Below are 72,089 nucleotides of genomic sequence, written 5' to 3'. Positions count from 1 at the left end.
CTAGTATCCTCAGCAGTGCTCAGTATCACTGCTCCTTGTCTTGTGCTGCATTGTGTTGACCAGCATACTACAGTCCAATAGTCCAGTGCTGCATCTTGCTGCTCAGTGTCAGTTCTAGTATCCTCATCAGTGCTCAGTATCACTGCTCATTATCTTGTGCTGCATTGTGTTGACCATTATACTACAGTCCAATAGTCCAGTGCTGCATCTTGCTGCTCAGTGTCAGTTCTAGTATCCTCATCAGTGCTCAGTATCACTGCTCATTGTCTTGTGCGGCATTGTGGTGCACAGTATAATAATAATAATAATAATAATTTTATATATATATATAGCACTCTTTCTCTAACAGGACTCAGTGCGCTTTACAGATATCAAAAACAATGCACATGATACAGAGGATTTGAGTAATACAACAATAGATAAGCCACACAGACATAAAAGAAAACCTTAAGCACACAGAAAGCATAATGCAGGATTGGTGTAGGCATTTTGGGTAATAACTTCCAAGGGTTGTGTATTCCACCCTCACAAGGTACCAGGTGCGGCAGCCATCTTGTGCACTCAGCATAGGATTACCCAGGGTGGAAAAGTCCACCCCTAGAAGAGATGACACGAAATGGGGGTGATTTCAGAGTCCTACAGTTCAGAGTAGGGTTCCATCAAAACCATCAGGCCTATGTATTTTTCATCCCATCCACAAGTGTACCATATGAGGCAGCCATGTTGGGTGCACTTTGAAGGTTACACTGTGGGAGGTGAGCCATACAAGGGCCAAGTTCATATATGGGAAAACTGATGCTTATGTAGTAGTATGATGTACCCTGCATGTAGGGCACAATGGAGAGGTGTGCAATCAGTGGAGGTAAACATTACAGGAAAAACACATGGTGGGGTGGAAGCGAGCAATGGAAAAAAAACACAATAGCAGGCAACTAGTGGCAGAAGTAGGATTGGGATAACATTATTTTGATCAGATCTTAGTACGGGTGGGTAGGAGAATGTGGGGGGCATACTCAGAAGCAAAGGTGATGTCCCTGCTGAGCTTGGTCCTGGTGCTGTGCCCTCACAGTTCCCTGTTAATCTTGATGGTTAGGCCCAGGGGCAGACTTGATGTTCTCAGCCAGAGAGGTGATAAGCCTGGTCTTGGTGTTCTCATGTTTGAGGCGAGGAGAGGCCACATAAAGTTCCAAAGATTTGTGGTTGTAATGCAGTCCTTCTGTTAACTTGTAAGTTTGTTTGCTTTCTGTTTTCCTTCGATTTAACACAGGTATAACACTGCTGTTGATTTTAGCTGCCACTTGATAACTAGCCACTTCATAAAATAGCCACTGCAGCGTCCTATAGGACTGGTGTCCTATGCTATACTCCAGTACATTACTAAAAGTCCAGTGTCTTGTGCTGCATCTTGCTGCTATAGGGTGCTGTGGTAGTGTCCTGTCACTGTGCATAGGTCATCATCATAAAAGTCACAGTGGTATCTGGTATCTATCTAGTGGTATCTAATTCCAGACATTACTGCCGTCTAATTCCAGATATATTACTGGCATACAATTCCACACATTAAAAAATGGAGAACAAAAATTTGGAGGATAAAATAGGGAAAGATCAAGATCCACTTCCACCTAGTGCTGAAGCTGCTGCCACTAGTCATGGCAGAGATGATGAAATGCCATCAACGTCGTCTGCCAAGGCCGATGCCCAATGTCATAGTAAAGAGCATGTACAATCCAAAAAACAAAAGTTCAGTAAAATGTCCCAAAAATCTAAATTAAAATCATCTGAGGAGAAGCGTAAACCTGCCAATATGCCATTTATGACATGGAGTGGCAAGGAACGGCTGTGGCCCTGGCCTATGTTCATGGCTAGTGGTTCAGCTTCACATGAGGATGGAAGCACTCATCCTCCCGCTAGAAAAATGAAGAGAGTTAAGCTGGCAAAAGCATAGCAAAGAACTGTGCGTTCTTCTAAATCAGAAATCCCCAAGGAGAGTCCAATTGTGTCGGTTGCGATGCCTGACCTTCCCAACACTGGACAGGAAGAGGTGGCTCCTTCCAGCATTTGCAAGCCCCCTGCAAGTGCTGGAAGGAGCACCCACAGTCCAGTTCCTGATACTTAAATTGAAGATGTCAGTGATGAAGTACACCAGAATGAGTATATGGGTGTTGCTGGTGCTGAGGAGGAAATTGACAAGGAGGATTCTGATGGGGAGGTGGTTTATTTAAGTCAGGCACCCGGGGAGACACCTGTTGTCCTTGGGATGAATAAGTCCATTGACATGCCTGGTCAAAATACAAAAAAAAATCACCTCTTCGGTGTGGAATTATTTGAACAGAAATGCTGACAACAGGTGTCAAGCTGTGTGTTGCCTTTGTCAAGCTGTAATAAGTAGGGGTAAGGACGTTAACCACCTAGGAACATCCTCCCTTATACATCACCTGGAGTGCATTCATCAGAATTCATTGACAAGTTCAAAAACTTTGGGTGACAGCAGAAGCAGTCCACTGACAACTAAATCCCTTCTTCCTCTTGTACCCAAGCTCCTGAAAACCACCCCACCAACTCCCTCAATGTCAATTTCCTCCTTAGACAGGAATGTCAATAGTCCTGCAGGCCATGTCACTGGCAAGTCTGATGAGTCCTCTCCTAACTGGGATTCCTCCGATGGATCCTTGAGTGTAATGCCTACTGCTGCTGGCGCTGCTGTTGTTGCTGCTGGGAGTCGATCGTCATCCCAGAGGGGAAGTCGGTACTACTTCCAGTAAGCAATTGACTGTCCAACAGTCCTTTGCGAGGAAGATGAAATATCACAGCAGTCATCCTGTTGCAAAGCGCATAACTCAGGCCTTGACAACTATGTTGGTGTTAGACGTGCGTCCGGTATCCGCCGTTAGTTCACAGGGACTTAGAGAATTGCTTGAGAAAATTCACAAATCACTTATTTCACCTCCTGGTTGCCCTATAATTTCAGGAGTTAATTCTCTCACCTCAAATTTATCATTTTATGTAGATTCTTTTTTACAGTCATGAGTGTCCTCACTGAGGTCACACATACAAGATACCACACACTACCTCACTCAAATAATGAATATAAAATGGAAAGACTCTTATGCTTTCTTAACACTGGATGTTTCAGCTTTATATTCACATATTCCTCACGAGTGTGGAGTAATCTCTGAAAGATTAATTAAAGATGGGGACCTCAGTGAGGAACAAATTAGTTTCATACTAGATTCCATTAAATTTATTTTATCACATAATTATTTTCTTTTTCTTAATAATTTTTATATACAGGTAATGGAGACGGCCATGGGGACCAGATTCGCGCCCAGCTATGCCAACCTACACATGGGTCATTTTGAGGAGACCCATGTGTGGGGAAGCGTCTGGGCGCAATCTCTGGTCTTCTATGGCCGTTACATAGATGATCTTTTTATTATTTGGGATGGGGATTATGATACTGCTACTTCTTTTATTTCTTCCCTGAACCACAACACTAATAATTTAACCTTCACTTCCCATTTTCACCCATCTATGATCACATTCTTGGATATAGCCCATGAAATAGTCAATAATAAAATTGTTACTTCTACATATATAAAAGAAACCAATACTAATTCATATCTACATTATGATAGTTATCATCATAAATCGTGGAAACGGAATATACCTAAGAGTCAACTAATGAGAATACATCGAAACTGTACAGAGTTGGAAACTTTTGATCGTCAGGCAAATACCCTTATAGGGTCCTTTAAGAGATGTGGTTATCCAGACAGTTTGCTACAAGATGCATTACAAGAAACTCGTAATTTAGATAGGAGTACACTCCTAACCACAAATAATAACAAAAAAGAGTCTAAGAAAAAGGAAAACCTTGATGAGAGTGAAAGAACAGAAATTGAGGATAAAAATATATCATTTATTTGTAAATATAATTCTTGTGCAGGAAAAATTAAAAATATTATTAAAAGAAATTATAAAATATTAAGACATGATAACATATTAGGACCTATACTTCCAACCATTCCAAAAATTATTTATAAGAAAAATAAATCTCTGAAACTAATGCTAGCCCCTAGTCACCTGAGGTACACCAAAGATGAATCAGATGATACTAAAGGATCTAGCTGGCTAACTTCGATGAAAAAACCACCAGGCTTTTTTCAATGTGGTCACGATAAATGTACCACATGTAAATATATCAAAAGAAGAACGACCCAAATAGATATACCACATAAGAGAGATATATACACTATAAAAACTTTCATTAATTGCAATTCATCATACGTGATCTATTTATTGCTATGTAGCTGTAACCTTCCCTATATAGGACGTACAACCAGGTCTAAAAAAACTCGGTTTTTAGAACATAGGAGAAATATACTTAAAAAATATATGAAACACAGTGTATCACGGCATTTCTGTGAAAAACATAATGGTGATCCTGAAACCCTAGATCTTATAGCTTTAGAACAGATACAACCTACAATAAGAGGGGGAGACAGATACATCAACCTTTGCAAGAGGGAAATCTTTTGGATGTTGCAATTTAATTCTTTGTATCCCGATGGTTTGAATGAGAATATGGAAATTAACTCTATTATATGAGAATCAATTCAAATGGGTGCTTATACATATTTATAAATTGCTGAGAAATATATACAGAGTTGTGTATAGAGATATGTTTATTAACATATCCCCACCTATATTCTTATAAGATGAGATACTTACCTTAGGTTCTCTAATCTCTACCTCTGTAATTGTTTTTTCTTTCCCCTCCTTCCTTCTTCTTTACTTGTAACTGTATGAATGAAATAAATAAATAAATTAATGACTACTATGTAAATAATATCAAAGAAATGATGCTGCTATCTATTATATTGATACACTCTCTTTAATAGATTCCATAATGTATTTGTGCATTGTATGAAATAGTATGTGTATATATTATATATACAAAAATAATATCTGGCTATCATTACTTTATCTCTATATGAACCTACTAATCAATTAGAAAGAGAATGACTAGAATATTCTTAAAATGTTTTATTGTTTATATAATGACAAATTGCTCTAAAGTCGATTGTATCTTAGCAACATAATAAACAGGGTGGGTCGTCTGAACAGTTCGATCACGTGTCCACTCCGGGACACGTGATGCGGTCCCACAGTGCATCAGGCGCGTTCCAGCCGTGCGTCCGGTATCGGAGCCTGTGAGTTGTGGCAACGCACGGCGGATTGCGACACAGGTGCTCCCGCCTCTACACAGGTGGGCGTCCTGATGCAATGTGTGACACACCGGACCTATCAATAGGCTTATAGCACACCTGATTCTTGTTTTGATTGAGGATACTGGTGAGTGACAGGTCACATGACCGGCACATATATGTATTGGTTTTACTATTCTACTGTGAATAATTGTATTAATTGAAGATGTAGTAAATTATTTGGGACTGACCTTCTTCTAGTATATACTAAAATTCTATATTTTAATTTGGATGAGTTAATTAGAGCTATTTCAGCTGCAGTGTAACTACCAATTAGTGAGGTATAAAAATGGCTCTTAGTGACTCTGAGATTTACTTCTGAAGAAGCTGAGCGACCTATCCCAGAGAAACGTGTTAAGATACTGCTGTGGAACCTAAATCTTATACCATCTTGAGACTGATCCAGATAAGGACTTTTCCATTTCCATTTTGGATTTTCAAGAAATAGGAAATAAACCTCTCCTGTTTTTAACACATCCAGCAAGATATGGAAACCCCCTGAACTCTCTACGCAGACGAGTAATTAGTCATCATCTCGTGGAACTGTGTGTGAGGTAATATCAGGCTATTACCAGCTGACTGTGCAAATAATCTACAAGGAGGAGGGAATCTTTACCTATATGGAGTCTGGGATCATTAAGTAATGGTTTGATTCCTATCAGCAAATTGAAATACTATTATCTCAGAGCCAGTGTTCTTAATTTATTTTAATCAGATTTGTATGTGTATTGATTGATTATTTAGGCATATGCGGTTTTTATATATATAAAAAAAATATTTTTATGTAACTGATCCAATTGTTTTATTGATCTGGAGATACAACTCATAGCGCTGGTAATTCCTTTATATATTGTTTATTCTTTGTGGGGTCTGACGAACCTCTTCCAGCTGCTGTGGTAATTGAGTGGGTATCTATACCATTTAATTCACAAATTGCTTGAGGTAGTCTGTCCCCGGTACCAAATACCATCTAGGTTCCACTTCTCAAGGCAGGCGATACCGAGAATGTACACAGACGTCAGAAAAAGAGTCACCAGTGTCCTAAAAAATGCAGTTGTACCCACTGTCCACTTAACCACGGACATGTGGACAAGTGGAGCAGGGCAGACTAAGGACTATATGACTGTGACAGCCCACTGGGTAGATGTATTGACTCCCGCCGCAAGAACAGCAGCAGCAGCACCAGTAGCAGCATCTCACAAACCCCAACTCGTTCCTGGGCAGGCTACGCTTTGTATCACCGCTTTCCAGAATACGCACACAGCTGACAACCTCTTACGGAAACTGAGGAATATCATCGCAGATTGGCTTACCCCAGTTGGACTCTCCTGGGGATTTGTGACATCGGACAACGCCACCAATATTGTGCATGCATTACATCTGGGCAAATTCCAGCACGTCCCATGTTTTGCACATACAATGAATTTGGTGGTGCAGAATTTTTTTTAAAAATAACAGGGGCATGCAGGAGATGCTGTCGGTGGCCCGAAGAATTGTGGGCCACTTTCGGCATTCAGCCACCGCGTGCCGATGACTGGAGCACCAGCAAGCACTCCTGAACATGCCCTGCCATCAGCTGAAGCAAGAGGTGGTAACGAGGTGGAATTCGACCCTCTATATGCTTCAGAGGATGGAGGAGTAGCAAAAGGCCATTCAAGCCTATACATCTGCCTATGATATAGGCAAAGGAGGGGGAATGCACCTGACTCAAGCGCAGTGGAGAATGATTTCCATGTTGTGCAAAGTTCTCCAACCCTTTGAACTTGCCACACATTAAGTCAGTTCAGACACTGCCAGCCTAAGTCAGGTCATTCCCCTCATCAGGCTTTTGCAGAAGCAGTTGAGAGATTGAAGAAGGAGCTAAAACGGAGCGATTCCGCTAGGCATGTGGGACTTTTGGATGGAGCCCTTCATTCGCTTAACCAGGATTTACGGGTGGTCAATCTGTTGAAATCAGAGCACTACATTTTGGCCACCATGCTCGATCCTAGGTTTAAAGCCTACGTTGTATCTCTCTTTCCGGCAGACACAAGTCTGCAGATGTTCAAAGACCTGCTGGTGAGACACTTGTAAAGTCAAGCGGAACGTGACCCACCAACAGCTCCTCCTTCATTTTCCCTTGTAAAGTCAAGCGGAACGTGACCCACCAACAGCTCCTCCTTCATTTTCTACCGCCACTGGAGCTGCCAGGAAAAGGATAACATTTCCAAAACCACCCACTGGCGGTGATGCAGGGCAGTCAGGAGCAAGTGCTGATATCTGGTCCAGACTGAAGGACCTGCCAACGATTACTGACATGTCGTCTACTGTCACTGCATACGATTCTGTCACCATTGAAAGAATGGTGGAGGATTATATGAGTGACAGCATCACTGTAGGCATGTCAGACAGTCCGTACGTATACTGGCAGGAAAAAGAGGCAATTTAGAGGCCCTTGCACAAACTGGCTTTATTTTACCTAAGTTGCCCCCCCACCCCCTCCAGTGTGTACTCTGAAAGAGTGTTTAGTGCAGCCGGTAACCTTGTCAGCGATCGGCGTAGAAAGTTACTTCCAGAAAATGTGGAGAAGATGATGTTCATCAAAATGAATCATAATAAATTCCTCCTTGGAGACATTTACCAGCAATTGCCTCCAGAAAGTACACAGGGACCTGTGATGATGGATTCCAGTGGGGACGAATTAATACTCTGTGATGTACACAGTGAAAGGGGTGAGGAATCGGACGATGAGGAGGAGGTGGATAACTTGCCTCTGTAGAGCCAGTTAGTGCAAGGAGAGATTGATTGCTTCTTTTTTGGTGGGGGCCCAAACTAACCAATCATTTCATCCACAGTCGTGTACAACACCCTGTCGCTGAAATGATGGGTTTGTTAAAGTGTGCATGTCCTGTTTATACAACATAAGGGTGGGTGGGGTGGGTGGGAGGACCCAAGGACAATTCCATCTTGCACCTCTTTTTTTTATTTATCTTTGCATCATGTGCTGTTTGGGGACTATTTTTTTTTTTTTTTAAACACCCGAATCCAAAACGCACCCGAATCCAACAAAAATTCGACAGGGAGATTTTGCCAAAATGCGTCCGAATCCAAAACACGACCACGGAACCGAATCCAAAACCAAAACACAAAACCCGAAAAATGTCCGCTGCACATCTCTCTCTCTATATATATATATTAGAGCTGTGCACCGGAAATTTTTCGGGTTTTGTGTTTTGGTTTTGGATTCAGTTCCACGGCTGTGTTTTGGATTCGGACGCATTTTGGCATAACCTCCCTGAAAATGTTTTGTCGGATTCGGGTGTGTTTTGGATTCGGGTGTTTTTTTTCAAAAACCCCTCAAAAACAGCTTAAATCATAGAATTTGGGGGAAATTTTGATCCTATAGTATTATTAACCTCAATAACCACAATTTCCACTCATTTCCAGTCTATTCTGAACACCTCACACCTCACAATATTATTTTTAGTCCTAAAATTTGCACCGAGGTCGCTGGATGACTAAGCTAAGCGACCCAAGTGGCCGGCACAAACACCTGGCCCATCTAGGAGTGGCACTGCAGGGTCAGACAGGATGGCACTTAAAAAATTGGCCCCATACAGCACATGATGCAAAGAAATTAATTGATATTAATTGGTAAAATCTCGCTATCACCTGCCTAGTGAAGTGGAATCTAGATGGGATTTTGTACCGGGGACACAATAACTTCATCAATTGTCTAAATCCCACTGCACTAATGGCAGAAAATGGGCACATGTATAACAGCGCACTGATTATACTGAGAACTGATTATACTGATCACTGATGATACTACGGAGAACTGACAGTGAGCAGCGAGAACAGCACTGGACTATTGTACTGTAGTATACTGGTCACCACAATGCAGCACTGACACTGAGCACAGATATTAAGCACTGATCAGGATACTAGAAGTGACACAGAGCTGCAAGATACAGCAATGGCCTACTGTACTGTACTACTATATACTGGTGGTCACCACAATGCTGCACTGTACTACTAATTTACTGGTCACAACAATGTAGCAGGTATTGAGTACTGATCAGGATACTAGAACTGAGTCTGACATGGAGCTGCAAGATACAGCAATGGCCTACTGTACTGTACTATATGTATTCTGCTGGTCACCAAAATGCTGCACTGTCCTACTATATACTGCTCACAACAATGCAGCACAGATATGGATAGTATACTTGACACAGAGCTGCAAGATACAGCAATGGCCTATTGTACTGTACTAAAATAATTATATACTGGTGGTCCCCACAATGCAGCACACTGAGCACAGATATTACCAGGTGTATCTCACACATCGTTCAATACAGATTACAAGATGTATAATCACCAGGTGTATAACACACGTCGCACAGTACAGTATACAGGGTGTATAATTAATTACTAGGTGTATCACACACATCACACAGTACAGTATATAGGGGGTCATTCCGAGTTGTTCGCTCGTTGATGATTTTCGCTATACTGCGATTAGTCGCTTACTGCGCATGCGCAAGGTTCGCAGAGCGCATGCGCTTAGTTATTTTACACAAAAGTTAGGTATTTTACTCACGGCATAACAAAGCTTTTTCATTGCTGTGCTGATCGTAGTGTGATTGACAGGAAGTGGGTGTTTCTGGGCGGAAACTGGCCATTTTATGGGAGTGTGCGGAAAAACACAGGCGTTCGAGTTGCAAAACGCAGGAGTGGCTGGAGAAACGGGGGAGTGGTTGGGCAAACGCTGGGTGTGTTTGTGACAACAAACTAGGAATGAAAAGGACTGAGCTGGTCGCAATGGCTGAGTAAGTCTTGAGCTACTCAGAAACTGCTAAGAAATTCCTATTCGCAATTCTGCTAATCTTTCGTTCGCAATTCTGCTAAGCTAAGATACACTCCCAGAGGGCGGCGGCTTAGCGTGTGCAATGCTGCTAAAAGCAGCTAGTGAGCAAACAACTCGGAATCACCCCCATAGGGTGTATAATCCCCAGGTGTATCTCACACATCGCTCAGTACAGATTACAGGATGTATAATCACCAGGTGTATAACACACATCACTCAGTACAGTATATAGGGTGTATAATCCCCAGGTGTATCTCACACATCGCTCAGTACAGATTACAGGATGTATAATCACCAGGTGTATAACACACGTTGCACAGTACAGTATACAGTATGCAGCTCTGGAGGGATAAGTATTTGGCAGGAAGGCGAGGCCTGGTCCTGGCAGCAGAGTGACAGGCGGCCGTATAGTAGCAGCCAGCTCCAAATCTGGCAGTGTGTGGAGAGGGAGGGGGTGAGAGAAGGGAATGAGCGCTGGAGTGTCTGAGTGGAGGGCTTGGAAGTTCAGGGGGAGTGAAGCTGGAGCTGCTCTTCCATAGCAGCGCACAGTGGTGGTGACGGAGTCTGACAAAGGAGGGAGGAGGAGGACTGGGGCAACTGGCCGCAGGGAAGCACTGTGCCGTCAATTGAGGGTCGGAGTTTTTATGAAAGGTGGAAAGGAAGGGGTTCTTTTTCATGTAGACTGGAAGGACTACAACAAACTTGGAGTGACTACACTTTTCACCCTAGTTCGGCAGCCCTGCTGCCCTTTAATACACAGATGAATGAAGACTGCATTTGGAAAGGCAGCCGCTCAGCAATCAAGAGCTGATGCAGCACATGTAGGTGTTTCTGCAAATATGATGAAGAAAAGAACATCTCATAAGAAACATCGAAACAATATGGGACCAAGTAAACCAATCTCCCAGCCAAGGCGAAATATTGTAGGCTATAGAATACAGCATGGGTGGAAAGAGGGCAGTGGGCCAATAACCCAGTGGAAAGGAACAGTTCTGGATCAAGTACCAGTGAATCCCTCCCTCTATCTTATAAAGTATGATGGATTTGATTGTGTCTATGGACTTGAGCTTCACAAGGATGAAAGGGTGTCTGCTCTTGAAGTTTTACCAGAGTTGCCTCACCCCGAATCAGCGATGCCCATTTGGCTGACACAATGATTGGTAAAGCAGTGGAGCATATGTTTGAAACAGAGGATGGTTCCAAGGATGAGTGGCGAGGGATGGTATTAGCACGAGCACCTATTATGAACACATGGTTTTATATAACCTATGAAAAGGACCCAGTCTTATATATGTATCAACTTTTAGATGACTATAAAGAAGGAGATCTTCGGATCATGCCAGACTCAAATGATTCCCCTCCAGCTGAAAGAGAACCAGGGGAGGTTGTGGACCGCCTGGTGGGCAAGCAAGTGGAATATGCCAAAGAAGATGCCTCAAAAAGGACTGGCATGGTTATTCATCAAGTTGAAGCTAAACCATCTGTATACTTCATTAAGTTTGATGACGATTTCCATATTTATGTCTACAATTTGGTGAAGACATCCTAAATGGGATTCTGTACTTTTTTTTTTTGCCAAATGTAATCTAATGTAAACATTTGTAGAAAGTCGCTGCTTTCTGATTACAGAAATGCTCAGATATTCCTGCGAATCCACAATCCCTTCCCAGAGGAAAAAGAAATTGAGAAACCGTTGTTTGAGAACATTTGTTCTCTTTCCCTTACAAAGGAACAAACCACTTTCCAAGAAGACTGACGGTTTTGGAATTATGGAGACATAATGTTTTTGAATATAAATCCTAAAATCCTAAAACAGGTGGTGTATTAGAGCAAAAGAGTGCAAGAGACCAGCCATGCAGTTTCTGAAATATTATGATAAAATTTTTCTGTATTTCATAAGCACTCATTCCTAACTCTGCTAAGTACTGTTTGGTATACTGTATCTGGCTTCCATGAGGTAGTTGTCCATTATTTCAGCTTCCATTGACCTTTTTGAAAGCGGTAGAAGTTATCGATTCTTTTTTTTTATTTTTTTATCCCCCTATTTTTAATTTTCTCCTGCATAGCTCAGTAAAATGTTGCAATGTTAAGTATTGACTTGTGCCTTCTGGGGGTCCACTTCTTCACCAAACCCAGCCAAATCTCATCCTAACCATCTGTTCCACATTCTCTATGTACCCCATCTGTGTCACCCATGTCTGTCTACCCCTCCCCTTTAGATTGTAAACTCTCACGAGCAGGGCCCTCTTCCCTCATGTGCTTATCCTTTGTCTTACTTTAATAATCTTCAACTGTACCACATCCAGCAGTCTTCTGCCACCTGATACTTATTCCAGTGTCATCTGCTGATGTAACTATGTTTATTTACCCTGTACTTGTCCTATACTGTCATCAACTGTAAGTTTCTGTTTTCCTGCTTGATTATTTATGTACTCTGTAATTGGGCACTGTGGAACCCTTGTGGAGCCATATAAATAAAGGATAATAATAATAATAATAATAATATAGGGTGTATAATGATAATCCCCAGGTGTATCTCACACATCGCTCAGTACAGATTACAGGATGTATAATCCCCAGGTGTATAACACACGTCACACGGTACAGTATACAGGGTGTATAATTAATTACCAGGTGTATCACACACATCGCACAGTACAGTATATAATATATAGGGTGTATAATCCCCAGGTGTATCTCACACATCACACAGTACAGTATATAGGGTGTATAATCCCCAGGTGTATCTCACACATCGCTCAGTACAGTATACAGGGTGTATAATCCCCAGGTGTATCTCACACATCACTTAGTATAGTATATAGGGTGTATAATCCCCAGGTGTATCTCACACATCGCTCAGGACAGATTACAGGATGTATAATCACCAGGTGTATAACATACGTCGCACAGTACAGTATACAGGGTGTATAATTAATTACCAGGTGTATCACACACATCGCACAGTACAGTATATAGGGTGTATAATCCCCAGGTGTATCTCACACATCACACAGTACAGTATATAGGGTGTATAATCCCCAGGTGTATCTCACACATCGCTCAGTACAGATTACAGGATGTATAAAATCACCAGGTGTATAATACACGTCGCACAGTACAGTATACATACTGGTCACAACAATGCAGCAGATATTGAGCACTGATCAGGATACTAGAAGTGACACAGAGCTGCAAGATAAAGCAATGGCCTACTATACTGTACTATATGTATACTGCTGGTCACCAAAATGCTGCACTGTCCTACTATATACTTCTCACAATAATGCAGCACAGATATGGATAGTATACTTGACACAGACCTGCAAGATACAGCAATGGCCTACTGTACTGTACTACTATAATTATATACTGGTGGTCCCCACAATGCAGCACACTGAGCACAGATATTTGCAGCACACTGAGCACAGATATGGAGCGTTTTAAGGCAGAGAACATAGATATTTGCAGCACACTGAGCACAGATATTTGCAGCACACTGAGTACAGATATTTGCAGCACACTGAGCACAGATACGGAGATTTTCAGGGAGAGAACGCAGCCACGTCCTCTCCGTTCAATCTCCAATGCACGAGTGAAAATGGCAGCAACACGCGGCTCTTTAAAAGGAATACGAATCTCGCGAGAATCTGACAGCGGGATGATGACGTTCGGCCTCGTTCAGGTTAACCGAGCAAGGCGGGAAGATATGAGGCTGCATCGGACCCGTGTAAAATAGGTGAAGTTTGGGGGGGTTCGGATCTCAACGAACCAAACCCGCACATCTCTAATATATATATATATATATATATATATATATATATAATTTAAATTGCACACTCACCATTTGAAGAAGAATATCTTTATTGATAGGCAATATACTCACAATAAACTACATAGCAGAAAGTGCATATGTGCAAAGTCTTGGGAGTATACTGCCTATCAATAAAGAATTTTTTTTATTCTTCTTCAAATGGTGAGTGCGCAATTTAAATAATTTCTATATTTTTGATCAATACGATCTTTATTGGAGCACCCCGCTGTTGGACATTTAAGTTGTACGGAGTGCGGACACCACTTGCTATATATATACATAGTTTGTAAACCCATGGTGACTAGCACTTGTAATAAGAAGAATAGCTTCCTGGGTGACTTTCCTGAGGTATATGTAGTGTACAGGAAATCAGTAGGATGGCACTCACAGGACTTCTGATAAATCAAACACCCGGAGCCTCGGTGCTCTGATTAATGTTTCCGTTTAGTTAATTGACGAACAAACAAGTCTACATTTTGGCCCTCTGGGGGGCTTTTGTCAAGACAACAAAAATACCCTCCAGTAACTATCTCTTTTGATAATCACTGGAAGGTGATTTTTTTTGTCTTGACAAAGGCCACCCAGAGGGCTAAAACGTCGACTTGTTTTCAACCTAGTTCAATTAAATAATAAAGTAACTTTTTTGCACAAAGCAAAACCTTGTGAATGCTCTTATTATACCCACTTTACCCACTTTACACACACACACACACACACACACACACATAGGATCAGTATGATATACTGATGGTCGGGATGCCGGCCATCAGTATACCGACAAGGGCATCCCAGCTGTCATTATGCTGGCAGGGGGGTGATCACAAAGAGTCTCCTTGCATGCTGCGGGCTTGGTGGCTCAAAGCACTCACCACAGTTTGTATTTCCACTCTATGTGTGTCATGGACACCCACGAGTGGGAATAGCTCCTGTTAGCCTGAATTCCGGCTGCCGGCATTGTCAGCGGTCGGGATTCCAGTGTTGGTATCCTGACCACCAAGATCCCGACCACTGGCAAATTAACTGCATCTAATATAATATACTGTACGGCAATCCAATTAAAATAAAACATCGGGTTCCGGTGCCTTTTCATGCACTAGGGTACATATAGAAACGAGTGTATGACGGATATTCTCCCTGAAACATTGGCCATACGTGACTTCAGTGATTATTTCTTCTGGTTGTCCTTTATGTTCCTGACTGCCATTCAGTAATTTGTGCTTTTGCCCCTGAAAAACCCCACTGGCAGCACACAGGGGGGTATAGTGTGAGGGGCACTGCTGTTTGGTATAACGAGTAATAAACATAATGTGTATACTGTGTAGAATAATGTGAATAAGGGGATCTAGTGTGTGGAGAAATGTGAATAAGGGACACTACACTGGTGTAATGTGAACAATGGGACTACTGTGTGTTGTAATGTAAATAGGAGTCACTATTGTGTGGTATATTATGAACAAGGCTCACTACTATGTGGTGTAATGTGAGTAAGTGGCACTACTGGTGTAATTTGTATTGTTGGTACTGTTGTGTCGCCACACCCCTTCCGCATGAGACTATGCCACTTTTTTGCACGCTGTCACTACTTAAATATAGGGGGGCATCAGTGTTATTTATTTATTTATTAACAGTTTCTTATATAGCGCAGCAAATTCCGTTGTGCTTTACAATTGGAAATAACAATGATATAACAAAACAATTATATAACAAAACTGGGTAATAACAAACAGTCATAGAGGTAGGAAGGCCCTGCTCGCAAGCATACAATCTACAGGGAAATAGGCATGGATACACAAGGATAGGTGCTATCTATTGCATAGTTGTCCACCAGATTGCAAAGGATCTTGGTGGGCTGTATGATATGGTCATACAGCAATGATGAATCAGGGTCGAGAGGAAGGATGAGAAGACATGTGAGGATATGTGTGGACTGTGCAGAGTGGATGCAATTTGATAGTTACGTGGGCGGTTCTGGAATTTGATACAGATGCCTGAAGAGGTGAGTTTTCAGGGAACGCTTGAAGGTTTGGAGACTAGAGGAGAGTCTTATTGTAGATGGTAGGGCATTCCACAGATTGGGTGCATTCCGATGAAAGTCCTTCAATCGTGAGTGGGAGCAAGTAATGAGTGTGGATGAGAGACGCAGATCTTGTGAAGAGCAAAGAGATCGGGTTGGGAGATATTTTGAGATAAGCGAAGTGATGTACGTTGGTGTAGTTTGGTTAATGGCTTTGTGTGTGAGTAAAAGTATTTTATATTGAATACGGTAGACTACAGGTAACCAATGGAGGAACTGACAGAGTGAATCTGCAGACGATGAATGTCTAAATAGGAAGATTAGCCTCAAAGCTGCATTCAGAATGGACTGTAGTGGTGAGAGTCTCATTTTGGGAAGACCAGTTAGAAGACTATTGCAATAATCAATGCGGGAGATAATGAGAGCATGAATTAGAGTTTTAGCAGTGTCTTGTGTAAGGTATGGTCGTATTTTGGATATGTTTTTTAGATGCCTGTAACATGATTTTGAGACAGATTGAATGTGGGGAACAAAGGATAGATCAGAGTCAAGGATGACACCTAGGCAGCAAGCTTGTGGTGTAGAGTAGATTGTCGAGTTTTCAACAGTGATAGGTTGGTACCTACTATTGGCCGGTGGAAATTTAATAAAATCTGTCTTTGAAATATTATGTTTGAGGTGGCGAGATGTCATCCAAGATGAAATGGCAGATAGGGATTCAGTAACATTGCCCAGTACAGATAGGGACAAATCAGAAGAGGATAAGTAGATTTGAGTATCATCTGCGTACAGGTGATACTGAAATCCAAAAGAGCTGATTAGTTTACCAAAAGATGAGGTATAGATAGAGAAAAGCAGAGGACCCAAGACTGAGTCTTGAGGTACTTCAACTGAAAGAGGTAGCGAAGAGGAGGTAGATACAGAGAAGCGAACACTGAACGAGCGATCAGATAAGTAGGATAGGAACCAAGAAAGGTCTGTGTCTTTCAGACCTAGGGATTGTAGTATTTGTATGAGAAGAGAGTGGTCAACAGTGTCAAAGGCAGCAGATAGATCTAGAAGAATAAGTAGTGAGTGTCACGCTCGGCGTAAGTTGGGGTTCCAACAACCGAGTTTTGGCTGAAGGGACGGTTGCCTGTGAGGTGAATAAACGAGGTGGCTGAATGTAATTCCTTCTCATGTGGTGGAGGCCCAATTAAGTGGTAGCGTTGGCAGGAGGGCGTAAGGAACTAGGAGGACTCCGTAAGAAGATAGCTGTAGTTTTAATGAATAACAGATTGTACACAAATACTTGGGAAATTGAAAGAAACTGAATTAAAGAACTGGAGTCTATGGTTAAACAACTTGAAGAATGAAGCTGAAATAGTCCGGCATTGAAGAACTGAAGGACTGTGGTTTATAATAGAAAGAAGAGGCTGAAAAACTTTGACTTTGAAAAAGTGGATGTTGTAGTTGGTGATTGAAAGACGAGGCTTGAAGCACTTTGACTTTGAAGAAGTGGATGCTGTGGCTGGTGATTGAAAAGACGAGGCTGAAGAACTCTGACTAAGAAGAAGTGGATACTGTGGCTGGTGATAGAAAGACGAGGCTGAAGAGCTTTGATTTTGAAGAAGTGAATACTGCGGCTTGAGGTGAGGAGACGTCTGTGGGAACCACCATTAGCACCCGAAGCACCTCTACGACCTGGGGACCCGTGAGTCCTTCCACAAGTGGCGACGGGCTTAGACAACAGGATTGCAGCAGCGTTAGAGTACCGACGGATGAGAGCAACCAGGACCAGGACACCAGAAGCAACCTGGGAGCACAGAGCTAAAGAACCTTTCACAGGAAAGTAACTTGAAGCACTGACACTCTCCCTCTGGGCCAGCCCTCTTGTGTAAGGGGAAATCACACAGGATTGGCTGGACACCGAGTGGGAACTTCATTGGCAATTCTCTGGTCTCCAACATGGCTGCCCCCAGCACAGGAGACAAACTCAGCTCTAGTACACAGCTTTAGCCCAGCTCTGGCCACTGACACACTGAGGCTGTGTCACACTAGAGGACCCTGCTGCAGCAACTCCTGCTATAGCGCCCGGCTCCCTGGACCCCCGGCCCTCGGAAGTCACACACCCGTCCAGGAGGACCCACCACCAGCAGCTCCCTGTCGCCGCAGCCACGTCAACCACCGGCACAGCAACCCCCAGGAGCCCCCACCAGAGGTAAGGCTCCGGATACTGACAGTACCCCCCTTTTTAGGGTGGGCTCCAAACACCCTTATGCTTTCCTCGGGTTCTTAGCATTAAATGCCCGGACTAATCTTGGGGCGTGAACGTCCTCTGCAGAAACCCAGGATCTTTCCTTTGGTCCATATCCCTTCCAATCAATAAGATATTGGAGATGACCATATCTTTTACGACAATCAAGGATCCTGTGAACCTCAAATTCTTTTCCCTGAGCAGCTTGCACCTTGGGAGGTTTGGGAAGCGCAGCCCGAAAATGGTTACGTATGAGAGGCTTCAGTAAGGAGATATGAAATGCATTAGGGATCTTCAAGTAAGGAGGCAACGTCACCTTTTATGCTACTGGATTCAAAACTTTTTCAATAGGATATGGTCCAATGAATCTGGGGGCAAACTTTTTGGAAGGGACCTTGAATCTTAAGTTTCGAGTACAAATCCACTTGATCCCCGACTTTGAGACTAGGGACAGCCTTCCGTTTCCGATCTGCAAAAAATTTGTATTTATTGGCTGTTTGAAGCAGAGCCTCATGAACTTGTCTCCACATCTTAGTGAATTGTTGAAGGGCTAACTCTACAGCAGGTACTTCGGGAGCTGGAAGAGATTGGAAAACGGGAACATGTGGATGAAGTCCATAATTCACATAAAAGGGTGTGGAATGGGTAGCGGAATGGTAAAGATTATTGTGAGCGAATTCAGCGAATGGAAGATAGTCCAGCCAATCATCCTGGGAAGAAGACATGAAGATTTGCAGAAAAGTCTCTAAGTCTTGGTTCACTCTCTCAGTCTGGCCATCCGACTGAGGATGGTATGCACAGGAGAAACTTAACTTCATTCCGAGGGCTGAACTCAGTTCTCTCCAGACTTTAGCCACAAATTGAGTCCCTCGATCGGAAACAATCTCTTGTGGAAGCCCATGTAACCGGAAGATGTCTGATATGAACAATTTTGATAGCTGTGAAGCAGTTGGAAGACCTGTGAGTGGGACAAAGTGCGCCATTTTGGAAAACCGGTCCACAATTACCCAAATGGTGTTTCAACCTCTGGAGACAGGCAAATTGGTTATTAAGTCCATGGCTATGTGTGTCCAGGGTTTTCGTGGGATCGATAGAGGATGTAGAAGACCAGATGGCGATCCTCTCGGACTCTTTTGTTGGGCGCACTTTGGACAGGCTGCTATGAATTCTAGAACATCAGTTTTAAGATGAGGCCACCAGTAGGAGCATTGTATAAACTTAAGGGTTTTGAGACCACCTGCATGTCCCATGCAGGGTGAAGTATGGGCCTATGTAAGTAACTTCCTTTGGAGCTCTGGTGCAACAAAGGTTCTCCCGGGTGGAGGAAGTGGAGCAGTATGAGTCATGGCAAAGGAGGTTGGATCCAAGATGAATTGTCTCTCCGGAAGATCGGAGGACTCATCCGAAGTCATTGAATGAGAGAGAGCATCTGCTTTCCGATTGAGTGAACCTGGATGGTAACTGAGCTTGAATGAGAAACAGGGAAAAAAGAGTGCCCACCTGTCTTGCCGTGGATTTAGACATCAGGTGGTTTGAAGATATAAGAGGTTTTAATGATCTGTGATTACAGAAATTAGATGCTGTGCTCCTTCTAGCAAGTATCTCCAATCTTCAAAAGCTAGTTTTATGGCCAGCAACTCCTGTTCCCCAATAGCGTAGTTCTGCTCCGCCCGGGAGAATCTCCGGGAAAAGTAAGCGCAGGGATGAGCGCTCTGGTCTTCGAATAACTTGGATAAAATGGCTCCCACTCCCACTGAGGAAGCATCTACCTCCACTTGGAAGGGATGGCTGAGATCAGGTTGTCGAAGGATAGGAGCAGCCATGAAGGCCTCTTTTAGAAATGAGAAGGCTTTGAGTGCCTCAGGTGGCCACACTGCAGGATTGGAACCCTTCCTTGTCAATGCGGTAATAGAAGCAGCGATGGAGGAGTAATCGTTAATGAATTTCCTATAGAAATTAGCAATCCCCAGAAAATGCTGGATACTCTTCAGGGTAGCAGGAAGGGACCAATCTCTGATGGCCTGGATCTTGTCCATCTGTAACTCCTTACCAAAAATAATATAAACTAGAAAGGGAATGGAAGAAACTTCAAAAGTGCACTTCTCCAATTTACAGAAGAGCTGTTTTTTCCTTAGATAATTCAGGACTTCTTTAACCTGTTCACGATGGATCTTCAAATCTTTGGAGAATATCAGGATGTCGTCAAGATACACAACCAAACACTTGTAGATTAGATCTCGGAAGAGCTCGTTGACGTAATTCTGGAAGACCGCTGGAGCATTGCACAGGCCGAAGGGCATCACCAGATATTCATAATGCCCATCACGGGTATTGAATGCTGTCTTCCACTCATCTCCAACGCGAATGCGTATAAGGTTATAAGCCCCACGTAGGTCTAATTTCATGAAAATGGTAGCTCCCTTTACTCGGTCGAATAATTCGGGGATCGAGGGCAAGGGATACCTTTTCTTAACTGTGACTTCATTCAGGCCCCGGTAGTCAATGCAAGGCCATAGGCCTCCGTCCCAAATAAAAAACCCGCAACGGCTGGAGAAGAGGAAGGGTGAATGAATCCGTTGGCCAAATTGTCCTGTATGTGCTCAGACATCGCTTGGGTTTCCGGGAGGGATAGAGGATACGTCCAGCCTCTGGGAGTTATTTTACCAGGCAATAAATCGATAGGACAGTCCCAACTATGGTGGGGAGGCAGAGTGTCTGCCCCATGCTTACTGAAGACGTCTAGGAAGGATTGGTAGGCATCCGGAAGATTAGTGGAATGTAGTGTAAGAAGTGGATTGACAGTGAATAAGCAACTTTGGGAACACGACTTCCCCCAGGCGAGCACATTCATAGTTTGCCAATCCAAGCGGGGATTGTGCTTCTGTAACCATGGGAATCCTAGGATTATCTTTTGAGAGGCTTTCAGAATTACCAGAAAAGAGATAGCTTCGGAATGGTGAATAGCAACTTTCATTTTCAGAGGAACAGTATGGAGAGTGATGATCCCTTCAGGGATATAACTTCCATCAACCGCGGTGATAGAAATAGCTCGCTCCAAACGAACGGTCGGTATCTCAGAATGTTGGACTAAGGCAGAAGTAATGAAACTTTCAGCAGCTCCGGAATCCAAACGTGCTGCAACATGAAGAGAAGAAGAGGAAAGTTCCAAGCAAACAGCCAATAGAGACTCCTTCCTGGTAAGTTGGTTAGGGAATGCTCCTAGCTTAACCTCTCCTGCGTAAGCTAGGAGCAGGAGTTTCCCGGACGTTGAATACAAGACTTTACAAAGTGGTCGGCCGCCTCACAATACATACACAGGTTGCCCTGTCTGCATCTTTGATGTTCCTCATTGGTGAGACGGGAACAGTTGACCTGCATGGGTTCTTCGGTAGAAGGTGAAGATAATCTAGGAGTGGGACTGGCCCGAGGTTTGGGTCACTCAAACCTTGTTCTCTCGAGACAGCACTCCTTGTATCTCAGGTCAAGTTTATTGCATAAAGAGATTAGCTGATCGAGCTTAGTTGGCACATCCTGAGTGGCCAGGTAATCTTTAATCTTGTTGGAGAGACCGTTCCAAAAGGTGGCTATGAGAGCCTCTTCATTCCAGCCCATTTCAGAAGACAGAGTACGGAATTGGATCACGTACTGGGCGACGGGGCGGGTTCCATGACGCAGACGCAGAATCTCCAAAGAGGCAGAGGGGGTCCGGCCTGGCTCATCAAAGATTTTTTGAAAAGTTGCCAAAAATTCCAGATAGTTTGAGAGTATGGAATCAGCTCTCTCCCACTAGGGTGAAGCCCAGTCCAAAGCTTGTCCGGTCAGGAGTGAAATGATGTATGCGACTTTGGTTCGATCAGATGGGAAGTTAGCTGACTGAAGCTCAAACTGGATGTCACATTGATTGAGGAACCCTCGGCATTGCTTTGGACTACCGTCAAATTTACTAGGTGGCGGCAGTTGTAGACGAAGAACTGGAATCGACACAGGAGGATTAGATGCTGGTGGATTAGAAGCTGGAGCTGGAGTCTGGGACGTGGATATAGATGCATGAAGAGAATCCAAATGAGTGGACATATTCTGCATGAACTGTACGATCTGTGCCTGCATGGCCTCCTGTTTACTTAAACGGGTCAGAATATTTGCAGAGACATCGCCCCCGGCAGCCTGCTCACTTGCCATATCCATGGGGCCAGTGCTTACTGTCATGCTCAGCGTAAATTGGGGTTCCGACAACCGAGTTTTGGCTGAAGGGACGGCTGCCAGTGAGGTGAATAAATGAGGTGGCTGAATGTAATTCCTCCTCATGTGGTGGAGGCCCAATTAAGTGGTAGCGTTGGCAGGAGGGCGTAAGGAACTAGGAGTACTCCGTAAGAAGATAACTGTAGTTTTAATGAATAACAGATTGTACACAAATACTTGGGGAATTGAAAGAAACTGAATTAAAGAACTGGAGTCTATGGTTATACGACTTGAAGAATGAAGTTGAAATAGTCCGGTATTGAAGAACTGAAGGACTATGATAGAAAGACAAGGCTGAAAAACTTTGACTTTGAAAAAGTGGATGCTGTAGTTGGTGATTGTAAAGATGAGGCTGAAGAACTCTGACTTTGAACAAGTGGATACTGTGGCTGGTGATAGAAAGACGAGGCTGAAGAGCTTTGATTTTGAAGAAGTGAATACTGCGGCTTGAGGTGAGGAGACGTCTGCGGGAACCACCGTTAGCACCCAAAGCACCTCTATGACCTGGAGACCCGTGAGTCCTTCCACGAGTGGCGACGGGATTAGACAACAGGATTGCAGCAGCGTTAGAGTACCGACGGATGAGAGCAACCAGGACCAGGACACCAAAAGCAACCTGGGAGCACAGAGCTAGAGAATCTTTCACAGGAAAGTAACTTGAAGCACTGACACTAACCCTCTGGGCCAGCCCCCTTTTGTAAGGGAAAATCACAAAGGATTGGCTGGACAACGAGTGGGAACTTCATTGGCAATTCTCTGGTCTCCAACATGGCTGCCTCCAGCACAGGAGACATACTTAGCTGTAGTACACATATTTAGCCCAGCTCTGGCATCTGACACACTGAGGCTGTGTCACACTAGAGGACCCTGCTGCAGCAACTCCTGCTACAGCGCACAGCTCTCCGGACCCCTGGGCCTCGGAAGTCGCACACCCGTCCAGGAGGACCCGCCGCCAGCAGTTCGCTGTAGCCGCAGCCGCGACAACCACCGGGAGCCCCCGCCGGGGGTAAGGCTCCGGATACTGACGTTGAGTAATGGCCTTTAGACTTCGTAGTGACCAAATCATTAATTACTTTAGTCAGTACTGTCTCTGTAGAGTGTTGGGAATGGAAGCCTGACTGAAGTGGGTCCAATAAATTGTGTGCGTGAAGAAAGTGTGTGAGTCGAGTGTAGGCAAGTCTCTCAAGTAGCTTAGAAAGACAAAGGAGCTGAGAGATAGGGCAGAAGTTTGAGAGAGAGCTAGGGTCAGAATTTAGTTTTTTTCAAAATGGGAGTAATCACTGCATGCTTGTAGAGTGAAGGAAAAATACCAGTAGAGAGAGAGATTACAGATGTTAGTTAAGGTAGGATGAGCACCAGAGACAGAGCTTTACTTATTTGTGAGGATACAGGATCAAGAGGAGAGGTGTTAGTGGTAGTGGTGAGGCACCGGTCCTTTACGTAGCCTGGGTCATTCAGAGTCCTAAATAAACCCAAGGGCATAGTTACAATAAGTGCTTCTATGAGGCACAGGTTGCCTCTGGGGCCTGGCTCTCCCCCTTCACCTAGCTGCTGCCACCTCTTGAGCCCCATTAGCTTATTTTTATTTCCCAGCAGTGTGCCACTGCACCCATATCTTCTGTCCGATCGGCTCCATCTCGCCTCTGTAATGTTGGAAGGAGATGTGGGTGGCTTAGCATGCAGCAACATCCCAAGACAATGGGCATGCCTCCTGCATCCTCCCTGTATCAGTCAGTGATCAGTCCTGGCCAGGAGAGCAGATATGCCTGTAGTACAGTTGCACGGCACATTGTTAAGGTGAGTGCCCACTAGCCCACTCACTCATAGTCCACTGGGAGGGTAGTGTAGGAGAGAGCTGCAAGTAGTCTGCTGAGTGGTGGAGGGAGGGAGAGTAGAGAGAAAACCGTCAGTAGTCTGCTTGCCGAGGGGGGGGGGGGTTATTTTAGAGTTCTCAGTATTTTGCTGTGGATGGGGCAGGTCTGGGAGAGTTCTGAGTAGTCCAAAGAAGAGTGCCCCATTAAATTTTGCCATGAGGCCCCCATACATGTGGCTATGCCCCTGGATACACCTTTGATCACTACTCAACACCATCCTCTGCAAATAAAGTTTATATCTTGACCACACTTCCATTGATAAGCCCCTTCCTATGCTGCTAAATTTCCACAGTCACAGTGGATGTCTGCTCATCACTTATACTGTTCTAAGTATAAACTTTCACATGAAAATGAATAAGCCTTTCAGTAAGGTAGAACATTTACAGCAACATTAACCTAGAATAGCTACAATATCTGATGGCACTTTTTTTTAACAATTCAAATGATGCTCTTAACAAACTGATGCATGCTTTTCTCTTAAAATGCAATATATAGCAACCCTATTGTTAAATGCAAATCTAAGCCACTGACAGCAAGTGGAAGAACTCTTATTTCTGTTAAAGGCTCAACTGAAAATAATGATTCATAAAGAATGAGGTCTTTTGTAATTGTGAATATAATAATTTTCTGAAGACTTCACTTTTTATATTTTAATCAAAACATATACTAAGATAACTATGGTTACTATTTTTTGTATGTTTCTCAAAAGATATGCAAAACCATTTAAAAATAATCTGTTCTAGCTGAATTAATTTGATAAAGTAGATATTGATGTAAGGAATTTGCTGTTAAGATTCTGATTCTGGATTTGTTGTGTAAACATGGTTGCACATTTTTAGCAAGATTTGCCTCATGTTTAAAAGCATTTTGTATGACGCATGAGACACAAGAACAGTTGTTTGAAAAGTTAAAATTAGGAAATTACAAATAATGTCACTACCAGTATTTTTGCTGTCATTCTAATTGACTGTATTAAACACATGGAGGCAATTGCAAGCAAGCTGCACCAAATTATCTTAATATTAAAGTATACACACAAAAGAAGAACACCATTTTCAAAGCTGCTCCAGAAAAAAATAACCATTGTTATATTACTCATAAACTACAATGCGTACATTTTCAAATACAGAGTGGATTGGTATTCTGGGGCTGATTCTGTTAGGAGTAAGGCAAATAAAAAAGTAACTTTGTAAAACCATGTTAGTTTTTATTTTTTTAAACAATTTGATTTATTTTATTGTATTATAAAGAATATTGCATGACATGAATAAAAAGTCAACAATAAGAATATAAGGTGCTGAGTACAAACAGTGACATAAGCCAGCTTTTGGAAAATCTGAACAATTCAACAATATAAAGGAGCAGTAAAATGCATTAGTTTTTGTTACATCAATAATACAGTGTAATAAAAAGAGAGTCTAAGGAAACAATAAACACACCTCAAAAAATGGTAATAATAATAAAAAAATAAAATTTAGAGGAGAAGAAAAACCTAAAAAAGATAAAGTAATACCTAGAAAGAGGAAACTAGTGAGAAAAAAACAGGGGGGGGGGTGAAAAGGAGGAGGAGCAGTCCTAGAAGGAGGAGAGGTATCATGACGGGACTCCAGACAAAGGAGAAGAGTGAAAGGTGTACCATGGATCCCATACCGGGTGGTATGTATATACAGTGTTGTTAAAGAGGGAGGTAATGTATTCCATGGAGGAAATGTACCACAATCTATTAATTAGATTGCTTTTGGTTGGCGGTATGGGGGATTTCCACGATTTGGAAATTAAGAGTTTAGAAGCATTAGATTTATGAAAGATCAGTTTATTTTCTGATTTCGATTCCGAACGAAGGGTCATGTGGAGGAAGAAAACTTGAAGATCCATAGGCACAGAACAGGAGGTAACATTTGCCATAAGGGTTACCGCTATGTTCCAGAACTGTTAGATTACTGGGCATTCCCACCATAAGTGGAGAATGTACATACCATGCCATAGCCTTGCCAGCATTGAGCTGAGGATTGTGGGTATACAGTATATGATGCAGTTTATCAGGGGTCAAGAACCAACTTTATAGGCAGTTTCCCTGATACTGACATTAATGGAGGCTTTAGCAATCCGTTGACGGGTGCGAGACCATTCCTCACCTTCAAGTTGAATCTCAAGGTCATGTTGCCAGGCTGTTTAGAAAAATTCCTTGTGGGGGGGGAGTCAAGGGATAAAATAGAGTTTTATTGCACAGAGATACCTTTACGACCTACAGAATACAGGCATTGACGTTTAAAAGATGAGGGTTGGTGATAAGTTCTGGAGTGGCATTGAGTGTGCACAAAATGGTTGATCTGCAGGAGTAGTAGGGGTAGTTAAGGGAGGCAGGGAGGATATAGCATTCTTGAAAATCTGCAAATGTGGATTGGGTTGGCTTCCCAAAAAAGTGAAATAAAACAGGTGATACTGGCTGATAGCCACGGGGCAGCCCATTTATCAGAGAACCCTTGTGGAAATAAGGGATGTCTCCAAAGAGGCGTTAGAGGGGAAGGGTTTGTCATGAGGGAGAATTGTTTGTTGATCATATCCCAGGTTGTCAGTGTGAAGTGGATAAAGGGGTGAATGTAGGCCGAGGCTGGTCTTTGAGTACGTGTTAGCCACGTGAGAAAGTCTATACTTGGATCTGGAGATAATGCCTTTTTAATATCGACCCAATTTTTTAGACCAGGTGGGAACTGGCATAAAATAATGTGGCTCAGTTTTGCAGTAGGGGGAGTATTAGGCCGCCATCATCAGTGGATGTGGATAATTTCAGATGGCTTAACCTTGCTTTTTTGCCCACCCAGATGAATTTCCCAAACAGGGCTTGAAAGGATTGTAGTACATGTCCTGGAACCCTAATCGGAAGTGTTTGGAATAAATATAGTAGTTTAGGAAGAGCATTCATAGTCACTGCATTGAGCCTTCCAATCCAAGATATATACAGTGATTTCCAGGTGATATGTCTTGTTGCTGCCGTCTAAGAAGGGGAGTGCATTTGACTTGGTATAATTGGGAGTATTGCTTGGAGATATATATATCTATATATATATATATATATATATATATATATTTAATGGAGACTGGTCCGGCACTCCCTGGTATATAGTGTGTGCCCTGGTGCCCTCCGTAGTGTTAGATAAACAATGCAGAAAAGAAAATAGTAGAAACGTGTATTTAAAGCATCACAAACAGGATACCAACATTGCAGAGCACTGGGGCCCTTTGTCAAGGCATGATGTGAACCATCTCATCACACCTTGACAAAGGGGCCCAGTACTCCGAAATGTTGGTATCCTGTTTGTAATGCTTTAAATAGACATTTTCACCACTTCAAGACCCGGGAGTGCCGCTGTCATTTTCTTTTCTGCATTGTTTTATATATATACCATGGTAACGGATCTGCATGGGTCACCATTGGAATCTATAAGCGGATTCTACACTCACACGTATTTGGTGTGGGATGTGTAGGGAGAGCACCTCGGATTTTCCCTCATTGATCTATAGTTAGTACATAAAGTGTGATCTTTGTCCGGCTTAGGGATAACTATAATTTTAGATTTTGTGGATTCAGGAAGGAAATGGAACCCATCCAGTATGGAATTGAATAGCTTGGTAAGATGGGTAACTAAAAGGGTTGTGAAGGATTTATAGTAAATCATGAGAAAACCATCTAGGCTGGGGGCTTTAGATGGCTTCTAGGATTTAAGGGCCTGTGTAACTTCAACTTCAGAAATGTCCCAGCTAAGACTGAGTAGTGTGTGGGGACTGATGCATGGGAAAGTACAAGAGGCAAAATGCTCCTTGCAGTTCTGTGACAATGCAGGAGAGTCTGAGGGAGAGGGGAGGTTATATAAAGTTTCATAGTATTCCTTGAATGTCTGGTTGATAGTGTTGGGGTCATAGGACAGTATCGGCTTTATCTGTCAAAGAGAATATTGCTTGATCGGCGAGTTTAGCCCTCAGTTTATTAGCCAGTAGGGTATTGGTTTTACTGCTTTTGTCATAGAATTTCTGACCTAACCAGCTAAGATATTATGCAACTTGCATCTTGCCTTATCAAGCTGTTTTAGTATCGCGGCAGTGTAAGTGTATTTATGGTAAGCATCCAAATGGCTGATTCAGGCAAACAGGGTAGATACAGTGGGCAGTTCGGCTTTCTTACAGTGAGAAGCATAACAAATAAATTACCCTCTGATCACTGCCTTATGGGCCTCCCACACCATGCTCAAGGATACATCGGGTGTAGCGTTAGTCTCATAGTGTTCAGATGGGGGTCAGTCACACATTTAGAGCACCTCAAGCAGACACAACAGGGATAGATAAGATACAATACAATAGGATGAAACAGACAAAATCCAGAAAGAAACTAGTGTGATGAGAACTCTGAGTTCCCATAACATAGTAATGCTAGGGAATCGAAACAATGGAGATACTATCATGGCCTTTATAGGGTCACTATATGCGGGGGAACAAATATACATTAAAGGAAACGGTACGAGACCTGTACAGGTGATGGCATCATTATCTGCTGCAGCTGAAGAGGAGGAAAAGTGAAGGTTCAGCTGCTGGTGTAGTCCTTTGTCTTCATCAAGAGTGCGAATTACGTGTTGACGACCACTGATTTCCACCAGAAGGTGAAAAGGAAAACCCAAAATATATTTATAACCATGTTCACTGAGAATCAGTGTAACATCCCAAATAGTTCCGTGTTTGGCTATAGTAATAGGTGTTAAGTCCTGAAAGATTTTAATTTTCGTTCCTTCGAAGGTTATCAGAGGGAAGTTATGACTGGCTTATAGTATTTGTTCTTTGATGCAAAAGGACAGGAAATGGAGAACCACATCTCTAGGGGGCTCAGAGTCTTTAGGTTTGGGATGGAGGGTGCGATGTGTGCATTCGATGCCCAAATCCAGAGAAGATAAAGATGGTAACAGTGAGATGAAGAAGCGAGTGAGGTAGGAGGAGAGGCTAACAGGTTCGTCCGATTCAGGGATATTTCTGATGCCATTGTTGTGGTGTCTTTCTCTGTTATCTAAATCCTAAATCTTTTCATTCAGAAATTCAAGTTTGCAGCTAAAATACCTCAAGTTTTTAGTATGTGTCAGATTGAAAGTGTAGAGTATTGGGAGGAGGTGGCTTTTAGCCCCGTGGTGCACTTATCTAGAGTAGATATATCTTGTTTAAATTTTCTATTTTATGATGATCGCTAGAGCGAGTGGTATCAAGAGATACAACAGGAGTCTTAAGTTTGGAGATACAAATGGAGCCATGCTCATCTAATGCTGCTCCATCAAAAACGTGCAGTCATGGCACAGCTAGGTGATCTGGTGCCTAGCCATGCTACGGGAGTGCACAGAGACACTCCCATTGCAGTGAATGGGGTGTGTGCGCATCTCACACGCATGCGCGTCCCCGGTCCCTGGGATAGGTGTGCCTCAGCAGGTGTGCATCGACACAGATGGAGCCACAATTAGCGTGGCTCCATCTGTATCTATCTTGGTAGCTGACATTTCTTCCTGGTCCATGTCAAAGTCAATAGGTTGATGGGGAGAGGCCCGGTTGAGAATTGGAAGGGCCATAATTATAGTGTTTACTAAAGTGATGTGTGATATTGGCATGGGCACCTTTCTTACCCTTGGGTTGGGATTTGCTCACAGTGGGAGAGAATTGTAGAGCTGTTTCAATGGTACTACAAGGAGAAGCTTTCTTGCTAGGAGGAATAAGCTCAGGATGCATCACTCAGAAATTAGCAAGGCATTAGCCTAATGGAGTCAATATATGAAAAGAAAACCATGTGGCTTGAAATAACAGGTGTGTCATGTCCGGTAAACACTGCTAGTATTAGGCCATTTTCAGTGCCAGTGTTTTTGGTACACTGAATATAATATGACTGCGGCACTGGTGAAGTGGATAAAGTGTGGTTGCAGCACAGGATTCAGTTTGGATACTGCACTGGTACATTGGATGTAAAGCGGCTGTGGCACTGGGTATAGTGTTTCAGTGGCACTGGCGCACTGGGTGTAGTGTAGCTGCAACACTGGTACACCGGATGTAATGTGGCTGCAGCACTGGTGCACTGGTTATAGTGTGGTTGTGGCACTAGTACACCGAATGTACTGCAACTGTGGCATTGGTGCACTGGGTGTCATGTGACTGCAGTTTAGGTGCACTGGGAATAGTGTGGTTGCTGCACTGATATACTGGAAATGAAGGATTATGGTAAAATGTTAGTCAGGTTCCCAGGGCATGGGACCAGCCAGTGATCGCAAAAACGCACCATGGCACATTTTTGACACAATTTTTAAGACCTGGGACTGAAGTTTCTAAAGTGGATGGGTCCCCGAGGACGCACTCCTCATCAGCCAATCCCTAAGGGGGATTTACATGATTGATTGATGCTAGCCCCTTCTGAATGATAGAAAGAGGAGGTGAAGCCTTTCCCCTTCTCTATGGTGCCTCTCTTGTGCATGCTGCTGCTGGGTGAGTAAAGCGGGTGTGGGTGGTTGCTGGGCTAAGTGGCTAAACAGGGGGGTTGCAACAGGGTCTGGGGGGTGCTGGCGATGTGGCAGAGTGCAGGGATCAGTGTACGTGATCGAGCAGGTAAAGCTGGGCTTAGTGAGAGGGGCTTCCCGCGATGCATTTTGAAGCGGTGGCCGCGCTGCCGCGCTTGCTTTGAGGGGTTCCACTTAGTAAGAGGGGCTTCCCGTGGTGCCATCTGAGGCAGTGGCCATGCTGCCGCGCTTGCTTTGAGGAGTTCAAGAACCCCTCAAAGCAAGCGCGGAACCCGCCTCAGATGGCACCGCGGGAAACCCCTGTCACTAAGCCCAGCTTTACCTGCTCGATCACGGACGCTGGTCTGGAGTCTCTGGAAGGAGGGGGGCTAGCTATGCGGTGTCCGCTGCAGGTGATTAGATGGGCATCCTTGTTATTAGGTGGGCTTGCTTGGGATTCTGGCTTTTAGCCTTTGAATGCCGCTGTGGGGGTATAGGGAGGGCTTATGATTGGAGCTCTACTTTGCTGAAGGGGGAATCACTGTGTGGCTCGATTGTTTGCTGACTGTGTTCTAAATATGCTGCAGGGTGTACAGCTTCGAGTGGGGCTGATTACTGTGGTGGCTGCTTAGTGCTACATGTGTTAACCTGGCTTTAGGCAGGCGCTGGCTAACACGTGGTGTGGGCTGCCTCCATACACTAAATGTTGCAGGGGGCGGGGATCTGAGATGCTGGGCATGTGTAATTGAATAAGATGAGTGTCAGTCTCTGCACAGCCACTATGGTGTGATCATTGGGGGTGATTCCGAGTTGTTCGCTCGCTAGCTGCTTTTAGCAGCATTGCACACGCTAAGCCGCCGCCTACTGGGAGTGTATCTTAGCATAGCAGAATTGCTAATGAAAGCTTTGCTAATTTTCTCGTAACGATTACCCCGCAGTTTCTGAGTAGCTCCAGACTTTCTCAGCCATTGCGACCAGCTCAGTCCTTTTCGTTCCTGGTTTGACGTCACAAACACACCCAGCGTTCGCCCAGCCACTCCCCCGTTTCTCCAGCCACTCCTGCGTTTTGCAACTCGAACGCCTGCGTTTTTCCGCACACTCCCATAAAACGTCCAGTTTCCGTCCAGAAACACCCACTTCCTGTCAATCACACTGCGATCAGCACAGCGATGAAAAAGCTTCGTTATGCCGTGAGTAAAATACCTAACTTTTGTGTAAAATAACTAAGCGCATGTGCTTTGCGAACCTTGCACATGCGCAGTAAGCAACTAATCGCAGTATAGCGAAAATCGGCAACGAGCGAACAACTCGGATTGACCCCCTATGTGCTGTGCAGCCTGTATGTCAGACTACTACTTATCCTGGCAGCATAAACTTTTCAATGAGACAGTCACTGTGCTCAGCCTGTGGCATTGCAATCTGTGGGCTTCCTAGCTAGCAGCAGGATTATTTGTTTTAAAATGACAATTGATCAAGTTTATTATATGCTAATGAAAGGGTTAATATAATTATACTACTGAGGTCACCATCTGCTGACAGCCTGGAGTCTGAATATTATTGTATTATTATTTTTATAATTGAATTTGAAGATGATTTTTCTATTTTTATATAAATCTGAGGGAGACACTTTGTCTTAGTGGGTTATACTATACGGTCTCTGATTTGGCATCATAGCAGCATACCTCTCAATATGACATGTATAAGTACTCTACATGGTGCAATGTGTATAACGTGCTCTACCTGATGCAATGAGTATAACGTGTTCTACCTGGGGCAATGTGTATAAGTCCTCTACCTGGTGCAATGTGTATAAGCGGCACTACTGTGTGGTGTAATGTGAATTGGCACTATTATGTGGTCATGCCCCTAAATTTTTGCAGCACAGCTTTGGCGCGCACTGCGTATACTTTAAAATCTGGGAGGTGGAGCACCAATTCACTTTCTGCCAAAGGGCACAAAAATGTCTAGTTACACCTCTGGTGCAGGGTGCCCTGCATGCTACACAGCCAAGCAGCATTGTCACCCCATCCCCCCACCTTGCAACACTCTTGTAGTGTACAAATAAGATTAAGATTAATAAGAACCTTCATTCCGATGGGACCCAGAAAAGGACTGGTAGGACCAATTTTGAAAAGTGAGGGGTCCCTGGGATCCATTTTTTTTGGGGGGGGCTCAGCGCGATCACTGCCAGCACTTATGGTGTTAGAGGTGCGGGAGCCCACTATAGCTGCCTCTGTCCTGTTTGCTGGCCCGGCAACACCCCACTGAAATGTTGCTTTTAAAGGCAGTGCTAATACCAGGAAAATGAGAGCAGCGTGCCTTATTTGATTGAGGTGTGTCAGGTGTGTGGTCTTTCAGAGAGCTTGGAATGCACAACTTCTGAGTCCAGGCTGCATCCGAGCACAGGGATGCCACCCCACCTTAAACTGTCTAGCCAGGGAGATCTCTGAACCTTGGTTGCCAGAGGCAGGTCAGGGAGTCCAGGGTGCGTCAGTGTAGGGACAGGAGCAAAGGGGAGCTTGGAGATGAAATACCAGAGTACAAATGGAGAATCAGTAAATCAAGCCTACTGTTCCAGGAGCTCAGTTAAGATGCTATCAGGGGTAGGCTTCAGACACAGTGGGGAGCTTAGTGGAGGGCCCCTTCTGAGGAAAGGTTGGTCAGGTGCAGCGAGTAGCGTTGGATGGGTGCTGAGGGAAGCGGCTGAGACAGGGACTGGGAGGCAAGATGGCTTCAGGATGTGCACCGTCACCGCCAGGCTGTGGGGCTCCAGGGAGGTTGACACAGGACTGGAGGATGTTGGGGGCAGCTCTTCCAGGCGTCTAGAGCTGAGAGCGTCCTTGAAGCCAAACAGCAGGCCATGAGTCCATCTCCAGCTGCAGCTGGTGTGTGGCCCAGGGCACTTCTGGTTTCAAAAGTAAAGCTGCAGCTTTGGTGGTATCTGAAGGGCTGGATGGCAATAGGCACATCGCACTCACAAAACCCCTCTCACCCAAAGCAGCAGGTCTCAGGGCACCAGTTGAGTGAAATCCATAGGAAGGCACATTATTTGGACGCTGTAAAAACCCATTAAGGAGAGATGGGGATGGAGATCCCGGGGAAGCATGTCCTCTCAGTCTACTTGCCAGGCCATGACCCCCTCTTTATTGTGTTATTATAATTTCTCAGACTATACATGTAAAGTGCAAAGTCTGCTATTTCTATGGTGCTCTGTATTGTATTTTATTAGGACCATTTAAAATAAAGAATATTAAAAAAAACAAAGGTCCAAAGTGCAACACTACATGTATGTGAGGCCACTAAGGATCCACCACTAAATGTCTGCAGAACCTAAAAAATTTGTTCATGTGTCCCACTATGAATTTTTCTGTAACACCAATGTCTAATTAGCTGCAGAGCTAGCTGTGCGGCATAACAGGGAAGAGGTGCTTACATTGTTAATACAACTACAGTATCTTAAAATGTATATTGTTGTAAAAAAGCTTACAGATGGCTTAACAGGTGTTGTCTAGGTTAGGGAAAAATATTTCCACATTCTAGATGTGTTTTTTTTGGTATTTTGTCCAGCCATAAAATTGAGTTTATCATAGTCATGAGATGTTACCACCTTGGACACAATCAACATCATCCTCGATAGATTTCTCAACCCCAACACATTCATCATAATTATCCACATTATTATCAGATGCACAATTATTACCCCATCTTGTTACACATTAGCAACTTCCAAGTAGCATCCTCAATTTCTACATCCAATTCATCAATTGCATTAATCTACTAATATCAGTATATTCAGGCTCTAAATTGCTGAAGGCTCACTGTTTCAAATCAGAATCCATTTCCAGGACACGTTATCACTACCCCCACAAAAAATCTACTTCAAAGGCCGTCTCACACTGAGACTTTTCACACCTACACAGGAATTGGCTTCTAACACCTTTCCAAAAAGAATGCCTATCCTAGGATAATTGACTAAATCAGAAGTTTTTTTATTTATCACTTGCTTCAAATATTCCCAATAGGTTATAGCAATAACTTTGTTCATAAACCCATTAGAATTTTGGATCACATACCGAATTGGGGGAAAACAAAACACAAAAAGGAAAAAACAAAACAAAACAAAACACTGCTTTCTCTCCCTCTCTCATCATCATCATATGCAGCTCAAACTTATAGTAATCTGTCATTGATGACCAAATGTATACGTATTGCTCCAGCTTCATTCTTTCACTCCGCCCACCACGTTCTGCAGTTCCTATCACACCATCACAGGCTTCTATTCTCCAATCCCTTGGCATTTTAAAAAGAAAACACAGGCACATTCGTGGGAAGCGAGCAGGCTGGAAATGTATTTCCCCCGGTAACCATCTAAGTCCTTTGCCCACCTGCTCACCCCCATATTCAAAGAACAATCAAATAGAAGTGATACTCAAAAGACGGCCCCGTGTTTGGAAGGACAGAACTGTCAATTCTCGCTTTGTGACCCCCATACCTAGAGCTCCTGCACTTAACATAAAGAAAACTGAAGGCCCTCTGGTATGCACAATCAGGTCAGTCCTTTGTAATGCCAGATCTATAAGAAACAAGACTGCAACAACTGCTGACCTTATTGAATCTGCAGATCTAGCCTGTATTACAGAGACCTGGCTAGATGAAAATGCAGCACCTATATTGGAGGCTGCAGTACCAACAAACTACTCTGTCATCCACAACCCAAGACTGGACCGCAGGGGTGGCGGGGTGGCGGGGTGGCTATCTGCTTCAAAAAAGAACTTAAACTTAGGGTCCACCCTATTGAAATTACTGGCTCATTCGAGTGCATTGCTGCCCGGAGTTCGACAGGATTAGGTTTCAGAGTACTTCTCATTTACCGGCCACCTGGAGATGGAAAGAATCTTCTACAAGAAATTGCAGACACTGTTGCTGGCCTGGTTCTGGAACATCAAAGATGGCTCATCCTCTGGGATTTCAATGCATGGGTGGATGATGAGCTCTCGCGCCTTGGCCAAGACCTCCTGTGCACAATGAATGGTCTGGGCTTCACACAGGTCATTCCCTCTGCCACACATAAAAGTGGCCACACTCTTGATCTTGTATTTCAGATTGGATTAGAAGTCACTGACCTAAAAATAAACCCAGTTATCTGGTCAGACCACTACTCCCTCTGGTTCTCAGTTGCAACCCCTCAAATAAGATCTCTGCCCGTGTAGTTGACCAGGTATCATCCAAGGAGGGGTATCACTCCCCAGGCTCTTGCAGCAAATCTGGATCTCTCTGCTATACTGGGTGCCTGTGAAGATCACTGTTCCCTAGTCCGTTATTATAATAGGGATGTTATGGCTGCAATTGATATTATCGCCCCTGTGCGTATAAGACCTCGTAAACCACAACGTCAAGCTCCATGGTTCGACAACAGTGTTAGTGAGCTTAAGAAAAGGGGGTGTAGACTGGAAAGACGATGGAGGAAGACTAACCTAGTGGATGACAAAATAAAACTAATAAAGCATAACGAAGAATATCAATCGACAATCACTCGTAAGAAATCACAGTTCCTATCAAATGAGATCACAGCAGCAAACAATAGGCCAGCTCAACTTTTCCGCACAGTGGAGATGCTTTGCAAGCCAGCATGCCTGCAGACTGATGAGACCCTCTCCCTGGCAAAATGCAACGAGTTTGCAAACTTCTTTGCAGATAAAATATCCACCATCCGGGCTTGAATCTCCACAGTGCCATCAAAGGAGTGCCAAACTACAAAGCCTGCCAATATAAGCTACCTGCCTTCATGGACCAGCTTTGACCCAGTGGATGTAAAGGACACTGCTGAAATTGCTCAGATTTTGCATCCCACTACCTGTGATCTGGACCCAGCCTCAACCAAGCTTCTAATAGGTTGTATGGATATAATTGGTCCTGTCTTTGCAAAAATTGTTCAATGCTCTTTGCAGACAGGCATTTTTCCTGGACCCCTAAAGGAAGCAATTGTTAGACCGGTTCTTAAAAAACCTAATTTAGATGCCAAATGCATGACCAACTACAGACCGGTATCAAACCTTCCTTTCCTAGGAAAGGTTATTGAGAAAGTGGTTGCAAATCAACTGGAAACCCGCCTGAAAACCCATGATAATTATGATCCATTTCAATCAGGATTCAGGAGAAGACATAGCACTGAAACAGCCCTGGTGTGTGTGTTAAATGATCTTCTGATGGCAAAAGACAGAGGTGACTGTTCAATATTAATCCTTCTGGATCTCTCGGCAGCATTTGATACCGTGGACCATGGGCTTCTGATTGAGCGACTGGTACATTTCTGTGGTCTGCATGGCACAGTCATAAGCTGGTTCAAATAATTTCTCACAGGCAGGTCACATAGAGTATCGTCTGGATTATACTCATCACCACCAGTGCCATTGCCATGTGGTGTCCCACAAGGTTCTATACTATCCCCCATGATTTTTGCAGTATACATGCTCCAATTGGGCGAAATAATCAGGCGCCATGACCTGGTCTACCACTGCCATGCAGATGATACACAACTGTACTTGTCCTTTGCTCCGGGAACTGATAACCCAATAGCAACTCTAAATGTCTGTCTAGCTGAACTACAGGCGTGGATGAGCGCCAGTTGGCTGCGACTGAACCCGGAGAAAACAGAGGTCCGTATGATACGACCGCAACATCAAAGGACAAGACTGCAGCATAGCCAACCAACTAGACTTAAACTTGGGGAATCAGAATTACAGACCAGTGATCGTGTGCGGAATCTTGGCGTTGTCCTGGATGGTGGCTTGACACTTAAACATCAGATATCAGCCACAATCAAATCCTCATTCTTTCACCTGAGGAACATAGCCAGAATCAAGCACTTAATTCACTCAGATGATATGCCAAAAGTCATACATGCATTTGTATCATCTCGATTAGACTACTGTAATGCCCTCTACTTTGGTCTACCAGCAAAAGAATTGCAACGCTTACAGCTGGTGCAAAACACAGCTGCCAGGCTGTTAACCAACCAGCCCCGTTCTAGCCACATAACACCCTTCCTATACTCTCTTCACTAGCTGCCTGTAAGATAGCAAATCATCTTCAATATTGGCTTACTGAGTTTCAAAGCATTACATGACCAAGGCCCAAGCTTCTGACCCCATACTGCCCCACTCGATTACTGCGATCTGTAGATGAAGGACTTTTAGCAGTACCTAGAATCTACCGTAATTCATCTGGGGGTCGAGCTTTTAGTCATGCGGCTCCGACTCTATGGAACTCACTTCCCCGCACAGTGCGAGAGGCCCCAACTATAGAATCCTTCAAAAGTAGACTCAAGACTTTCCTGTTTACTCAAGCATTTCCATGGTGTCCCTTTTAGCATCTTCATGCTTCTGTATTTTATAAAAATGTACTTCATTATTTTCTGTACTATATTATGCTGTGTATCTGTTAAGCGCCTTGAGTCCTATTGGAGAAAGAGCGCTATATAAATACAATTATTATTATTATTATTATTATTATTATTATTATTATCAATATTCTTACTCATCCTCACATCTGCAAAAGGTTGAGAACTTGCAGAAGGATTCAGTATTGGAAATGTAAGACATACACATTGAACTCATGAACATATCTAGACTCTCCTCAGGATTCTGTGAATGCATAGTTTCTTCTTCTAATTCAGAGTTGCAAACAATTCAGAAGCATCTGCAGCCATATTATGTGCTCTGAATTGGGATGTAAATCTGTATCTCTATATGTAGTCAGAGTTGGCTGCATCTACAGAATGTAGTTGCAGCTCCCCTATCCATTCACTTGTGAAAGTAGCCATCATCAGTATCAGTGGTCATTTGCACCAACCATATCTGTAGTGCATTTACAGTATACTGTACTTCTGAAATTACCCCTAAATAGCCCAACACACCCATGGAACACTAATCTATATGCAAACACCCTATTGCATTAAGTTATACCCGTTTGGCTGCAACTGTAAATGCAGTTGAGATGCATATGACTTTGTATTGTCCATATTTGCTCAATGTTGGTTATGCAACTTCGGACACAAGCAGTAGCGATTTGGGACCTAATTCAGCAAGGATCGCAAATCAGCAAAATTAGCAAAAAAAGCGTAAAAACGCAAATTCTGCAACTTAAATTTCAAAAACTGAGGAAAAAAACCCAATTTCTGAGACTTAGCAAAAACTGTGTATGCACTACGAAAAGTAGAAATTACCCCTAAATAGCCCAACACACCCATGGAACACTAATGTATATGCAAACACCCTATTGCATTAAGTTATACCCGTTTGGCTGCAACTGTAAATGCAGTTGAGATGCATATGACTTTGTATTGTCCATATTTGCTCAATGTTAGTTATGCAACTTCGGACACAAGCAGTAGCGATTTGGGACCTAATTCAGCAAGGATCGCAAATCAGCAAAATTAGCAAAAAAAGCGTAAAAACGCAAATTCTGCAACTTAAATTTCAAAAACTGAGGAAAAAAACCCAATTTCTGAGACTTAGCAAAAACTGCGTATGCACTACGAAAAGTAGGCATGTAGGGGGCATACTAAAGGGCTGGACTCGCAAAAACTACGATCAGGGGCGTGTTGCGGGGCGTGTTGCGGGCGTGTTTTTTTTAATAAAAATTTTACTGTTGTTTCCGAATTAAAATATTTTGACTCCAAAAAAAGTGTGTTTGTTAAAACATATACCAATAATTGCTGTTGTGTAGTGTTCTCTATGTATTTGAAAACAGTTGTGGGCATTAGTCAATGGTGATCATTCCGAGTTGTTTGGTAGCTGTTTTCGGTCGCTGCGCAGCGATCAGGCAAAAAAAGGCAATTCTGCGCATGCGTATGCGGCGCAATGCGCGCACGCGACGTACTTTCACAACAGCCGATGCAGTTTCACACAAGGTCTAGCGACGCTTTTCAATCGCACTGCTGGCCACAGAGTGATTGACAGGAAGTGGGTGTTTCTGGGAGGTAACTGACCATTTTCGGGGAGTGTGTGGAAAACGCAGGCATGTCAGATACAAACACAGGCGTGCCTGGAGAAATGCAGGCGTGGCTGGCCGAACGCAGGGCTTGTTTGTGATGTCAAAACAAGTACTAAACAATCTGAAGTGATCGCAAGCTAGGAGTAGGTCTCGAGCTGCTCAGAAACTGCACAATCTTTTTTTTTTTAGCAGCGCTGCGATTCTTTCGTTCGCACTTCTGCTAAGCTAAGATACACTCCCAGAGGGCGGCGGCTTAGCATTTGCACGGCTGCTAAAAGCAGCTAGCGAGCGAACAACTCGGAATGAGGGCCAATGTTTGAAGAAAAACACTATGGTGTCTTTAAGATAATAATTGCTAAATTACCACAAGATCATTTTGACCAATTAAGTGATGATTGAATTGATTTACAATTGTTGAGTAGTTTCTTTAATTTGGGTGCAGGAAAGTAGGTTGTGCAATTTTTAAGGGAAAAACACTGTTGTTAGCAAAAAATGCAACATCAGAAACATGTACGCAAAAATTGCATACAATGTAATATGTACGCAAAAATTGCGATTATTAGGATGGTTTTCGCAATATTTGCACATTTCACAAGGCCACCTTCTTTTTGTTAAATTAAATTAGTGTTGCAGTTTTTCCGTTTGGGCGTGCTTTCGCAATTTTGATTTTGCTCGTAGTTTTTGCTGATTTGTAATTTTTGCAATCCTAACTGAATTTGCTCCTTAATCACAAAGCAGACTCTTGTGCAGTTCTAAATCAGACTCTGAGGGTTCTTTTCATGCATGAATGTGGCTATTTTCTCATTGCTAGTAAGTTACATAAGATACATGATACCATATTGGTCACTTGCTTTTGCACTGGGCATTATAGTTCCTGTAAGATCAGTATCAGGACCTCTACTTGCAAAATGTGGATATGTCCTGAGTTTCACTTTGCCATTGTGGGTAGTATAAAGATTATTAGCTACAATATCTTCCTTTTTATTTCCACATTTATCACTTTCCCTTTTTATACTGTATAATCAAGAGGTTAAAATTTATTTTAGGGCATTAAAAATTGTTTGGATTTTGAGTGCCCTTGTTTACATAATTTATTTGAAGTAAAGATGGCTACTGAGTTGCTGTCTCAACACAGTAAGTCGAATCATTTAGACGTTGGAATGATTCCAGTCACTCACAGTTTGGTGTGGTGAGACAGCCCCCAGTAGCTTCTCTCAGTCAGTCACAGTGATTGGGTGGCAGCACTCCTGCGTGACACCCCCTGGGAGGGAGCAGTGTGATGCAGCTTAGTGTCAGGGCTGCTGCTGCTGTGCCTGACTTCCTGTGACACTCAGTGGAGACTCATAGGATTCATTTACTGATTCATCCAGTGCAGCTGAATAGCAGAGGTATGAGTCAATGACTGACTGTGAGAATGATGCTCACTCAGTGGAGATGGATCAGATTCATTACTGATTCATTCAGTGTCGCTGAATAGCTGACACACTACCAGAGGTCAGAGTCACTGAGCACTGACTGCCTGTGAGACTGATGCTGACTCAGTGGAGATGGATCAGATTCATTGATTCATTCAGTACAGCTGAATAGCTGACCCACTCCCAGATGTCTGAGTCACGTATGGATCATTGGGTCGACCCTGTCCAGGTTGACAGTCACTAGGTCGACCACTGAAGGTCGATAGCGAGTAAGTCGAAACTTACTGAAGGCTGACACATGACTAGGTTGATATGTATGAAAGGTCAGCATGGGCAAGGTCGACACACAAAGAGTCGACACAGTTTTTAGTTTTTTGTGGGGGTTTGACCTGAATTTCCATCTGGGACCACCAACAATTGAAACGTATTTGCTGCGGGCGCGGTGTCTCTCTACGCTTGCCACAAGGTTTCTAACCAACTCTATGCTCACTTCTATAGAGGAGGTATGAAAAAGTCCTGAAACCCCCCCAAACAACTGTGTCGACCTATGAATGTGTCGACCTGCTCACTGTCTTCCTTCAGTGGTCGACCTAATGACTGTCAACCTAGACAGGGTCGACCTAATGACCGGATACCATCTGTGTCACTCTCTCCACGAGTCCAAGCACTGCCAGCAGTCTCTGCACTCACTGCATGTGCACAGTCTGCAATGCAGTGAGTGTCTGCAAAGAGCCGTGTACTGAGACTCTGACTCGAGACACTCCACTGAGCTGAGTCATGTGTCTCAACTCACTTCACTGTATCTCTTTGCCCATGACTAATTTTAAGCACCCTTTCTTATTGGTCACAAAGGTCACATAGCCTTTTAGACCAATAGAGAATGACAAAGTTCTGCTGCTAATAATATATTTGTATTGGGATGCTCCTATTCTGTAGACTGTACCACTATTAACAACATGATTAAAGCTACTTGAAGTTGCAGCAAGTGAAAACACAATGAGATAGGGAAAGGAGGGGCTTATAATTCAGATCAGACATGGCTGTTGTTTAAATATGGTAGGATATTTTACTTCGGGTTTTTTTTCATTTGTTTTGGAATTTAACACTCATACTCACATGTACAGAGCACCCTTTGGGGCCTAATTCAGACCTGATTGCACCTCTGCTAATTTGAAGAGGTTTGCGATTAGATAGTAGTGATGAGCGGGTTCGGTTTCCGAGAAACCGAACCCCCCGAGCTTTACCTTTTTTACACGGGTCCGAGCAGACTCGGATCCTCCCGCCTTGCTCGGTTAACCCGAGTGCGCCCGAACGTCATCATCACGCTGTCGTATTCTCGCGAGATTCGGATTCTATAAGCAGCCGCGCGTCGCCGCCATTTTTACACGTGCATTGGAGATGATAGGGAGAGGACGTGGCTGGCGTCCTCTCCGTTTAGTAGAAGTCAGAAGACAGTTGATTTCATTTGATTGCTTGTGCTTGTTTATTACAGGTTGAGTATCCCATATCCAAAATGCTTGGGACCAGAAGTAATTTGGATATCGGATTTTTCCATATTTTGGAATAATTGCATCCCATAATGAGATACCATGGCAATGGGACCCAAGTCTAAGCACAGAATGCATTTTTGTTTCATATACAGAAAAGAAGAAATAGAGGTGATGGTGGCGCTGGCAGGCCTGTGTGTGTGTGCACCCTGGGATTAGCTGCCACCTGGTGAGGAGGTAGCCGGCCTCCTCAAGAAACAAAGCAACTAGGGAAAATTACCAGGTAGGCGCTTAATGCCAATTGATGGACACAGTGGTAAAAAATTAAACCAATTTATTACATAGATTGACAACAAACAACACATAAAAATAAACAAGACCACAATACAATAGTAGTATAAAACTGAGGTTCCGGAGACCTCTAGATTAAATAATAAGTTAAAACTAATTGAATGTACTCAGAAGGTAGTCACAATACCTATGTATTAGAGAATAATTCTTTGATAGCTTTTGGCTATATTAGGTTTCTTGCCCAGATGTAAAAAACACACAAATACTTGGCACAATTGTGCATGTGGGTGTCCTCACAATGTGTATTAGGTTTCAATTAGGAAAGAGTTCATCACTTGCCGATTTTGGTATGAACAGTGCAAGGATGGACAGAAGTAAAATAGCTGTTACTCACAGACTGGACGGCATTTCCTTTATTATACCGCAATGGTATCGATGTGCGTGGCCGCTCTCTATCACCCTAAGCATGGGTGAGACATCCGTCAGCGGCAGGATTCGTCCGTGGCGTGAGCTGTCTGTAGCGTCAGCTGAAAAGTCGCTCTTTCCTCCGGCAAAGTGTAGATGCACCGGTACAGCGTGCTCCACCCCCAGTGCTGGTGGAATAGTGCTCACCAAGATGAATCACCAGGTGTTCCCAGTATGGTCCAAGGGATTAAATGAAATAGTCACGCTGAAGATATAACAAGTGTCGGCAGTAGTTTAAATGAACTGCTGGGAGGACACACTTCAATTCTTGTTGGCAATAGGTATTGGGGCTCCTTCTCTCTGTATCCTGAGGATACAGAGAGAAGGAGCCCCAATACCTATTGCCAACAAGAATTGAAGTGTGTCCTCCCAGCAGTTCATTTAAACTACTGCCGACACTTGTTATATCTTCAGCGTGACTATTTCATTTAATCCCTTGGACCATACTGGGAACACCTGGTGATTCATCTTGGTGAGCACTATTCCACCAGCACTGGGGGTGGAGCACGCTGTACCGGTGCATCTACACTTTGCCGGAGGAAAGAGCGACTTTTCAGCTGACGCTACAGACAGCTCACGCCACGGACGAATCCTGCCGCTGACGGATGTCTCACCCATGCTTAGGGTGATAGAGAGCGGCCACGCACATCGATACCATTGCGGTATAATAAAGGAAATGCCGTCCAGTCTGTGAGTAACAGCTATTTTACTTCTGTCCATCCTTGCACTGTTCATACCAAAATCGGCAAGTGATGAACTCTTTCCTAATTGGAACCTAATACACATTGTGAGGACACCCACATGCACAATTGTGCCAAGTATTTGTGTGTTTTTTACATCTGGGCAAGAAACCTAATATAGCCAAAAGCTATCAAAGAATTATTCTCTAATACATAGGTATTGTGACTACCTTCTGAGTACATTCAATTAGTTTTAACTTATTATTTAATCTAGAGGTCTCCGGAACCTCAGTTTTATACTACTATTGTATTGTGGTCTTGTTTATTTTTATGTGTTGTTTGTTGTCAATCTACAGTATGTAATAAATTGGTTTAATTTTTTACCACTGTTTGTTTCATATACACCTTATACACACAGCCTGAAGGTCATTTTAGCAAATAGTTTTAATAACTTTGTGCATTAAACAAAGTGTGTGTACAGTCACACAATTCATTTATGTTTGATATACACCTTATACACACAGCCTGAAGGTCATCTAATAAAATATTTGTTATAACTTTGTGTATTAAACAAAGTTTGTGTACATAGAGCCATCAGAAAACAAAGGTTTCACTATCTCAGTCTCTCTCAAAAAATTCCGTATTTCGGAATATTCCGTATTTCGGAATATTTGGATATGGGATACTCAACCTGTACTATAATTGTGGGGAGGATAGATGAGCAGCTGTTAGGAGGAGTACAGTGCAGAGTTTAGTTTTTATCCGTTCTCTGCCTGAAAAAAATGCTCCATACCATATCTGTGCTCAGTGTGCTGCATGATATATCTGTGCTGAGTGCTCACACTGCTTAATTGTGGGGACTGGGGAGCAGCTATACCAGGAGTACAGTGCAGAGTTTTGCTGACAGTGACCACCAGTATACGTTTGTCTGCCTGAAAAACACTCCATATCTGTGCTCACAGTGTGCTGCTTTATTGTGGGGACTGGGGACCACCAGTATAATTAATATTATATATAGGAGGAGTACAGTGCAGAGTGCACTGCTGTACCTACCTCTGTGTCGTCATCCATTAAGTATACTATCCATCTACATTCCTATACCTGTGGTGCATTTTAGTTTAGCAGTTTGCTGACAGTGTCCACCAGGTCCAGTATACTATATATAGCAGTACGGTAGGCCACTGCTGTGTACCTACCTCTGTGTCGTCACTCGTCATCCATTAAGTATACTATCCATCCATCTACATTGTATACCTGTGGTGCCTTTTTTTTAGACTAGTTTAGCAGTTTGCTGACAGTGTCCACCAGGTCCAGTATACTGTATATAGCAGTACGGTAGGCCACTGCTGTGTACCTACCTCTGTGTCGTCACTCGTCATCCATAAAGTATACTAGTATCCATCCATCTACATTGTATACCTGTGGTGCCTTTTTTTTAGACTAGTTTAGCAGTTTGCTGACAGTGTCCACCAGGTCCAGTATACTGTATATAGCAGTACGGTAGGCCACTGCTGTGTACCTACCTCTGTGTCATCACTCGTCATCCATAAAGTATACTAGTGTCCATCCATCTACATTGTATACCTGTGGTGCCTTTTTTTTAGACTAGTTTAGCAGTTTTCTGATAGTGTCCACCAGGTCCAGTATACTGGATATAGCAGTACGGTAGGCCACTGCTGTGTACCTACCTCTGTGTCGTCACTCGTCATCCATAAAGTATACTAGTATCCATCCATCTACATTGTATACCTGTGGTGCCTTTTTTTTAGACTAGTTTATCAGTTTGCTGACAGTGTCCACCAGGTCCAGTATACTGTATATAGCAGTACGGTAGGTCACTGCTGTGTACCTACCTCTGTGTCTTCACTCGTCATCCATAAAGTATACTAGTATCCATCCATCTACATTGTATACCTGTGGTGCCTTTTTTTTAGACTAGTTTAGCAGTTTGCTGACAGTGTCCACCAGGTCCAGTATACTGTATATAGCAGTATGGTAGGCCACTGCTGTGTACCTACCTCTGTGTCGTCACTCGTCATCCATAAAGTATACTAGTATCCATCCATCTACATTGTATACCTGTGGTGCCTTTTTTTTAGACTAGTTTAGCAGTTTGCTGACAGTGTCCACCAGGTCCAGTATACTGTATATAGCAGTACGGTAGGCCACTACTGTGTACCTACCTCTGTGTCGTCACTCGTCATCCATAAAGTATACTAGTATCCATCCATCTACATTGTATACCTGTGGTGCCTTTTTTTTAGACTAGTTTAGCAGTTTGCTGACAGTGTCCACCAGGTCCAGTATACTGTATATAGCAGTATGGTAGGCCACTGCTGTGTACCTACCTCTGTGTCGTCACTCGTCATCCATAAAGTATACTAGTATCCATCCATCTACATTGTATACCTGTAATGCCTTTTTTGAGGACTAGTTTAGCAGTTTGCTGACAGTGTCCACCAGGTCCAGTATACTGTATATAGCAGTACGGTAGGCCACTGCTGTGTACCTACCTCTGTGTCATCACTCGTCATCCATAAAGTATACTAGTATCCATCCATCTACATTGTATACCTGTGGTGCCTTTTTTTTAGACTAGTTTAGCAGTTTGCTGACAGTGTCCACCAGGTCCAGTATACTGTATATAGCAGTGCGGTAGGCCACTGCTGTGTACCTACCTCTGTGTCGTCACTCGTCATCCATAAAGTATACTAGTATCCATCCATCTACATTGTATACCTGTGGTGCCTTTTTTTTAGACTAGTTTAGCAGTTTGCTGACAGTGTCCACCAGGTCCAGTATACTGTATATAGCAGTACGGTAGGCCACTGCTGTGTACCTACCTCTGTGTCGTCACTCGTCATCCATAAAGTATACTAGTATCCATCCATCTACATTGTATACCTGTGGTGCCTTTTTTTTAGACTAGTTTAGCAGTTTGCTGACAGTGTCCACCAGGTCCAGTATACTGTATATAGCAGTACGGTAGGTCACTGCTGTGTACCTACCTCTGTGTCTTCACTCGTCATCCATAAAGTATACTAGTATCCATCCATCTACATTGTATACCTGTGGTGCCTTTTTTTTAGACTAGTTTAGCAGTTTGCTGACAGTGTCCACCAGGTCCAGTATACTGTATATAGCAGTACGGTAGGCCACTGCTGAGTACCTACCTCTGTGTCGTCACTCGTCATCCATTAACGATACTAGTATCCATCCATCTACATTGTATACCTGTGGTGCCTTTTTTTTAGACTAGTTTAGCAGTTTGCTGACAGTGTCCACCAGGTCCAGTATACTGTATATAGCAGTACGGTAGGCCACTGCTGAGTACCTACCTCTGTGTCGTCACTCGTCATCCATTAACGATACTAGTATCCATCCATCTACATTGTATACCTGTGGTGCCTTTTAGTTGTGCGCAGTAAATATAGTAGTAGGCCATTGCTATTGATACTGGCATATAATTCCAAACATTAAAAAATGGAGAACAAAAATGTGGAGGTTAAAGGGAAAGATCAAGATCCACTTCCACCTCGTGCTGAAGCTGCTGCCACTAGTCATGGCCGAGACGATGAAATGCCATCAACGTCGTCTGCCAAGGCCGATGCCCAATGTCATAGTAGAGAGCATGTAAAATCCAAAACACAAAAGTTCAGTAAATTGACCCAAAAATCAAAATTAAAAGCGTCTGAGGAGAAGCGTAAACTTGCCAATATGCCATTTACGACACGGAGTGGCAAGGAACGGCTGAGGCCCTGGCCTATGTTCATGGCTAGTGGTTAAGCTTCAAATGAGGATGGAAGCACTCATCCTCTCGTTAGAAAAAAGAAAAGACTTAAGCTGGCAAAAGCACAGCAAAGAACTGTGCGTTCTTCAAAATCACAAATCCCCAAGGAGAGTCCAATTGTGTCGGTTGCGATGCCTGACCTTCCCAACACTGGACGGGAAGAGCTTGCGCCTTCCACCATTTGCACGCCCCCTGCAAGTGCTGGAAGGAGCACCCGCAGTCCAGTTCCTGATAGTCAAAGTGAAGATGTCACTGTTGAAGTACACCACGATGAGGATATGGGTGTTGCTGGCGCTGGGGAGAAAATTGACAAGGAGGATTCTGATGGTGAGGTGGTTTGTTTAAGTCAGGCACCCGGGGAGACACCTGTTGTCCGTGGGAGGAATATGGCCCTTGACATGCCTGGTCAAAATACAAAAAAAATCAGCCCTTCGGTGTGGAATTATTTCAACACAAATGCGGAAGACAGGTGTCAAGCAGTGTGTTGCCTTTGTCAAGCTGTAATAAGTAGGGGTAAGGACGTTAACCACCTCGGAACATCCTCCCTTATACGTCACCCGCAGCGCATTCATCATAAGTCAGTGACAAGTTCAAAAACTTTGGGTGACAGCGGAAGCAGTCCACTGACCACTAAATCCCTTCCTCTTGTAACCAAGCTCCTGCAAACCACACCACCAACTCCCGCAGTGTCAATTTCCTCCTTACCCAGGAAAGCCAATAGTCATGCAGGCCATGTCACTGGCAAGTCTGACGAGTCCTCTCCTGCCTGGGATTCCTCCGATGCATCCTTGAGTGTGACGCCTACTGCTGCTGGTGCTGCTGTTGTTGCTGCTGGAAATCGATCGTCATCCTAGAGGGGAAGTCGGAAGACCACTTGTACTACTTCCAGTAAGCAATTGACTGTCCAACAGTCCTTTGCGAGGAAGATGAAATATCACAGCAGTCATCCTGCTGCAAAGCGGATAACTGAGGCCTTGGCAGCCTGGGAGGTGAGAAACGTGGTTCCGGTATCCATCGTTAATTCAGAGCCAACTAGAGACTTGATTGAGGCACTGTGTCCCCGGTACCAAATACCATCTAGGTTTCATTTCTCTAGGCAGGCGATACTGAAAATGTACACAGACCTCAGAAAAAGACTCACCAGTGTCCTAAAAAATGCAGTTGTACCCAATGTCCACTTAACCACAGACATGTGGACAAGTGGAGCAGGGCAGACTCAGGACTATATGACTGTGACAGCCCACTGGGTAGATGTATTGCCTCCCGCAGCAAGAACAGCAGCGGCGGCACCAGTAGCAGCATCTCGCAAACGCCAACTCGTTCCTAGGCAGGCTACGCTTTGTATCACCGCTTTCCAGAATAGCCACACAGCTGAAAACCTCTTACGGCAACTGAGGAAGATCATCGCAGAATGGCTTACCCCAATTGGACTCTCCTGGGGATTTGTGACATCGGACAATGCCAGCAATATTGTGCGTGCATTACATCTGGGCAAATTCCATCACGTCCCATGTTTTGCACATACCTTGAATTTGGTGGTGCAGAATTATTTAAAAAGCGACAGGGGCGTGCAAGAGATGCTGTCGGTGGCCCGAAGAATTGCGGGCCACTTTCGGCGTTCAGGCACCGCGTACCGAAGACTGGAGCACCACCAAACATTCCTGAACCTGCCCTGCCATCATCTGAAGCAAGAGGTGGTAACGAGGTGGAATTCAACCCTCTATATGCTTCAAAGGATGGAGGAGCAGCAAAAGGCCATTCAAGCCTATACATCTGGCCACGATATAGGCAAAGGAGGTGGAATGCACCTGACTCAAGTGCAGTGGAGAATGATTTCAACGTTGTGCAAGGTTCTGCAACCCTTTGAACTTGCCACATGTGAAGTCAGTTCAGACACTGCCAGCCTGAGTCAGGTCATTCCCCTCATCAGACATTTGCAGAAGAAGCTGGAGACATTGAAGGAGGAGCTAAAACAGAGCGATTCCGCTAGGCATGTGGGACTTGTGGATGGAGCCCTTAATTACGCTTAACCAGGATTCACGGGTGGTCAATCTGTTGAAATCAGAGCACTACATTTTGGCCACCGTGCTCGATCCTAGATTTAAAACCTACGTTGTATCTCTCTTTCCGGCAGACACAAGTCTGCAGAGGTTCAAAGACCTGCTGGTGAGAAAATTGTCAAGTCAAGCGGAACGTGACCCGTCACCATCTCCTCCTACACATTCTCCCGCAACTGGGGGTGCGAGGAAAAGGCTAAGAATTCCGAGCCCACCCGCTGGCGGTGATGCAGGGCAGTCTGGAGCGAGTGCTGACATCTGGTCCGGACTGAAGGACCTGCCAACGATTACTGATATGTCGTCTACTGTCACTGCATATGATTCTCTCACCATTGAAAGAATGGTGGAGGATTATATGAGTGACCGCATCCAAGTAGGCACGTCAGACAGTCCGTACGTATACTGGCAGGAAAAAGAGGCAATTTGGAGGCCCTTGCACAAACTGGCTTTATTCTACCTAAGTTGCCCTCCCTCCAGTGTGTACTCCGAAAGAGTGTTTAGTGCAGCCGCTCACCTTGTCAGCAATCGGTGTACGAGGTTACTTCCAGAAAATGTGGAGAAGATGATGTTCATTAAAATGAATTATAATTAATTCCTCCGTGGAGACATTCACCAGCAGCAATTGCCTCCAGAAAGTACACGGGGACCTGAGATGGTGGATTCCAGTGGGGACGAATGAATAATCTGTGAGATGGGGGATGTACACAGTGAAAGAGGTGAGGAATCGGAGGATGATGATGAGGTGGACATCTTGCCTCTGTAGAGCCAGTTTGTGCAAGGAGAGATTGATTGCTTCTTTTTTGGTGGGGCCCAAACCAACCAGTCATTTCAGTCACAGTCGTGTGGCAGACCCTGTCACTGAAATGATGTGTTCGTTAAAGTGTGCATGTCCTGTTTATACAACATAAGGGTGGGTGGGAGGGCCCAAGGACAATTCCATCTTGCACCTCTTTTTTCTTTAATTTTTCTTGGCATCATGTGCTGTTTGGGGACAATTTTTTGGAAGGGCCATCCTGTCTTGATTGACACTGCAGTGCCACTCCTAGATGGGCCAGGTGTTTGTGTCGGCCACTTGTGTCGCTTAGCTTAGTCACACAGCCACCTTGGTGCGCCTCTTTTTTTCTTTGCATCATGTGCTGTTTGGGGAGTATTTTTTGGAAGGGCCATCCTGTCTTGATTGACACTGCAGTGCCACTCCTAGATGGGCCAGGTGTTTGTGTCGGCCACTTGTGTCGCTTAGCTTAGTCACACAGCCACCTTGGTGCGCCTCTTTTTTTCTTTGCATCATGTGCTGTTTGGGGAGTATTTTTTGAAAGGGCCATCCTGTCTTGATTGACACTGCAGTGCCACTCCTAGATGGGCCAGGTGTTTGTGTCGGCCACTTGTGTCGCTTAGCTTAGTCACACAGCCACCTTGGTGCGCCTCTTTTTTTTTTTTTTTGCATCATGTGCTGTTTGGGGAGTATTTTTTGGAAGGGCCATCCTGTCTTGATTGACACTGCAGTGCCACTCCTAGATGGGCCAGGTGTTTGTGTCGGCCACTTGTGTCGCTTAGCTTAGTCACACAGCCACCTTGGTGCGCCTCTTTTTTTCTTTGCATCATGTGCTGTTTGGGGAGTATTTTTTTGAAGGGCCATCCTGCCTGACACTGCAGTGCCACTCCTAGATGGGCCAGGTGTTTGTGTCGGCCACTTGGGTTGCTTAGCTTAGTCACACAGCAACCTCATTGCGCCTCTTTTTTTCTTTGCATCATGTGCTGTTTGGGGACTATTTTTTTGAAGTGCCATCCTGTCTGACACTGCAGTGCCACTCCTAGATGGGCCAGGTGTTTGTGTCGGCCACTTGGGTCGCTTAGCTTAGTCACACAGCGACCTTGGTGCGCCTCTTTTTTTTCTTTGCATCATGTGCTGTTTGGGGAGTATTTTTTGGAAGGGCCATCCTGTCTTGATTGACACTGCAGTGCCACTCCTAGATGGGCCAGGTGTTTGTGTCGGCCACTTGGGTCGCTTAGCTTAGCCATCCAGCGACCTCGGGGCAAATTTTAGGACTAAAAATAATATTGTGAGGTGTGAGGTGTTCAGAATAGACTGAAAATGAGTGGAAATTATTGTTATTGAGGTTAATAATACTATGGGATCAAAATGACCCCCAAATTCTATGATTTAAGCTGTTTTTGAGGATTTGTTGAAAAAAACACCCGAATCCAAAACACACCCGAATCCGACAAAAAAATTTCGGTAAGGTTTTGCCAAAACGCGTCCGAATCCAAAACACGGCCGCGGAACCAAACCCATAACCAAAACACAAAACACAAAAAATTTCCGGTGCACATCACTATTAGATAGTCACTGCCCAGCCAGAGTGAAAATCCGCCCTGTGCAAGTCTGCATACTCCGTGTGAAAAGATTTGCAAATGCCGGTCAGCTGCAAATCCGGTTGCAATTCATTCATCATAGAATGATTTTTCCAGTCTGTGCAGTCTGTGCGTAGCCCAGGACTTAATCCTACAGTGCAAAAAGAGCAGGCTGATCGGGGTCGAAGCTGACGTCACATACCCTATCAAAAACGCTTGGGAACGCCTGCATTTTTCCAGACACTCACAGAAAACGGGCAGTTAACACCCTCAAAATGCTCGCTGCCTGTCAATCACCCAGCAATCCAGAAAGATATAGGATTTTTTTGCAGTTTGGCTTCGTACCTGCACATTGCGTTCCGTATACATGGGCAGTCGTTTGATAATCGTCCGCTGTGCCATTTCACACAATAGCGATCAGGTCGGAATTTGGCCCTTTGTTATCAAGAACACCCAATCATAGCCACTTAGATTTTAAGAAAAATTAAGTGATCCCTTCAACAATTTTTTGTGCACTGTTTTGATTAATGTACATAGCAGACTTTTGCTATCAGAAATTGATGATACTGCCTGTCATACAAAAATATATAAGCATAACCACTTGCATTTTAACAAGAATATCATTTTGGGCTTAAAATATATTTTTGAACTTACACAGTCACATGTTGGAAGCAGCTATTTCCTATCAGAGATGTTATGATACAAGCGTTCACACCAACATAGCCAACTGTTACCACAACATTGACAAGATTAAAGACTATTTTGGCTTCATAGTATGCACACATACAGTACACAGCAGACTTTTGCTATCAGAGATGCAGTGAAACAGCCACTGATGCAATATCTAATTACACTATAACCACTTACATTTATAAAATAATGAAATGGCTTAGTTTTGACTATTGTTTTTGTAGGGGGGTGATGTTAAAATAGGCAGCCTGGTTTTCGTATATATGAGGTAAAGACCAGCTCACTCTTTCTTGGGTATGGATCACTGGGTGGACCCTAATTAGGATGACAAACATTTAGGTTGATCACTAAAAGATGACATGGTTAAAGGTCGATGTTGGGCATTAGGTTGACATGTGAAAGGTAGACAGTGCAAAAGGTCAACAGGTACAAAAGGTCAACACTTTAAAAGGTTGACATGAGAAATGGTCGACACAAAAAAGGTTGACATAGTATTTTTTTGTTTTTTTGGTGTTGTTTTCTTGTTTTCTTTGTAAGAGTCCAGGGAACCCCAATGAGTGTAACGCATCCCCTTGCATGGCTTGCTTTGCTTGAAATGCTGTGGGAAAGGTGACTCATTCCGCTACTGCTGCGCTCGGTGCAGTTTACTATTCCCAAAATGTAGTCCACGTGGATGGTAAAGTATGAAAAAGGTTATAGAAACTGTATGTGTGTTGACCTTCTGTACTTGTTGACCTTTTGCACTGCCGACCTTTTATATGTCGATCTTTTGACCATGTCAAGCTTTCCCAGAAATGTTGACTGTTGACCTGCTATATGCAGTCATTGCTGAAAGTGGAGTGAGCTACTGTGCTTACGTTGTGTTTATATTCCTCCAGAGAAGTTTCAATCCCTGTGCCAAGATGGCCACCGAGGCTATTACTGAGAATGTGTGGAGTCAACATGAGACTGTTTGAGAGTGCCACAGTGGAAGACATTATATCCACTGAAATCCATGTTTATTTGCAATATACTGTAGGCTCTGTTCCAGCTTCCTGCACAGCTACCCAAAACCTAAACACACTCACTAGCTGGTGAGCTGTATGACACCCCAATACTCACAAGCTCTGTTCCATCTACCAATGTGTATAATAGTGAGTATGGCTGTATCTAATTCAATTTAATCAATCTGCTGATTAAGTAACAGGGCTGTTCGTAGATGTAAGGCATTTGTACAGACATTCTGGGACCCCTCACTGTATTTCTCCCTGCTTAGTGCTGGTTATTAAATAATAGTATACTATTTCTCTCACTATTTTCCAATTCAGGCCTAGGCTAAAAGACAAGGAATTGGTTATCAGTTTGGAAGCACCCCAACATTGTTTATTAAATTATCTTTTTTTCAACCGTTTATACATCAAAGCCTGAAATCCAGTGATTATCGGCAGATTTAAGGCAGGTGTGCAATGGAATAGGGGCTTCAAAACCAAGAGTGGATTTTAAATGACAGTTAAAACGGGTGCTTAATGAATACTGTTACTTAAAACACTATGGGACGTATTTATAAAACAAACATTCCAGTCATTTTTTTGGGGGGGATGCCCTGAATGTATTACAGATGTATTAGGGGGGTTACCAGTTTCCAATTGCAATAGCAGTACCTATAGGTTTCTATATGGTCTGCTATATTGTGAAATGTACCAGTCTTTGGAATACTTCGCTTTGCCCATGTAGACAACATCATCTTTAGCTATTATATCTAAAGATTGCAGAAGTTTCCGGGATAGGATTTCATAGGATCCCTCCCTTGTAATGGCCACTTGCACTTACAATGACCACACCAGCATTCACTTTACTTTACATATCATATGAATGGGCTGCTATCAGAGCCCCTGTTCCTATATGTGATTCATAATACATCCCTATAATACTGTAGATAATTTCTTATTGTTGTGAACAGCAGCAATAAGAAATTAAATTATCAGGTCTAAAGCCCAATAATTAATAAAAGGGATGTTTGTCAGTTTCGAATTGAAGTTAAAACAGATGCTAAGTATATTCACCTCCACTGGCGTATCTATAATGGGTGCAGTGTGTGCGATGCACACGGGCCTCTGAGTCCAGAGGGGGCCCACACTGCACACAAAGCACCCATTTCTTCTTTATACTTACCTTTCCGGCGTCCATTGCTGTTCGTGTGGGCCCCCTCCTCTCCTGTAGCCGACACCGCCGCTGCTAGCGCACTGAGCACTGCCGGCTACGGGAGAGGAGGGGCCTACACACAAAGTCTGACATGGGTCCCCTCCTCCCTTGAGACGCCTCTGTTCACCTCTATACCTTTTGTTGTATCTGACACAATAAATAATGATTTTCTATTGTGTTTTTTTGTCATATTAGACCTTATAAAATGATCTTAGCTATTCCCTATAACCATGCTTAATCTCCTGCCCTCACTCTTCATACAGACATTCCCGATTCTCTGACTCGAGTATCTGCCAAGAATCCTCTGCTCTTTATTATCTCAACAGATATGGTGAACTTGCAAACTAATCATACCATCACCACGTAAGATTTTATTTCTTAGCAAAAAAAAAAACACAAACCAAAAACAAAACAAACCAAACAAACAAACAAACAAACAAACAAGCAAATAAAAATATACAGTACTGTGGATGATTCTAAAATAAAAGCAAAGCAAAAAGACACAGAACTGTAACTTTAAAACAAGGTTGCACTACAGGTGGGGCTGTTAAGGGCCCCATACACTAGAACGATAATGCCTGATTTCATCCAATTGCGACCTTTCAGGTCGATAAATCGGATGGGAAGTGGCAAATCGGATGTGTTTTACATCCAATCCAATCCGATGCCCGGTCCTGTGAGCATCGGATCGGAGTGCCTAGGTCGTTAGTGCTGCACTCGTGATATGTCATTTCCAGCAGGCATGGCTGGGATCGCATAAGATACATTGTATGCAAAATGACCGCATATGATGTATTCTATGCGATCCTGCCGCTCGGGAGGCGGTTCATGGGAAATCGTATGCGACATGAGGGTCCGACGTGTCGCTGTAGTGTATGGGGCCCTTTAGATGTGCAAACATATTTAGAGTTGAGAGGGGCGTGGCCAGACTCAAGACTAAAATGAAGTGTACAAATAAAGCTGTCCAGTATTTGTAGGCTACATGCAAAATACCCAGTATTTTACATTGCATGCACAATAAATGTACAGATGTACTGTAGCTGCCTTTACTTATCCCCATAGGAACCATGGAAACCCATTCCATTAAGCTCCCCCTGCACAATTTTTGTGCTTACATTAATGTTAGTGGAAGTTCAGAAGTCTTCAGCTATGTAATCAGCAGAACGTTGGTGACTTTTGTGCACCATGTGCCTTAGCAGTGGTTGACCCCGCTCTGTGATTTTATGTGGTCTTCCGCTTTGTGACTGAGTTGCTGTTGTTCCTAAACAGTTCCACTTTCTTACAATATAACTTGAAGTTGACCGTGGAATTTTCAGCAGGGATGAAATTTCCCAAAACGACTTATTGCAAAGGTGACATCCTATCTCAGCACCATGCTTGAAGTCACTAAGCTCTTCAGAATGACCCATTGTGTATCACAAATGATTACAAAATGAGACTGCATGGCTAGGTACTTAATTTTATACACCTGTGGCAACGGGTCTCATTGAAACACCTGAGGTTAAATTTATTGTTATCAGATATAGCTAAGATGATACAAAAATGACTATATCATAAGAATATTGAGGGACAACCATATAAGGAGAAAATGTTAAATCCAGATGGAGAGTAATATAAATGGTAATATTAAAATAAACTCTAAATAACAGTATTTCATTGGTTGGATACATTTATTTTTTGGAAATACTATATATAGTACAGAAATGGAACTCAACATTTTTTCTAAAAAAAAATACCATCTTAAAAGAAAATTATATACATTTCCAGAGCCACATACTGTATTATGTTTGCTTGTTGTCTGATTACAATTTGATCTAGATTTGTAGTCCTTGCTATCGAAAAATTATCCCTACTTACTGAAATCATGAATCTTACCTAACTGGCACAATATTTTGTGAATAAAAACATTCCCAAGAACTGCAAAAGGACTATTAGCAGTACCTAGAACAGGGAAAGACTATGGCTACTTCCCAGCCCTGGCATGTCAGTGTGTGTGTGCCGCATGTGTGTGCATGCATGACAAGGGGGTATGGCCACAGTTCACAGGGTGTGCCATGAGTCAAGGGAACCTGGCCTCATGTGCCAGCTGTACACGGGACATAAGGCAGATGAACAGAGAAGGAAGGTTGTGCTGCGCAAGGCCATCCCGACTCTATGTGTGGCCGGAATGGCCCAACAGGCCATCGGTCCTTCTGGCCCTGGCTTAGAATCTTTCTTAATTCATTTGGGAGTTGAGTTTTTAACTTTGTGACTCTGATTCACTGGAACTCACTTCTACACAGTTTTAGAGGCTTAAGCTGTGGAATATTTCAAAGACAGATTCAAGACTTATAGTAGGGGTCTGTATATTAAGCCTTGGAGAGAGATATAATTGAAGGAGATAAAGTACTAACCAATCAGATCCTAACTGCCATGTTACAGACTGTGTTTGAAAAATGACACTTAGTAGCTGCTTGGTTTGTCCTTTATCTCTCTCCAAGGCTTAAAACATAGCACGCCTTAATGACTGACTGACTGACTTACTTACTGAACTTGTTTCTAAAACATTTAATTGATGAATACAGTAAGTTGCGATTATTTTGTATCTTGTGTTTTTTTAAATTTCACTCATATTGGGGGAAAAGAGCTATTCGGTATATATATCTATATATATATCTATATATATATCTATATATATATATATATATATATATATATATAGTACAGTGTTTTCCACAGCTGTGGAAATGATAGCACTCTCCAGACTTATATACTGATAATCAACAGCAAACAATTTAACCAGAAAAATATGAAAAAAAACATCTCACAGTTCCAGGAGGTAACAGGGTTCACTGACGTTTCGGTCCAAAGTAAGGACCTTTTTCAAGGTGCAGCAACACAGATATAGAAGCAACTTATGACAGCAATCAACAGCAGGGAACTGGAACTAAGCTTAGTGCCAGTTCCCTGCTGTTGATTACTGTCATAAGTTAAACCCTGTTACCTCCAGGAACAGTGAGATGTTTGTTTGTTTTTTCATATTTTTCTGATTAGTTGGTTAGTAATAGGGAGGATTATTGTCATGGCAATGCGTTCTATTGGCCACACCCACATCTATTTAAACAGTGCTTAATGCTGCGTTGCCGTAGCAACATGATTTAAGTTGAAATAGATGAGGACGCGACCAGTAGACCACATTGCCATGACAATAATCTTTCCTATTACTAACCAGGATCTCGCCCATGTGATTAGTGATGCTTGTTATCATGTGATCAGCACAAGCGGCATGATCACGTGACCAGCGTAATGAAGTCATGATGTCATTGGGAATTCAGAAAGAGGCTTAGAGTGCTACCAGGAAGCAGACTTCCCGCTCCTGGAGCGCAAAATGGACTATTAAGTCTATATTTATAAGTTATCTACACCACACTGACCACTAATGAAAGGTAAGGAGTCTATAATGAAAGTAAGTATTCTATCTAAACACTGAAAGTCTTCATCTAATTTAACAACTCAAATAAATTAAAATTGACATTTTTATTTAATTAGGTATAAGTAATTGATATGGTGTTGTCATCTGAGAATGAGAAATACTCCTGAAACTACTCTGAATGTTCATTAGTTTGACAACTATTAAGTACACTATGATTATAATAATTTCAATTATTTGGAGTCTTTCAATTAAAGACCATTATTCATATATGGTAGGTTGTAATGATTTCTATGATGATTTATTATATGGGATATACTGTACATTGTATAGGGATGCACACTATAATATATTTTTATGTGCATTATGTTCTTATGAATAATAATTGTAAATTGTTCCATTCCCCTAATTATATAATATTCTCTCAATTATATATTATCTTCTCAATTGGGTAATATAATACTGTTCAATTTTTGATAAACATGCTATATATTAAGATGTTTATATTTTTTCTCCTTTCTTCACACCCAAAGACACCGCTGAAGAAGTTGCCACAGATGAAACACGTTGGGTGAAACTTTTTATAAATTTGTATTAATCTTGCTTTATCATGAAGTGAATATATATAAGAAAAAGTAAATATAAGAAAAAACCCTTGACAAATTGACATCTTTTATCTGTCCTAGAGAATGTTTGTGTAAATGAACTTTTTGAAAAATGTTTTAATTTGCATTTTTATAAATAAAATAAATAGTTTTTTTTTTTATTCTTTGGGTGTTATATATAAGGTATAAATAGAGTATCCTCAGTTCATATCCATAATAGAAATACCAACTGAACTAGAGCGTTACTCAAGAATAACCATTTACATTAAATCTTGAAGGCCCGTAATTGCAAGGGGCCCTTTTTTGGGGAAGCTGCTTAAGATAAAATAATTGGATAACAATCCAGTAATAGAATTATTGGGGTTGGAGTATACCACAGTTTCAACAAATAGCGCATAAGGAACCTCTTTTGTATATATATATATATATATATATATATATATATATATATACCAACAAATAGAAAACCACAGCATTCGCCACCCCAGAAGCGGGGTGCAGTATCCGCACTCGCCACTAATAGGGTGGGGTGCATGTAGCCCATGGCCACCTACTCAAACATATAGAAACAGAAAGTTCAGCACTCACCAAAATAACCTCACTTATCCTCACAACATCAATGAATAAATTAATAAATGATGGGGGTTGCACGGAAGCCTGCAAACCGCTCGCCAAGGTACCCCACCTTCATGCAGGTCCTACACTATCACAAAATCATAAAAATTAAAACCTGGCAACTGTATCACATAATATAACTGCAAATATGCCCACTTGGTGTAAGGTGTACCTGCCATGAACTGCATGGCTTTTAAAAGGTACACTAGTCACCTGACACTGGCTGATAAATTACTGAAGGGCAGCTGACACAGGTTTAAGATAATAGGGGTGCATGAACAGAGCTTGTGGCCACAGTTAATGAGGTAACCAAGGATTAACCCTAAAATATACCAACAAATAGAAAACCACAGCACTCGCCACCCCAGAAGCGGGGTGCAGTATCCGCACTCGCCACTAATAGGGTGGGGTGCATGTAGCCCATGGCCACCTATTCAAAAATATAGAAACAGAAAGTTCAGCACTCACCAAAATAAGCTCACTTATCCTCACAACATCAATGAATAAATGAATAACTGATGGGGGTTTAGTTAGTGAATTGGCCAATGCACGGAAGCCTGCATACCGCTCGCCAAGGTACCCCACCTTCATGCAGGTCCTACACTATCACAAAATCATAAAAATTTTGTGATAGTGTAGGACCTGCATGAAGGTGGGGTACCTTGGCGAGCGGTTTGCAGGCTTCCGTGCATTGGCCAATTCACTAACTAAACCCCCATCATTTATTCATTTATTCATTGATGTTGTGAGGATAAGTGAGCTTATTTTGGTGAGTGCTGAACTTTCTGTTTCTATATATATATATATATATATATATATACCACTGTGCAACCCGGCACTCAGAGGGACAGCAACACCTTGGGATAACTGGCTGGGGTGCCCTCCATGAGACGAAGAATCTCCAATGTAAGCAAAAGAAAGAGGCGGCACTCCCAGCACTTTTCAATGGTGAAAAAAATACTTTATAGTACACAACGTTTCGGGGGGTCTCACCCCGTCATCAGGATAAAGGTGCAATGTACAGAGAAAGATATTTATACTTACCCGCTGTCCGTGTCACGCCTGACGCCGGCTGCAGCCCACGATCACCCGCACCCGCTTCCGGATCCAGGGCTCTGACGTCACCGGAACCCGCGAGGTCACGTGGGTCCACGCCAAGCAGTCTGGGGGAGACGGACAGCAAGTATTTACATGTTACCTTGGTAACCAAATACAAAACAGTGAGCAATACTTAAGATGTGAGGAAAACCCCACAATGGGACAGTGCAAATAATCAAAATACAATGTAATTACAGACAACATAATGAAGCACAAAATGCGGGCTGTACAGACCATAAATCTCTAAAATAAAAACTTTTTTTCAGAATGAAGGGAAATTCTTTGCTCTAAATAAGGCATCCGGAACCTGCAGCTGCACTGAAGTACATAAATGAAAATGTTGCACGAATCGGACTGTCACTGATCTTTAATAAATGGGCACAAAATTATAACTGCAGAATAAAGACTACTCTTGAATGAGAGACACTGGGCATGGGGTAAAAAATAGAAAATCGTTAGAGTAAATATCGATGCAGTTAAACTGGAATGCTTATGCCAATTACCAAGCATTCGGCATTGCCTATGCATCATTTAAATAAATGCAGCATTTAAATAAATGCAGATAAACTTAACGATTCATTCAATCCCTTAGGGTTCACTGTATCCAGGGTATAGATCCACCAAGCCTCTAATTGAAGTAGCTTCTTGCCTCTATCACCTCCTCGTAGAGACTTGGGCACCTGTGCAATCATTCTATATCTTAATGCCGCCAGACTATGCTTGGCCTGCGCAAAATGCCTAGCCACTGCTTGATCGCTGGTGCCGGATACCAGTGCTGCCCTAATAGCAGTTCTATGTTGGGCAATCCTTTCTTTAAATTGCCTTTCTGTCTTGCCCACGTAGTGCAATCCACATGGGCAAGACAGGAGGTACACCACAAATTTAGAGGTACAGGATAGAGCTGGCTTGATGAAAAATACCTTTCCAGAAAATGGGTGATTAAACTTATCACCTACAATGAGTGCACTACATGTAGTGCACCCTATGCATCTGAAGCACCCTCCTTTCCTAGATAGAAAGTGCTGCTGTTTAGGCGGCCCCATCCCCGTTATATCTGTGCGAACTACACGGTCTTTTATATTGGGGCCTCTAGTAAAACTGGGAAGGAGCCGTGAATTATGCAATGATGGTAATTCTGGCTCTGAGTTTATGATGGGCCACAGTTGTTTGGCCCTTTTACAAGTGTATTTACTTTTGCTGGTGTACCGATTAACCCAAGGGATTGATAAAGTGGTATCTGTGCTTGATTCTTTTTGTTTCAATAATGTCGCGCGATCCATTGACAGAGCCCTAAATTGCTTAAACAAGCCAAATTGAGGGCTCTGTCAATGGATCGCGCGACATTATTGAAACAAAAAGAATCAAGCACAGATACCACTTTATCAATCCCTTGGGTTAATCGGTACACCAGCAAAAGTAAATACACTTGTAAAAGGGCCAAACAACTGTGGCCCATCATAAACTCAGAGCCAGAATTACCATCATTGCATAATTCACGGCTCCTTCCCAGTTTTACTAGAGGCCCCAATATAAAAGACCGTGTAGTTCGCACAGATATAACGGGGATGGGGCCGCCTAAACAGCAGCACTTTCTATCTAGGAAAGGAGGGTGCTTCAGATGCATAGGGTGCACTACATGTAGTGCACTCATTGTAGGTGATAAGTTTAATCACCCATTTTCTGGAAAGGTATTTTTCATCAAGCCAGCTCTATCCTGTACCTCTAAATTTGTGGTGTACCTCCTGTCTTGCCCATGTGGATTGCACTACGTGGGCAAGACAGAAAGGCAATTTAAAGAAAGGATTGCCCAACATAGAACTGCTATTAGGGCAGCACTGGTATCCGGCACCAGCGATCAAGCAGTGGCTAGGCATTTTGCGCAGGCCAAGCATAGTCTGGCGGCATTAAGATATAGAATGATTGCACAGGTGCCCAAGTCTCTACGAGGAGGTGATAGAGGCAAGAAGCTACTTCAATTAGAGGCTTGGTGGATCTATACCCTGGATACAGTGAACCCTAAGGGATTGAATGAATCGTTAAGTTTATCTGCATTTATTTAAATGCTGCATTTATTTAAATGATGCATAGGCAATGCCGAATGCTTGGTAATTGGCATAAGCATTCCAGTTTAACTGCATCGATATTTACTCTAACGATTTTCTATTTTTTACCCCATGCCCAGTGTCTCTCATTCAAGAGTAGTCTTTATTCTGCAGTTATAATTTTGTGCCCATTTATTAAAGATCAGTGACAGTCCGATTCGTGCAACATTTTCATTTATGTACTTCAGTGCAGCTGCAGGTTCCGGATGCCTTATTTAGAGCAAAGAATTTCCCTTCATTCTGAAAAAAAGTTTTTATTTTAGAGATTTATGGTCTGTACAGCCCGCATTTTGTGCTTCATTATGTTGTCTGTAATTACATTGTATTTTGATTATTTGCACTGTCCCATTGTGGGGTTTTCCTCACATCTTAAGTATTGCTCACTGTTTTGTATTTGGTTACCAAGGTAACATGTAAATACTTGCTGTCCGTCTCCCCCAGACTGCTTGGCGTGGACCCACGTGACCTCGCGGGTTCCGGTGACGTCAGAGCCCTGAATCCGGAAGCGGGTGCGGGTGATCGTGGGCTGCAGCCGGCGTCAGGCGTGACACGGACAGCGGGTAAGTATAAATATCTTTCTCTGTACATTGCACCTTTATCCTGATGACGGGGTGAGACCCCCCGAAACGTTGTGTACTATAAAGTATTTTTTTCACCATTGAAAAGTGCTGGGAGTGCCGCCTCTTTCTTTTGCTTATATATATATATATATATATTTATTTATACACACATATATATATATATATATATATTTGTTGTTGATAATAATAATAATAATAATAATAATAATAATAACAATAGTATAACCTTATCACCTGCAAGCTCTCCTCAATTACTTTGACCACTTAACTGGCATGGTCAGATCACATGCAACCACACTTCCCCACTGTGTCCCCCAGTTTTTGACGAGGAGATCCATTCTGCAGATGTGCATTATATAATATTTACAGTGCATCCAGAAAGTATTCACAGTACTTCACTTTTTCCACATTTTGTTATGTTACAGCCCTATTCCAAAATGGAATACATTTGTTTTTTCCCTCAAAATTCTACACACCATATCCCATAATGACAATGTGAAAAAAGTTTATTTGAGATTTTTGCTAATTTATTAAAAATGAAAAACTAAGAAATTACATGTACATAAATATTCACAGCCTTTGCTCAATACTTTGTTACTGCACCTTTGGCAGCAATTACAGCCTCAAGACTTTTTTGAATGTGATGCCACAATCTTGGAACACCTATCTTTGGCCAGTTTCACCCATTCCTCTTTGCAGCACCTCTCAAGCTCCATCAGATTGAATGGGAAGCATCGGTGCACAGCCATTTTCAGATCTCTCCAGAGATGTTCAATCGGATTCAATTCTGGGCTCTGGCTGGACCACTCAAGGACATTCACAGAGTTGTGTTGAAGCCATTCCTTTGATATGTTGTCTGTGTACTTAGGGTCGTGTCCTGCTAATAGATGAACCATCGCCCCAGTCTGAGGTCAAGAGTGCTCTGGAGCAGGTTTTCATCCAGGATGCTTCTCTGTACATTGCTGCATTCCCCATTCCCTCTATCCTGACTAGTCTCCCAGTTCCTGCCACTGAAAAACATCCAAACAGCATGATGCTGCCACCACCATGCATCACTGTAGGGAAGTTATTGGCCTGGTGATGAACGGTGCCTGGTTTCCTCCAAACATCACGCTTGGCATTCACACCAAAGAGTTCAATCTTTGTCTCATCAGACCAGATAATTTTGTTTCTCATGGTCTGAGAGTCCTTCAGGTGCATTTTGACAAACTCCAGGTAAGCTGCTATGTGCTTTTTACTAAGCAGTGACTTCCTTATGGCCACTCTACCATACAGGCCTGATTGGTGGATTACTGCAAAGATTGTTGTCTAACTGGAAGGTTCTCCTCGCTCCACAGAGGAATGCTGTAGCTCTGACAGAGTGACCATTGGGTTCTTAGTCACCCCCCTGACTAGAGCCCTTATCCCCCGATCGCTCAGTTTAGATGGCTGGCAAGCTATAGGAAGAGTCCTGGTGGTTCCGAACTTCTTACATTTATGGATGATAGAGGCCACTGAGCTCATTGGAACCTTCAAAGCAGCAGATATTTTTCTGTACCCTTCCCCAGATTTGTGTCTTGATAAAATCATGTCTCGGAGGTCTACAGACAATTCCTTTGACTTCATGCTTGGTTTGTGCTCAGACATGCACTGTCAAGTGTGGTACCTTATATAGACAGGTGTGTGCCTTTACAAATCATCAAATCAACTGAATTTACCACAGGTGGACTCCAATTAGGCTGTAGGAACATCTTAAGGATGATCAGTGGAAACAGGATGCACCTGAGCTAAATTTTGAGCTTCATGGGGAAGGCTGTGAATACTTATGTATATGTGATTTCATAGTTTTTTATTTTTAATAAATTTGCAAAAAAAATCTCAAAAAAAACTTTTCTCACATTGTCATTATGGGGTATTGTGTGTAGAATTCTGAGGAAAAAAAATATTTATTCAATTTTGGAATAACGCTATAACATAACAAAATGTGGAAAAAGGGAAGCACTGTGAATACTTTCTGGTTGCACTGTAAATACTTTTTAAAATACTTTGTAAACCATATTAAATAAAAAAAAAAAAACATAAACAACTATATGAAATGTTTTGAAGGTAAAAAAAAAAATGTCGGTTAAGTAGTAAAATACTAACAAACTCTACTAAGCTTTCTCATACCTGCAGAATTCCCAGTTCTGTTAATTTTCAACCACTCTCCACCTCTCTGCAACATTTTCTTCCCCAATTTTAAAATTCTCCTGTCCTGAAATAACAGTACCACATCCTTTCCAAACCCTAGCCACAGCCCTAGCTCAAGGTGATCCCAGCTACTGTTCACATCCTTTTCACACTAAAGAAATGTCACATCTTTAAAAACCATTGCATGACTCGCCGGTCTTCTGGGGTGCGGTTAAGGCTGTCCTCCGAGGACATGTTATGTCATACAATCACTCTAGATGGAAGAAGTTTTCTTCCCAATTACAGTCCTTAAGTTCCATGCTTACCTCTGCATATAGGAGGTATACCCAACATGATACCCCCACCCACAAAGAGGCTTATCTTTCAGCTAAACTTGTTTAAGATACATTCCTCACGGAACGAACCCAATTGTCCTGTGATTACCAACGTTACAGACTCCATAGGTGGGGCAATAAATCAGGCAAATTGCTGGCTAATCTGATTAAAGGTCCTAAAGCCCGCACATGGGTAAATGCAGTCAATAGCTCGGGCACGCTGAGTACTGACCCCGAAATTATCTGCACTAAATTTAGAGACTTTTATCAATCTCTGTAACTTGGATGCCAACCTCTCTTTTCTGGAGGAGGCTGCTCTCCCCATTTTGACTCAGGAAGAGAGTGACTCTCTAGAGAGTCTGATCAAGGTTGAGGAGGTTGTTGACGTTATTAAGACTTTACCGAATAACAAAAGCCCTGTGCCTGGTGGCTTTGGCGCAGAGTTTTATAAAATGCTTCGAGATGAGCTGGCCCTTACCCTCACATCTCTTTACAACCATATCCTCACCTCCAAACAAACTCCACTTAGATTTAACGAGGCCACGATTATAGTCATAGCGAAACCTGGGAAGGATCCCTCCCTACCTGGCTCTTACAGGTCGATTTACCTCCTCAACCAAGATTTTAAAATCCTTACGAAATTGATGGCCAATAGATTGCAGCTCTGTCTTTCTCATGTTATATCGCCTGCACAGCTGGGCTTCATTAAACATAGACAATCTGTACAGGGTATCAGTACCGCCTTAGCGGCCATAACGTACTAACGTACTCGCAACCTCATGGATAATATCCTAATAAACCTTGATGCGGAAAAGGCTTTCGATAAGATTGCCTGTCCTCACCTCGCTAGAGTTTTATCATATCAGCAATTTGGTGAAAACTTTTGTGGCCTTCTCGACTCCCTTTATGATAGCCCTACTGAGCAGGTGATAGTCAATAACATTTCCTCATCTCCCTTTACCCTTGAAAGAGGGACCAGACAGGAATGCCCTCTCTCCCCCCTCCTTTTTAACCTGGCTCTGGAGCCCTTTATACGTTATATCCTCAACCTCCCTGTTTTTCGAGGTATTAAGATTGGCAACAGAGAGGTTAAATTGATGGCGTTTGCAGATGACGTCCTTCTTTTCACCTCCAACCCGAGACAATCCGTCATGGTATTAATGAACGCTATCTTTCGTTTTTCCTCCTTTGCAGGGTTCTCAATCAATTTTGATAAATCAGAGGCATTGGCTATTTTTCCCTAGATTACTACAGGATGGGACACTCCTTTTCCATTTCGGTGGGCCCCCGCCCATATCACATATCTTGGAGTCCTTCTTCCTTCTGACCCTGCTCATCTTTACTCTGACAACATTCGCCCTATCCTCGCTAAAATCCAATCTGAATTAGCGCTGCGGCAATAACTACCCCTTAATCTTATGGGTCGCTGTAATCTGGTGAAAATGGCTAGTTTCCCCAAATTGCTCTATGTCCTTCAGATGGTACATATCATGCTCTCTAAGTCTGACCTCTCTCTCCTCAACTCATCTATTTCTAAATTCATCTGGGCCAATAAAAGACCCAGAATAAGCCTCTTTAAATTGTCTCAAACGGTACAGAACGGGGGACTAAATCTGCTGGATATAGAGCAATATAATAGAGCCTGTCTTCTTTGTTTCGTGGTGGATTGGCTCAACGGTACATCGGTCTTCACCGATTCGCTGATTGACTCCCAACTCTGTGCCCCTCTGTCTCTTAGCTTTGTTCTACATGCATCCAAATCTGATTTGTCAGCTACTTTTCTACACAATATACTCCTAACTTCTACTGCGGTGGCATGGAAATTGTCTAGGAAATCTCTAAAATTACAGCACACTTACTCCTTATTTCTTCCTCTACTTGGTAACCTACATTTTCAAAAGGGTCAGGCCTCCTATCCTTTTAATGCTTGGCATGCTGCAGGTCTCACACGAGTCGGCGATCTTCTCAACTCTAGGAAAAAAACACTCACTTTTGCTGAAGCGCTAACCAAATATAACATTAACCCTAACCACGGCTTCTACTTCTTTCAGGCCTCACATTATGTACATTCAGTCCTCTCCCATCTCTGTATATCGGACTTTGTTAACAGCCTGGATATGCTTATAGGCTCCGGAACGTGCTCCATCTCATCTATATATGCCCGCATTCGTATAGAACATATCCCCACTACTGATCTGCCACAAGTACAGACATAGTCCTCTCAAATTCCATCCATGTCCCCAGAGGCCGTAATGGACAGTTTAACAACCTCCCTTAAACTTATTCCAGCCAGCTTATATCAGGAAATGTCCTACAAGATTTAACATAGAGCCTATATCTCCCCAAAGAAGAGTCATTTGATGGGTTTATCTGACTCGGCAAAATGCTTGAAATGCTCTGCGCCAGTAGCTGATCTTATGCATTGCTTTTGGCATTGCCCCCTCATTCAAGCATTTTGGGCTAAACTACAGATATATGGTGCCTCCGAGTTATGTTTACACTTTCAATGTACTGCCCCTTTGGTCATATTCTGGATCAACCTGAACTTTCCTCTCAGGATACGAAATTGATAGTGATTCTCTCAGCGGTAGGCAGGAAAGCCATTCTCCAGCAATGGATCTCCGACACCCCCCCCACACACACACACACACACACACACACACACACATTGCCACTAGCTACCTCTAGACTACTCTTCCTATTCACAATGGACTGGTTGGAAACATCTCTAAATAAAGAAATACTAACTCCTGCATTGTTTAAATGTTGGGGACGTTTTATTAATAGATTGCCCACCCTGACAAAACTGGCTGTCAAGCAGAGCTTTCAATGTACCAACTTCTGTCTGATAACCCTCCCATTTCTCTCCCGTAACTACATAATCCTCTCCACTTCTTTGCTTTTCCAGTTTTCCTCTCTCTACTGCTGCATTACTTGCTGCCGCCTCCCTTAGTTTCTCTCGCCTTTCCCCTCTACACCCTTTCTACGATTCTCCATTGTCTACATGTTTTCTCTCGCTCTGCTGATGTCTCCATGGATGGGTCGGCGGTCCCCTTACCCTGGCAGGTACTGTTTTTTCTATGTTTTCTATATGTTTGTTTCTTTGTTTTTTGTTTCTTTTTTTAGTTATTCGTTCCCCACTGGGAGAACGTATTAGTATGTTGTATGGCTTATACTGTTTATATTTTTGTTTCTGCATCAAATTGATGATAGATATCTCTGTGGCATGGCTTTTTCAAGATTTCTGTAACTATATCGTCTACAGTTCTCTTATTTTGTACTAGAAAATGGAAAAAGTGAGGTTTTATTTTAGACCCTGATTTCCACATAACTGGAAGGTCTCAGACCTTATTTGTCTCTATACTAGAATGGATACTATGTTTACTCCTGATATTGATTGTTGTATTTTCTGAACCTCAATAAAATATATATTGGGGGGAAAAAACCATTGCATAAAATGAAATGTCAATAATGTTTGGGTATTTGTAATTATATTTTAGATAGAAATTGTGACATTATTATTAACAACACTATCAGACATTATTGTCTTTATATGATAATTCAATGCATTAGTTAAAACTAACTGGAGATACTTGCTGCTCAGCACAGACACATATAGTATGTATGTTTTATTAGTGGCATAACATTTACATGCAGTGTCGGACTGGGGCATGAAGGGCCCACCGTGGAATGCAGTGGTATGGGCCCATTTTTAGGGGTGTGGTCAGTCTCTAGAGGGGGTGTGGCCAGCCATTACATTGGATTGTCTAATCATTAATGAGTGCATGGGCTGGGCCCCTTGACAAATATATAAATACCTCTAATGCGGGCATTATAATGTACCAGATAAATATTGGCAATGCACTGTAGAGAATACATTATAGCCCTGTGCAGTATAAGGTAACATATGTATAATGTATAATTCATGTGCAGAGTCTGGAACCTGATCAATAGAGGAGGAGGAGGGCCCCCAGGTAGTGGGGCCCACTGGTGGTATCCCCTGTACCCCTGTGGGCCAGTCCGACCCTGTTTACATATACTATACAGTATATTTGCAATGAATACTTTGACAAAGTATAAATGAGGACTTATTAAGGAAAAGACATGTTTCTTTTGCGTTTCAATTTAACTTTTTGTTACTGTTTCATTAAAACTGTATTTTATTGTGAAACGTCTTTCACTTTCAGAAAAAAACAAGTACAGATGGGTCCTCCGTTATCTTGGCTGGCTGAGTCGTTAGTCACGATCGGGCATACACAGCGTGCCGGGGCACAGGGAGGCGCACCTAGTCGCAGGGAGGCGCACAGAGCATTTGTCGTTACCTTTAAGTGTAATACCTGCGATCATCCACCAGATGTCACTTTTTACTATCACCACTGCGCATACGTGTGTTCTCCAGTAAAATACAATACTGAAATACATAGTAAGAACTACTTTACAGTGTCTCATTATGCTACATTATTTCATACAGTATATACAATACAGACGCAAATAGTACAGCATATATGGTCCATTTACAGTACTTTAGGAATATGTGAGCGTCCAAGTCCCGCAGACAAATCAACATTAAACCAGTAGTGTACACAGATGCAAACAGACGAGTTACAAGTACATTGCTGCCTATTGATGTTAGGTACATCCTACTTTCCCCTTCCCCCCTGGGAGCCTGCACAGATCATGCAGTAGACAGGGAGGGAGTTCAGATCAGGTTACAAGACATGTGCAACAGTATACTATGTTGGAAAATCACATAGAGAACTGCAGTTGCAGATGTGTAGATGTGTAAATGGTACAGTAGCAGTGATCCCTTCTCATTAAATACAACACAGATTCTCACAACACAGATTCTCTGATGCTGATGATCTACAGTACTGTGTTGCTCAAACAGTTAGTTGTGTCAGAATACACTAATTTATATTTGCTGGTACTTTATGTCTATGGGTGCTCATTACCGCTGTGTATTGTATATAGCGGAATGAGTCACTCCTGCAGATTTACTCTGATTTATGTGAAACCTGTGTGCACCCTTCCTTTGAATGTATTAGAAAAAAGTGAATGGCACGGGAACACACAAAAAAAAAAGGTTGGCACTTTGGGACTCGAACCCAGGACTCTCAGTGTGGGAGGTGGCAGCCTTCATCGCTAGCCCACGATGCTTCATGGAAGATTCACAAGTTCATGTTTAAAAGTACTGCAAAGAGCGATTCCTTCCCATTGGTGTTGGTTTATGCCTTAGGGGACTCGGACGCTCATACAGTACATGTATTTCAAAAGCACGGTATTTTCCACTGCCTACCCCTACCCCCATCGCCCTTCCCACCTGGGAGCCTGCACAGTTCATGCAGTAGAGAGGGAGGGAGTTCAGGTCAGGTACAATACACAAACGCCAACAATCTACAGTACTGTGTTGCTCGGTTAGTTACGTCAGACTACACTAATTTATACTCATTACCACTGTGTATTGTATATAGCGGAATGAGTTGCTTCTGCAGATTTACTCTGATTTATGTGAAACCTATGTGCACCCTTCCATTGAATGGGAAAAAAAATTAAGTGAATGTCACGGGAACACATTAAAAAAAAAAGGTTGGCACTTCCTTCCCAATGGTGTTGGTTTATGCCTTAGGGGACACGGGCGCTCATAGAGCCTGTACGCACTCTTCCATTGAATGTATAACAAAGAAAAAAAAAAATAAAGTGAATGTCACGAGAACACATAAAAAAAAAAGGTTGGCACTTTGGAAATCAAAGCCGGGACTCTCAGCATGGGAGGCGGGAGCCTTCATCGCTAGCCCACGATGCTTCATGGAAGATTCACAAGTTCATGTGTAAAAGAGCGATTCCTTTTCATTGGTGTTGGTTTATGCCTTAGGGGACTCAGACGCTCATACATGTATTTCAAATGCACGGTATTTAGTGCACTGTACATACTTTAAAGTCAATGAGCTACATTATTCCTTTCACACATTAGTTGCATCTGCATACACAATCT

Source organism: Pseudophryne corroboree, chromosome 5, assembly GCF_028390025.1.
Source record: "Pseudophryne corroboree isolate aPseCor3 chromosome 5, aPseCor3.hap2, whole genome shotgun sequence".
NCBI lineage: Eukaryota > Metazoa > Chordata > Amphibia > Anura > Myobatrachidae > Pseudophryne > Pseudophryne corroboree.
This window is presented reverse-complemented; position numbering follows the sequence as displayed.